We start from the raw sequence: 72,089 nt of genomic DNA, 5'->3' as shown, positions 1-72,089 counted from the left end.
ATTCCAAAGAAATCTTCTTATCATAATCGAATTAAGTCAAAAGCAGTACACTAATTAAATTTCTCTGTTTTCTTTGGCTCCCTACAAAGGAATTGGGAAACAATCCAAGAAATGCAAAGGTGCTAATTGTTTTTCTTTTTTCTTCTGTAATTGTTGTGCAGAATAAAGGAAGGAGTGAAGAAAGAGAGAATGCAAGGAGTGGTTAAAGTAAGATGGGAAAGAAAAGTCGAAGAAGCTAAGCATTTTCATCAAGTTATCAAGAAGGCAAGCTTTCTATAAGAGGTAGATGTATTGGAGTTCTCTCAATCCAGAATTCAAAAAGAAGTTTTTGTTGATTCAGTCATGAGTGAAACGAGTGTAGCAACAGCTGAGACTGCAATGCTCCCATCAGCGTCGGTGCAGCTGCCAAAGGGGCGGCAACTGGTCGGTGACCGGGTCACGTACGATGTCAATGTGGGATTGCCTGGGGAGCTGCAGCCACAGCTCGAGGCCATGGCGATCGAGCTACATGAGTTGGATCCTGGATTAGTTCTTGGACGGAAGATTGCGGTGAACCGGACTTATATTTGCTACGGACTGAAGCCGGGTGCGATTCGGGTGCTGAATATAAACACTGGACGGATATCTTTGCTTAAAGGTCATACTCAGGTTGGGTTCTTGCTTTTCTTATTTGAATTTTGTAAAATTCTGTTATACATGGATCGAATTATGTAAATGATGTCGTTTTTCGGATTAGTTTTTCATTTCTGTAAACTCTGTCAGATTTCATGGTTGGATTTTGTTGTATCAGTTATCAACTGGGGCACTTAATGAGTTTGGGGCAGATTTTAGTCCATGGTGGGGTGGGCTCCACCAGATAAATGCTCTGGATAAATGGTATCTGGGTCTACTCGTAAAAAATGCAGGCTCAAACTATGTGGAAGCATTGCACATCACATTTGAATATAATAAAAACAGCTTAAAATAAAGTTGAAATTTCATATTATGGAAGTACTGAGTATTGGTGTATTGACCTACATATAAATAATATGAAAAACCTGTGACCCAATATGTAAAACATTAAAGTCTTGCCTAAATCTGGCCTTGCTAACCTTCATGACGTATTGATATTTAGTTGCATCAGTTTTATTTTTATTTTTATTTTTGTGTTTCAAGCTGAAGTAAATTTGAATTGTGTCACATAGATGTTAAATATTCACGTTTGCACTTGTGAAACCTAGATATGGCATGCATATGTGATGCAGGACAATTAACCGCTTGCTCTAAAAGCTCGAATTGAACTGATAGAGCATGGTGAATCAATTCCTTTATCTCATAGCCCAGGCCCCACATGTACATCCCATGGGTTAGGACCTCAGCCGAACCCACGGGGGGGACTCCCCTTGTGGGCCCCACTTCACTTGGGTTCCGCTTCACACAAACCACCTGCCTCACATGGGTGGGGCCCGCCTCACACGGGCCGCCCACCCCGAGTGCGCCCCTCCATCCCACGGGCCATCCTACTCAAGCCCAGTGTGAAAATGCCCCTGCATTAATATGCCATGGACGAGTCATGGATATAGCATATGTACTGATTTTACTCATAAATTGAAGTTATCCAACAAGATATATGGTGTGTTTCCTATTTTTATGTATCACAAGCTTCATAGATTCAGACATGCTTAGGCACTCGGGCTGTTAGGCTTATAAGGCAGCAGCCTTGTTTTGTGAAGATGCTGATTTTGCTAAATGAAATTTGACCCAGTTACGAATTTCTTGTGAAAACATTTTAGGATGATCTAATAATGATGATAGAATGAAATCTCAACTTATGGTTCTGATGCCTGTGGGCAGGGATCAGGTTCAGGCCTGGAAGAAAATGGGCTGGGTTTATCAGACAGCTTCATGTTGATAGCTGTACTCAAGCTGAGCTGCTATTCTCAAAATGATTATATTTTTGGATATTTGATTTTCACTTTGTTTGAATTGATTGTTGTTTCTATCAGAGTGTCACTGACATGGCTTTCTTCAGTGAGGATGTTCACCTTTTGGCCAGGTATTTCTTTGTTTGTACTTACTCATTTACTTAATCTGGTTTTTATCGGAAATTTTCTTGCGCTTTTCAGTTCAAGCATAGATGGAAGGATCTTTGTGTGGAAGATTAATGAAGGTCCTGATGAGAATGATAAGCAACTGATAACTGGAAAAGTCGTTGTCGCCATTCATATGGTGGGAGATGGGGAATCATTTCATCCACACATATGTTGGCACCCTATCACTCAAGTAATGATGCATTTGCTATGACACTAGATAATTTTTATATGCTGAATGTTTCTTTGGGAAGCTTGGGACCTATGATACCCAGATACAGGGAGCTGAGATGCACTCCTCATTTCTGAAAACCAATGACACTGATGGGGATGTGTATCTCATCTGATACTTCATTACAATCATAAAATTGATAGTTCTGTACTTCGGAAATACCAAAACTAATACAACAGGAAATTGTTAACCTGTATCTTACAGGTATCCTTGCATATCCGGTACAAATATCGATGATCGATATGGTATGATATTGGTATGTTGTGCATATGCAAGTTTTCTGGTATCATAGCTTGAACCAATGTGATTTATTCAGGTGATAGTGATAGTTTCTTTCTATCTTTCTTTTGTTTTCTTTTCTTTTTAGTGTGCTAGTTGTAGACTATCTTAGGAAAATCTCTTAATTATATGTACCTGGAAATTTTAATTTTCAGGAAATTTTGGTTGTTACGATTGGAAATCGTATTTTGAAAATTGATATAACAAAAGTGGGGAAAGATGAAGTGTTTACGGCAGAGAAACCTATCAAGTGCCCTGTTGAGAAGCTGATTGATGGAATCCAACTTGTTGGTAAACATGAGGGGGAAGTGACTGACTTGTCGATGTGTCATTGGATGATTACTCGCCTAGTATCTGCATCAACAGATGGCATGGTTTGTATTTTTTCTGCAACTGTTTTCCTGCTCTTGGTACTTGCAATGTCAGTTCCGTGTTGAAGAGAAAGAATTCTTAGAATCAATTTAGAACATATTGAGCTATGCATCACACAGTTTGCACTGGAGGGCTTCTTTCGCTTCTGTTTGTGCTTTTGAGGACGATTATATTACCTTTCCGAGATCCCCTGAATTTCTGTTGTTAAATACATTGTCCTGGGCATGTTATTGAAATATGTGATTTGGATGTTAATGGCATCTTATATTTTGTCCCTTATGTGATTTTTTCTTCTTTATTATCAGCTTTTCTTGTTTGAACCAATAACCACTGGAAATGGTCGATTCAGGACATGAATATTTCTTCTTGATCTTATAGAAAGACTACTACTTGATTGGGCTGCTTATCTGTTTCTCATAGCTTGAAGGAGAAAGGGAAAAAGTAATCTGCTAATTATGCTTGAGGAGAAATCTGTTCTTGCCATATTTTGTGTGTAAGTATGGGCATTTGTGTGTATCCATGCTTGAGTGAGTGTGTGTGATTATCATTAGAAAAACAATTATTAAGAAAAGACCACAGGGAGAAAGATGACAAAGATATATATATATATATAGACAATGGTTAAGAGTCCCTTATACAGTGTAGAAAGAAAATTTGAGCATTTCTTATGTAAACCGAGAGGAGCTGAAAGCTTTTGTGTATTTGAGACAACCCAAAGGGGTTGAATATATAGAGATTACAGCATCTATATAAGGAAAGAAATAAAATCAGAATCATCTACCTATGGAAAACCAACTATATAAGGTATGCTAGCTATACAAGGTATATTCAGTCTATCTAACATCCCCCCTCAAACTAATGCGGGTCATCGACAAGTAATAATTTGCCAACGAGAAATGAGTGACGTGCAGAAGTTAGGGACTTGGTGAAAATGTCTGCAATCTGATCATGGGATGCAACATGTGATAGAGAAATGAGCCCAGACTGAAATTTCTCATGGATAAAGTGACAATCAACTTAAATATGCTTCGTCCGTTCATGAAAAACCGGGTTAGAGGCAATCTGAATGGCACTGAGATTATCAACATGGAGTGGAGTAGGATTCTGCACAGGAATGCCCAAGTCGGAAAGAAGTCCACGTAACCAAACAAGCTCACTACACACAGCAGACATCGCTCGATATTCGGCTTCTGTTCTTGATTTGGAAACAGTGGCCTGCTTCTTACACTTCTAAGAGATGAGAGAAGTGCCGAGAAAAACACAGTAGCCAGTGGTAGATCTTCGTGTGAGAGCGCAACCAGCCCAATCAGCATCCGAATAAGCACGAAGGTCCAGAGTCGCCGTGGAGGAGAAGAACAGTGATCGATCTAGAGTTCCACGTAGGTATCGTATGATGCGTAACACCGCAGTCATATGAAGAGTCCGAGGAGCAGAAACAAACTGACTGACGACTTGGACAGCATAGGCAATATCAGGGCGAATCATAGTTAAGTAAACCAGACTCCCAACCAAACGACGGTATAAGTCGAGCTGTGCAAGTAGATCACCATCGTCGCGGCCATAATGAATGTTAAGTTCTAAGGGAGTCTGAACTGTTTTTTTATCTGTCAATGATGCCAAAGCGAGAAGATCCTTGGCATATTTACGCTGGCTGACCAGGATCCCACGTTTAGAACGTGAAATTTCAAGCCCAAGAAAGTATGTGAGATGGCCGAGGTCTTTCATCTTAAAGGAGGATTGCAGAACTTCCTTTAAAGCCGAGATGCCAGCAGTATCGCTACTAGTCAGTAGGAGGTCGTCAACATAGACCAGAACAATGACAATTCTGTGAGCAGTGATGCGCAAAAATAAGGATGGGTCATGACCACTTTGAGTAAAGCCAGCACCCGTAACAACATCGTGAAAGCGTTGGAACCATGCCCGAGGTGCCTGTTTGAGGCCGTATAAGGCTTTCTTTAGGCGACATACCTTATTGTCAGGGATTAAGGAGCCAGGAGGAGGTTTCAAATACACGGTTTCTTGAAGATCTCCAAGAAGAAAGGCATTTTTCACATCCATCTGAGCGAGTGGCCATGAGCGAACAGAAGATATAGCCAGAAGAGTACGAACAGTTTTCATCTTGGCCACGGGAGCGAAAGTCTCATCATAATCAATTCCGTATTCCTGTTTGTATCCCTGAGCGACAAGTTGAGCCTTGTATCGATCCAATGATCCATCAGACTTGAGTTTGACCGAATAAATCCATTTGCTACCAGTTAGCTGTTGGTCAGCAGGTCGAGTGACAATGTCCCACGTATGATTATCTTCCAATGCTGCAAGTTCTTCTGCCATAGCCTTCTTCCAACAATCATGAGTGGCTGCCTGAGAGTATGAAGTAGGAATAGAAACGGTATCCAGAGTAGCATTCATGGCAGACATAGAGCATATCAAGCGATCAGGCGCTCGATGTTCACGAGCGGAACGACGTATCGAGGTAGGTTCGGGATCTGCAACAGGTACAGTAGGTTCGGGTTGAGTAATAGGTGGTGGATCTATACGTGGTCGACGTGAGTAAACCTGCAACGGACGAGAGAGAGTACTTGAGGCAAACGGAATTTCTGGAAAGGCAGTTAGACCAGGAGAGTTTGGAGTGTGTGGAGGAGGAAGAGATGAATGAAAAGCAATGTGCTCAAGAAAAACAACATGTCGTGAAACCCGAACACGACAAGAAATCGGATCATAACATCGAAAACCCTTCTGAGTTTCCCCAAATCCCAAGTACATACATTTGACTGATTTTGGAGATAGTTTGTTACATTCACGTGAAGCCAGGTGAACATAACAGATACAACCAAAAACACGAAATGTGGAATATGCAGGAGGTAAGCCAGTGAGAATAGAGTAAGGAGATTTACTGCTCAGAACTTTGGTTGGCATCCGGTTAATCAAGTAGACGGAATGTAACATTGCTTCAGCCCAGAAAGAACGAGGAACACTCATAGCTGTCATCAGGATGTTGGCAGTTTCAACAATATGACGATTTTTTCTTTCAACCACCCCGTTCTGTTGTGGAGTATCAGAACAGGTGGTTTGATGAATAATTCCATGCCCTTGAAGAAATGTACAAAAATCTGTTGAGAGATATTCCCCCCCTGAGTCAGAGCGGAGAGTTTGAACTGAAACCCGAAATTGAGTCTCTACCATAGAGTGAAATAACTTGAATTTTTCAAAAACCTGTGACTTCGATTGCAGAAAGTAAATCCAAGTGTAACATTTGAAATCATCAATGAATATAACATAGTATCGTAACCCAGAGAGAGACATAATTGGTGAAGGACCCCAGACATTCGTATGCACAAGTTCAAACATAGAAGATGATTTTGTAGTACTTAGGGAAAATGGAACACACTTACTTTTTGAAAGACAACAGGAACAACAAGAATAATCCAAATCATTTTTATTAAGAGAAATATTCCATAACATGCCAGACGAAATTAACGGAAGTAACCGATCGGAATGTGGATGACCTAGGCGAAAGTGCCATAGTTTCCACAATTTATTTGCTGAAGAAATATTTGATGAAGAAGGAGAAAAGAAACAACGAGCCGGAGTGACAGATGGATCAAAATCCAGAACGTACAGACGACCATGCCGCCTACCCCTCCCAAGTACCTTCCCCGTCGCCAGATCTTATACAAAACAACAGTTGGGAAAAAATATGACTAAGCAATTATTTGATGTGAGTTGACCAACTGAAATTAAATTGAAGGAGAGGTTTGGGACATGAAACACATTACGAAGGGTGAACTGGCGATGAGCAGAAGGAGAGAAAGTCAATGATCCAACAGACTGAATAGGTAGTCTAGTGCCATCCGCAGTAGAAATAGCCTGATTGCCGGTGTAGGGACGAATGTCACGAAGATGGGATACAGCACCGGTCATATGATTGGAAGCACGCGAATCGAAGAACCATGTAGAAGATGGGGATATACCTGACATACCGGCCGCAGAAAGGGCCTGAACGATTTGTTGGAGCATCGCAGGAGTCAACGGAGATGAAAGACCTTCAGCAGAAACAGTAGATGTAGAATCAGTAACAGTCGGCTCGAAAGAAATAGTGGCAGCAGTAGCAGAAAGAACACGACCACGGCCACGACCACGACCACCACGTCCACGGACGGAAGAAGATGCATATGCACATGTACGGCAGTCTTGAATACCATGAGCAGTTCATCGACAATAAGCGCACCATTCTTTGCATTGAGCGACAATATGACCCACCTTGTTGCAGCCGCGACAGGTTAAAAGAGAGGAGCCACGTGTTGGTGTAGTGGTGGACACAACAAGCACCATATCAGATGATCCCGGAGTCGAGGAAGGAGGTGATAGAACTTTCAGTCGTTGTTCCTCAGCCAATAGATCATTAATAACCGAATTCAATGAAGGAGTAGGGCTACGGTTCAAGAGAGCAGCTCGACAATGCTCGAATTCTGGATGCAGTTTCATAAGAAATTGGCGAACTTGCGCACTCTCGCGCATAGTTTGGAAAATCCTAAAGTCATTAGGAAATATTGGATCCATCAAGGCCATCTCAGTCTAAATTGTGACAATTTTAGAATAAAATGATTGAATACTGTCGTCACCCTGAGTAAGGTTAACGAGATCCTGTTCAAGACGATATGACTGGGCCGCATTACTTTGTTGATAAATTGTCTGAAGATGCTCCCACATTGCCTTAGCCGTGCGATGAGGTGTGAGGCCAACAGCAATGGATCGATCGACCGAATCGAGAATCCAGGTAATAATCCGTCCATTGTTGATTTCCCAATCAGCCAATTTATCGGCATCCGTGGAAGTGAGAATAGTAACAGATCCATCAATTAGTCCCCACAAACCACGACCCTTCAGGAAGTTCTGAAAATGGATGGCCCATAGTGAATAGTTGGTACCATCAAAACTACACCTTGGGGCCTCTGTACGTGATGAGTTCTTGTCCATTGATCGAAATTAATATAAAACACACAGAGTTGCAGCAGAAGAATGTTTTAGGTGTACCGTACAGCAGGAGATACCCAACGGGTAGTAGTATCTGGATCTTGGCGGAATAGGAACAGCAACAGGACCTCTGGATCTGGAAAATGTAGATCCGGCGACGCAGCAGCAACAGCAACAGATCTGGATGAGGTTGTTGGAACTCGAAGAGAACGAGCAATAGAGGTGACCGGGCGGCGCTGGACGAGCAGAGGGGCGAATGGACGAGAAGTGGTGGTCGGACGGGTGGTCGGATCTTCAACAGGAGACGGTCGGACGCGCAGGGGGTGGTCGGATCTTCAACAGGGGAGGTCTGATGCGCAGAGGGTGGTCGGACAAGCAAGGAGTAGCCGAATCTGCAACAGGGGCGGTCGGAAGAGCAGGGGGTAGTCAGATCTGCAACAGGGGCGCGAGACTAGCAGCAAATGGCGCTGGACGAGCAGAGGGATGATCGGACGACGCAACAGGGGTGACCAGACAATGCAGGGGTGGTCGGATCTGACAGGTGGTGCCGGATTTGGATCAGTGAAGCTCTAATACCATGTAAACCGAGAGGAGCTGAAAGCTTTTGTGTATTTGAGACAACCCAAAGGGGTTGAATATATAGAGATTACAGCATCTATACAAGGAAAGAAATAAAATCAGAATCATCTACCTATGGAAAACCAACTATATAAGGTATGCTAGCTATACAAGGTATATTTCAATCTGTCTAACATCTTATACACCTTATCAAGAGAGTCAGAAATACAATTTGGCTCTAGGAATATGATGAAAAGTAATATCCAGTGGGAAAGCATACATCCTTCAACTATTGAAAATAAAAGTAGGATCCCAAGGAGGGTAACCTTTCCCAGAAACACAAGCAGTGAGATTGTGAGAATCCACTTCCACTATTAGGCACCCACCCACTTGAATCCAAGTCTCTCCAAACCTATTTTGATCCCTAAAAGTCGACCCCATTTGATGATTTAACAGTGACTAGCCCAGAAAGAAAAACCTTAGTTGACTCTTGCTATTCTTTTAGCACTCCTACGATCCCCTAAACCTTGGGATTATCCATTGAACTCCTACTGATGTTAAGCTTCTAGCGACTTGGGGGATTAGCCATTGAAAGACCCCCTTTAAGGGGAAGACATTGCTTCCTGCCATTCGCATAGTTGGTTGGGTTTAGGAATCCCTCTGACTTCTTCCTCAGCAGTCCCCAACTAATCAAAGTCATCTTTAAGGGCCTTTCTCCTGCCCTTTTAGAGCCTTCAACTTGAACCAACTCACCCCTTCTAACTGGTATAGTTCTTGGTCTCGTTTGCACGTGGCCAAACCAGTGTACTTTCCATAATCTTCTAACGTAATGTGCTACTCCTAAGTTACCTTGAATGCATTAATTTCTAATTCTATCCATACTTGTCTTACCAGTCATCCATTTCAAAATCTTCATTTCAGCCATGCTCATCCTATGAACATGTTGTCCTTTTGCAGCCCAACATTTTGTTACATAAAGCATGATTGGTCTTATAACTATTGCATAAAATTTCCCTTTCAGTTTGATTGGTATGTGGCAATCACATTGAACTCTGAAGGCATATCTCCACTTCATCCAACTGGGTCTAATTCTATGAGCAACATCTTGCTCAATCTCTCTGCTAACTGCTCCCATGAATTATTGACTAGGATATCGAAATGGTCATTTTGGAGTACTTCTTGGTCAAAAATCTTAACTAATTCCTCATTCCACTCCTATTGTTGTTACTATAATTACAGTCGTATCTACTCTGTTTTAGTTTAGCTAATTTTAAAACCTTTAGATTCTAAAGCATCCCTCCATAATCCTAGCTTTGTGCTCTCTAGTCTCATCAATCAAAACTATGTCTGCAAGCAGAATACACCACATTACCTCTTCTAATAAATGCCCCATTAACTCATACATAACCGATGAAAAAAGATAGGGGTTCAATGTCAAGCTCTAGTGCAAGCCTACAATAATTTGGAAGTCATTTATCTCTCCACTAGTCCTCATATTTGTTATTGTAAACCGAGAGGAGCTGAAAGCTTTTATATATTTGAGACAACCCAAAGGGGTTGAATATATAGAGATTACAATATTTATACAAGAAAAGAAATAAAATCAGAATCCTCTACCTATGGAAACCAACTATACAAGTTATGCTAGCTATACAAGGCATATTTCAGTCTGTCTAACATCCCCCCTCAAACTAATGCGGGTCATCGACAAGTAGTAATTTGCCAACGAGAAATGAGTAACGTGCAGAAGTTAGGGACTTGGTGAGAATATCTGCAATTTGATCATGGGATGCAACATGTGGTAGAGAAATGAGCCCAGACTGAAATTTCTCACGGATAAAGTGACAGTCAACTTCAATATGCTTCGTCCGTTCATGAAAAACCGGGTTAGAGGCAATCTGAATGGCACTGAGATTATCAACATGGAGTGGAGTAGGATTCTGTACAGGAATGCCCAAGTCGAAAAGAAGTCCACGTAACCAAACAAGCTCACTACATGCAGCAGACATCGCCCGATAATCGGCTTCTGTGCTTGATTTGAAAACAGTAGCCTGCTTCTTAAACTTCCAAGAGATGAGAGAAGTGCCGAGAAAAACACAGTAGCCAGTGGTAGATCTTCGTGTGAGAGTGCAACCAGCCCAATTAGCATCCAAATAAGCACGAAGGTCCAGAGTTGCCGTGGAGGAGAAGAACAGTAATCGATCTAGAGTTCCACGTAGGTACCGTATGATGCGTAACACCGCAGTCATATGAAGAGTCGGAGGAGCAGAAACAAACTGACTGACGACTTGGACAGCGTAGGCAATATCAGGGTGAGTCATAATTAAGTAAACCAGACTCCCAACCAAACGGCGGTATAAGTCGGGCTGTGCAAGTAGATCACCATCGTCGCGGCCATAATGAATGTTAAGTTCTAAGGGAGTCTGAACTGTTTTCTGATCTGTCAATGATGCCAAAGCGAGAAGATCCTTGGCATATTTACGCTGGCTGACCAGGATCTCACGTTTAAAACGTGAAATTTCAAGCCCAAGAAAGTATGTGAGATGGCCGAGGTCTTTCATCTTGAAGGAGGATTGCAGAACTTCCTTTAAAGCCGAGATGCCAGTAGCATCACTACCAGTCAGGAGGAGGTTTCAAATATACGGTTTCTTGAAGATCTCCATGAAGAAAGGCATTTTTCACATCCATCTGAGTGAGTGGCCATGAGCGAACAGAAGATATAGGCAGAAGAGTACGAACAGTTTTCATCTTGGCCACGGGAGCGAAAGTCTCATCATAATCAATTCCGTATTCCTGTTTGTATCCCTGAGCGATAAGTCGAGCCTTGTATCGATCCAATGATCCATCAGACTTGAGCTTGACAGAATAAATCCATTTGCTACCAATTAGCTGTTAGTCAGTAGGTCGAGTGACAATGTCCCACGTATGATTATCATCCAATGTTGCAAGTTCTTCTGCCATAGCCTTCTTCCAACAATTATGAGTGGCTGCCTGAGAGTATGAAGTAGGAATAGAAACAATATCCAGAGTAGCATTCATGGCAGACATAGAGCATATCAACCGATCAGGCGCTCGATGTTCACGAGCGGAATGACGTATCGAGGTAAGTTCGGGATCTGCAACAGGTACAGTACGTTCGGGTTGAGTAATAGGTGGTGGATCTGTACGTGGTCGACGTGAGTAAACTTGCAATAGACGAGGGGAAGTACTTGAGGCAAACGGAATTTCTGGAAAGGCAGTTAGACCAGGAGAGTTTGGAGTGTGTGGAGGAGGAAGAGATGAATGAAAAGCAATGTGCTCAAGAAAAACAACATGTCGTGAAACCCGAACACGACGAGAAACCGGATCATAACATCGAAAACCCTTCTGAGTTTCCCCAAATCCCAAATACATACATTTGACTGATTTTGGAGATAGTTTGTTACATTCACGTGAAGCAAGGTGAACATAACAGATACAACCAAAAACACGAAATGTGGAATATGCAGGAGGTAAGCCAGTGAGAACAGAGTAAGGAGATTTACTGTTCAGAACTTTGGTTGGCATCCGGTTAATCAAGTAGACGGAATGTAACATTGCTTCAGCCCAGAAAGAACGAGGAACACTCAAAGCTGTCACCAGGGTGTTGGCAGTTTCAACAATATGACGATTTTTTCTTTCAGCCACCCCGTTCTGTTGTGGAGTATCAGAACAGGTGGTTTGATGAATAATTCCATGCCCTTGAAGAAATGTACGAAAATCTGTTGAGAGATATTCCCCCCCTGAGTCAGAGCGGAGAGTTTGAACTGAAACCTGAAATTGAGTCTCTACCATAGAATGAAATAACTTGAATTTTTCAAAAACCTGTGACTTCGATTGCAGAAAGTAAATCCAAGTGTAACGTGTGAAATCATCAATGAATATGACATAGTATCGTAACCCAGAGAGAGACATAATTGGTGAAGGACTCCAGACATCCGTATGCACAAGTTCAAACATTGAAGATGATTTTGTAGTACTTAGGGAAAATGGAACACACTTACTTTTTGAAAGACAACAGGAACAACAAGAATAATCCAAATCATTTTTATTAAAAGAAATATTCCCTAACATGCCAGACGAAATTAACTAAAGCAACCGATAGGAATGTGGATGACCCAGGCGAAAGTGCCATAGTTTCCACAATTTATTTGCCGAAGAAATATCTGATGAAGAAGGAGAAAAGAAACAACGAGCCGGAGTGACAGATGGATCAAAATCCAGCACGTACAGACGACCATGCCGCCTACCCCTCCCAAGTACCTTCCCCGTCGCCAGATCCTGTACAAAACAACAGTTGGGAAGAAATATGACTAAGCAGTTATTTGATGTGAGTTGACCAACTGAAATTAAATTGGAGGAGAGGTTTGGGACATGAAACACATCACGAAGGGTGAACTGGCGATGAGCAGAAGGAGAGAAAGTCAATGATCCAACAGCCTGAATAGGTAGTCTAGTGCCATCCGCAGTAGAAATAGCCTGATTGCCAGTGTAGGGATGAATGTCACGAAGATGGGATACAGCACCGGTCATATGATTGGAAGCACCCGAATCGAAGAACCATATAGAAGATGGGGATATACCTGACATACCGGCAGCAGAAAGGGCCTGAACGATTTGCTGGAGCATCGCAGGAGTCAACGGAGATAAAAGACCTTCAGCAAAAATAGTAGATGTAAAATCACTAACAGTCGGCTCGAAAGAAATAGTGGCAGCAGTAGTAGAAAGAGCACGACCACGGCCACAACCACAACCACCATGTCCACGGCCGGAATAAGATGCATATGCACGTGTACGGCAGTCTTGAATACCATGACCAGTTCGTCGACAATAGGCGCACCATTCTTTGCATTGAGCAACAACATGACCCACCTTGCTGCAGCCGCGACAAGTTAAAGGAGAGGAGCCACGTGTTGGTGTAGTGGTGGACACAACAAGCACCATATCAGATGATCCCGGAGTTGAGGAAGGAAGTGATAGAACTTTTAGTCGTTGTTCCTTAGCCAATAGATCATTAATAACCGAATTCAATGAAGGAGTAGGGCTATGGTTCAAGAGAGCAGCCCGACAATGCTCGAATTTCGGATGCAGTTTCATAAGAAATTAGCGAACTTGCGCACTCTCGCGCATAGTTTGGAAAATCCTAAAGTCATTAGGAAATATTGGATCCATCAAGGCCATCTCAGTCCAAATTGTGACAATTTTAGAGTAAAATGATTGAATACTGTCGTCACCCTGAGGTTAACGAGATCCTGTTCCAGACGATATGACCGGGCCGCATTACTTTGTTGATAAATTGTCTGAAGATGCACCCACATTGCCTTAGCCGTGCGATGAGGTGTGAGGCCAACAGCAATGGACCGATCGACCGAATCGAGAATCCAGGTAATAATCCGTCCATTGTTCATTTCCCAATTAGCCAATTTATCGGCATCCGTGGAAGTGGGAAAAGTAACAGATCCATCAATTAGTCCCCACAGACCATGACTCTTGAGGAAGTTCTGAAAATGGATGGCCCATAGTGAATAGTTAGTACCATCAAAACTACACCTTGGGGCCTCTGTACGTGATAAGTTATTGTCCATTGATCGGAATTAATATAAAGCACACAAAGAGTTGCAGTAGAAGAAATTTTATTTTTTTTTAGGTGTACTGTACAGCAGGAGATACCCAAGGGGTAGTAGTGTCTGGATTTGGCGGAATAGGAACAGCAACAGGAGCTCTGGATCTGGAAAATGTAGATCTGGATCTGGCGGAATCGCAACAGCAATAGTGGATCTGGATCTGGATAAGCGAGATCTGGCGTTGGATCGGGATAATCGAGATTTGGCGACGCAACAGCAACAACAACAGATCTGGATGGGAGCAACAGCAACAGATTTTCAACAGATCTTCAACAGATCTGGATGGGAGCAACAGATCTGGATGAGGTTGCTGGAACTCGAAGAGTACGAGCAATATAGGTGACCGGGGGACGCTGGACGAGCAGAGGGGCGATCGGACGAGAAGGGGTGGTTGGACGAGCAGGGGGTGGTCGGATCTTCAACAGGGGACGGTCGGACGAGCAGGGGGTGGTCGGATCTGCAACAGGGGGTGGTCGGACGAGCAAGGAGTGGTCGGATCTGCAACAAGGGGCGCGGGACGAGCAACAGAGGGCGCTGGATGAGCAGAGGGATGGTCGGACGACGCAGCAGGGGTGGCCGGAAGACGCAGGGGTGGTCGGATCTGACAGGTGATGCCGGATTTGGATCAGTGAAGCTTTGATACCATGTAAAACGAGAGGAGCTGAAAGCTTTTATATATTTAAGACAACCCAAAGGGGTTGAATATATAGAGATTACAGCATCTATACAAAGAAAGAAATATAATCAGAATCCTCTACCTATGGAAACCAACTATACAAGGTATGCTAGCTATACAAGGCATATTTCAGTCTGTCTAACAGTTATTGCTTCCTCATGCATATCCTTATCGATATATCCTCTTGAGCCTACTTTCTTTCCCAACACTAGCAGGTTAACTCTCCAAGGACCCTATCTTATGTTTTATTTTAGTCAATAAAGACCACGTAGGGATCTTTCTCCTTTCCTTATATTTCTCCATCAACTAAATAGGAAAATAGTCTTAATGGTCGTTCCTTGTGTAAATCCGAACTGGTTTTCTGGTACATTCATCTCATGTCTTAATCTTTGCTCAATCACTGTCTTTAAAAGTTTCATAGTGTGATCAATAAGTTCAAATTTCTCACTTACTCTTATACATTGCTGCTATGGTACTTCTCCATTTATCTTGCATTTTCTTTTATCTTACAACCTTGCTTAACAATTTTGTAAACCAAAGTAAATCAACATCTCTCATGAACTTCAAAAACCTCTATTGAAATCTGGTCCAAGGGCCTTTCTTGTCTTCATTGTTGTCAAAGCTTCTTTCACTTAAGATGTCCTATCTATTGTCTTCAGCCTCATTTGGGTTTATGATTCCTATCCTTAGGCTCTAATCCTATATAACTATTGAGACTGCAATTGTGTACAAAATCAAATGCATGCAAAATAGGAAACATTTGAGCTAGGTTTTTGTGAAGATGATTGCCTTCCATGAGTCAAAAAGGGAATTTTTGTGCAGTAAATTCATATGAATGCATGTGTTACTCTTTCTTTAGGCAATAAGCTTGTTGATGTTTCTGTTTCTTGGCTCCCCCAGCCCATGAAATATCAATTTCATTTTTTGGTTTATGAAACTTCTTTTTACACAATAGGTAAAGATCTGGGCAGATGAGAAGGCAGTGCCCCTTGTAACGCTGAGGCCACACAATGGCGAACCTGTTAACTCAGTTACTTTCCTGATAGCACCTTGTCACCCTGACCACATTGTTCTTATAACAGCGGTATGAGCTCTTTCTTGAATTGTGACATTTAAATGATATATTTTCCTTCATATTTGTGTTTCTTCATTGCTTTTGAATCCTAATTTCTAGGGTTTCTTGGAAATAGTTTGTGGTGTAAATATTCTTCAGATCCTTTAAAAATGTAACTTTTCTTAGAAAAGGAGCCCAAGAAAGAAGAGCCGAAGGATTAAAAAGATGTCCCACCCCAACAACATTACTATCAATATCCACAGTATGTGGTGTACGGGATTGTTTGCAACCCAAGTCCTGGTGTTTGTTCCTTCATACCTTGATTGTGATCGGATGGGGTTTTTCTCAAGCCTTGATGAAATCTAGTCGGGTTGGGCATGATGGGTTGAGAATGTTGGGTCTAGTGTTTTTATTTATTTAATTTTTATAATATAGTTTTTAAACCATGGCACAAGGGCTTGTATTTGTATTGGAAGTTTTTAAACTATTGTACAGGATCTTTTGATTGTATGAACCATGAAAGATGCTATTTTGTTTTTTTTTTTAAAAAAAAAATTGCATGTAATGTGGGTGTGTTGATTTATTGCATTTTACTAAGCCACATGATCCTCTCCACAAACACCTCTACACTTGTCCATTGTACCAACTTGGAACTTTGGTGGCTGACCCATGTGTCCCCAACCATATAGCTGACCCTCGAAAAAAATCCATGGGCCAAGCCTCTAAGAGTTTTTTTTTTTTTCCTTTCTTTCTTTCTTTCTTTCTTGAAATGCAGCAAAATCTAAAATTTTTTAGAAGTCCAGATTTGTTATTAAATTAGTTCTATAGATCCCTATCTTGATTTGTTGAGTTTCTATAATAAAAACAAAAGCAAGGGTTCGGATTACCTGTACACATTGCCACCCAAAACTGTATAGCATGCCAATGTTGTATGTTCAATCAAGACGGTTCTCTCCTAGACCTGTCACAGATAAGGAGGAGATCGAGAGCCTACATGCAACCCAAGAGTAGGGCTGAGGAAGCACAGAGAGCCATCCAAGGGTGGACCCCCACATGTGTGAACGTGTGGATGTGGAGGAGTTATTTTTCTCACTTCTACTCTTTCGAATTTCTCTTTTTCTCTCTTTAGTTAAGAAGCCCAAGGCGGTTTGACATATGAGGGCATCTCTCTCTCATCATCGGTCCCCCCACAAGGATGATAGCATAAGAATACCATAGGTTTGTCCTAAAACCAACCAGGCAATCATGGACTAACAAGTACTGAGATACATTGAACACAACCTTGCCCAATGACTGTTGTGCCCAAACTCAAGTTTCCAAGGACAGTAGAAGAAACCCTCTCCTTTAACCCATGTAAATGTGTTTAAGATAGACCTATATATTAACCATGGGATTAATAACAGGTCCACATAGGACCATGATCATCATGATCTATGAACAAGAGCATCAATCAATGGTTAAGGTCAATTATTTAAATATTAGTATCAATGCACGTATCGTGCCCTTGGGATATGGAAACGTATTAGGATTGCATGGGGAATATCACATGTATCGGGGAATGTATTGCTATTTGAGGGAAGCAATGGGAAATGATGGAATTTTTTTAATAGAACTTCATCACATGTTGTAAGAGACGTGATAACAAACTCAGAACTCAAAAGATCACAAAAAGCAAGTATGCACAAAACAAGTTTGCTTTTTATAGGATTGTCTGATATAAGTGATGCAATTAAATCCAAAATGAGTTCACATAATTCATAAATCATATAATCCAAGTATGAAACAGATTCTCCAAAACAAATTTGGGAGAAAATGGATTTTTGTGAGTTTTTCTGATTTTTTTTTCCAAATTTCTGGTGGGAGAATTTATTGTAATCTATCATGACATATATTGCAATGTACCACTTGTATTGACAATATCAAGGGAATTTTATGAGGAGTTTGTGGCAAAATATTGCAATGTATCAATATTCTTGATGCATCGGAGATACATTGCAATATTTTGTGCGATAGATAGGAATTTAATTATACACTGTATATCATATCGACCACATGCGATATAGATAGTATCGGCTGATATATGAACCAATACTATTGATATTTAAATCACTGGATAAGATCACCACATGGACTTTTTAGGGTGCACAACTCTAATGAGGTTGTTTGACATAGTGGTGGAAATCATTGCATACAAATGTTCCACTCACAGATTCATAAGCCAGTTTATTATATCATGTATGGCCAAGGTGGGCTATGCAGAACTCTGATTTCTATGAGGATTAAGTGTTTCTATTTGTTTTTCCTTGTTTCTGAAGACTGGCAGTATTCTACTGCTGAAGAAAAGAATTTTACTACTTGAAACGTTACTTATTCAATGCTTGGACGAATATATTTTCCTTGTAAATGAGTGCTAAGTATTTTCTGATTCCTTTCGCAGGGTCATCTGAATCAAGAAGTGAAGGTATGGGCCTCAGCAGGCAAAGAAGGGTGGTTATTGCCTAGTGATTGTAAATCATGGCAGTGCATTCAGACCTTGGACTTGAAGAGTTCCACTGAACCTCGACCTGAAGAGGCTTTTTTCAACCACGTAGTGGTGTTGCCAGATTCAGGCCTTCTTTTACATGCAAATGCCAAGAAAAATGCTATATATGCGGTGCATGTAGAATATGGGCGATATCCAACAGCAACACGCATGGATTATATTACTGAGTTTACTGTCACAATGCCTATTTTGAGTCTAACAGGAAGAAGTGACTATTCACCAGATGGGAAACATGTTGAGGTTTACTGCATTCAGACACAGGCTATTCAACAGTATACCTTGGATTTATCTAAGTGCCTACCACCACCACTGAAGAATGCTGGAATTGAGAAGGTTTCTGGTAGTGATTTTGCTGCATTAGACCCATGTTGCGGAAATGTCCCAGCTGAGATGCCTGTTGGAAGTGGTTCAGCTGCTGCTAAGTATCCTGTATTTTCGGGGAACCTGGAACTTCCCATAGTTGAATTGGCTACTTCAAGTTTTGAACCTAAACCAAGTGCTATGCCACCTCAGAGTCTGAGGCTGTCAGGAAGACTATCTTTTAGGAACCCATCAAATAACTTTGAGCCAGGTCCCACACTTTGCAATCGTTGTGTTGATCAACCAGTTCTTGATTATTCAGTTGATAGGAGAGTGGATGTTGGTTGTATGAAGTTGACTGATGTTCCTTCCTTAGATGACAGCTCTGTGAAGGATGGAATTGAAGTTGGGAAAAATGATATTTCTATGGTACCAAATCCTCCAATCACATTCAAAGTGGGTGAAATACCATTGAAGGTTGTTTCTTCTTCTGAGAGTAGTCTTGTTGGGCAGGGATCGAAAGTGGGAGAAGAAAAGGTTCAAGATATTGCTGTAAGCAATGATATTAAGAGTGGAGAAGTGGAGGTTAAAGAGGTGGGTCAGCAGCGGGAGTTAGATTCTGAGAGAGAAAAGCATATTCTACACACAGGGAAGAAAGAAAAATCCTTCTATACCCAAGCATCGGATCTTGGGATTGAGATGGCCAAAGAAAGCTGTTCATTGTCTACAGAAATTTCAGGCATGGAAGAAACTTGTCAGGTTAAAGATGTTGGTGTTGCTGAGTTATCGGACTGGCCTTCAAATGCTGGTGAACTAGGCATTCAGGACTTGAGTAAGGATGTGCCTAATACTAAATCGAGTATGGCAACTGTATTTTCTCAGTCACCTTCATTAGCTGGAAAAGTGTGGAAAAAGAAAGTAAATCCCTCTCAAGTGGCAGGTCCATCTTCCCCTTCCATTAGCCCTTTCAAATTTGCAGAATCTTCAAATGAACCAGAAGAAACTTGTCAGGTCAAAGATGTTGGTGTTGCTGAATTATTGGACTGGCCTTCAAATGCTGGTGAACTAGGCATTCAGGACTTAAGTAAGGATGTGCCTAATACTAAATCGAGTATGGCAACTGTATTTTCTCAGTCACCTTCATCAGCTGGAAAAATGTGGAAAAGGAAAGTAAATCCCTCTCAAGTGGCAGGTCCATCTTCCTGTTCCACTAGCCCTTTCAAATTTGCAGAATCTTCAAATGAACCAGAAGAAACTTGTCAGGTCAAAGATGTTGGTGTTGCTGAATTATTGGACTGGCCTTCAAATGCTGGTGAACTAGGCATTCAGGACTTAAGTAAGGATGTGCCTAATACTAAATCGAGTATGGCAACTGTATTTTCTCAGTCACCTTCATCAGCTGGAAAAATGTGGAAAAGGAAAGTAAATCCCTCTCAAGTGGCAGGTCCATCTTCCTGTTCCACTAGCCCTTTCAAATTTGCAGAATCTTCAAATGAACCAGGTAGCAGCAACGGCAGTCCTTCCATGGAGACCATTTTTACCCAAATTCTGGCACTTCAGGAGAGTGTGAAAGAGGTAATTGTTTAAAGCTTCAGTTTTTCAGTAATTTCCTTGTGCAAGATAGCATCTTCTTTTAAACTTGTCGGTGGTCAGCTAGAGCAAACTTACATGTTTTTCTTTGAGGTTCGGGAAATTTCTTGAAACTAGCATAACTACTGAGGTTTTAATACTTCATGGTGTGTACAAAAACTGTCTTTCTTTATTCCTTGGATGTCTTACATTGGACCATTTTCTGCTTCTTCTTCTTCTTGAATTATGACTGGGATTTGATATCTTAGATGGATCTTGTAGCTAGGAGAATCTGATAGCTACTTTTGAGAGTAGCCATATGAATTCTACTCTGTCCAACTAGCTTTCCAAAGACACATTTAACACACCCATGTAGCTTGCCACTGAATGTACAGTTCGGGCCTATCTGATGATAGGCTTGTATCTCTCACTTACTATTGGAATGTATGGCCATTGATGTCCTTCTCCCGTAATGGCTCCCTCTCTCTCGCGTGACGGTTGAAACACCCCATCTCTACTCATAATGAATGAAAACACCTCTCTATCCTGTACCGGTTTCTTTGGCAGTGATGGAAAGTCCCAAAACAGAAATGATCCCAATCTCTATAAAACAGACAGCCATGACAGTATCCAAGACATATAAACGTTATGAGAGAAGAGAATCAGAGTATACCTATTGTTTTGGTGGGAAATCCTCCTGCTGGCAATTCATAGCCAAACGGCACTTCAATTGCACCCCACAAATGTTGCATAACAATTTTTCTTGTGGGTTAAGTAGGATTTCGATGTCTACTCTTGGAAGTAGCTGTCACACTATGGTCAGTGTTACCTAGCCATGTGGCCAAGTGTCGAGCGTCTAGCACGGGCACACAACAACTCCAAAGATCTAGGCATAGGAACATTTCCATACACAAGTGAAGATTTTAATTAAATCAATAAAATTAAACATGAAATAAAAATTAAATAAAACAAAAGGTGAACAACATTAGGAAAGAACATTCACATGCTTCCAATAAAAGAAAATTACTAGTCACTAACAAATATATCATAACAAAAGACAGAAAATCATGCATAATCATCTCAATAAATACTAGTTTGCTTGGAAATCACTCGTTCTCTTAAAGAGCAGGACTCTAGCAAAGAAAGAAAGAACACAAAAAGAACAACAAAGGTTGTCTTTTATCACATTGAACGTGGTATCAAATCAGAAAATGTACTCAAATCTAGAGAGTGAGAGGAAGTCCTCATTAGTAGTTTCTTCAACAAGAAGGTCCCACTAACACTAACTATAGGTGGCTCTTTAGCCAGTACTATGACCATTTTCAGTTTGGTTGGTTCTATCTCAGAGTCACATTTCCCCTTTCACCATCTGAAGAATTATGGTTCTAGCTATGTTATGAGTATCCAATTCAACGGACCATTCTTAAGGATTTCACTTCTTTATTTTCACCCATTTTTCCAACCTACTTCCAATATGCTGGTCTCCCTGGATTCTTTTTTGTTTCACTACAAAGAAGGATAGCATGCTTTTATTCAGTAGGATTAAGATTGTCTAGTCTTTTTATGCTTGGTTTTTCATTTCCATGAAAAGTGCGCATTGCTCAATTCTTTCCAGATCATGTTACCATATTTGCACATTAACATGCAAATTTTTTTTACCTGCATTTAATATGGATAATGAACTAACTACTTCAGAGAATTAAGAGGAAGCATGTTACTCACACTTGCCAATTTCTTCTCCCTGAAGACTGAAATTGTGGTAACTATTATTAAATCATTTTCATATGGAAAAAAAAAAAAAACTACTATTAGCTCATAAAATCTATTTGTAGGAAAAAAAAATTTGTATGTAGACCTGCAGGGATTTGTAGATTTTGTCCATTTCTCTTGGTCTGAATGAGTGATTCATTTCTGTGATGATTAAAAGCAAGTTTTCTGTTGTGAAGCATGTGGAAATTTGTGCTAGTTTTTTTTTTTTTTTTTTTACTATGAAATCTTCTGATATACTACAAAGAAATATCTACAAAAATTCACCTTTTTCATATGTTGGGGTGCTAACATCTCATTGCAGCTTATGACCATTCAAAAGGAAATACAGAAGCAAATGACGGCTCTACTGGCTGTTCTTGTTAACAAAGAAGGTAGCAGAATAGAGGCGGCCCTCAGCGAGAGCATGGAGAAAGCTCTGAAGTCGAACTCTGATGCTCTGTGGGAATGCATCCAAGAGGAGAACAAGAAACAGAAGTTAGAACGCGATCGCATAAAGCAGATAGTGAGTTCGATCTCGGGCTCTATGAACACGAAGTGGCCAGCCATGTCCAAGAAGACATTAAAGCAAGAAATTGCTGCAATAGGACCAGCAGTATCTCGCGCAATTACCCCGATTTTGGAGAACACTGTTTCTTCAGCTATTGCTGATTCATTTCAGGTCAATTTACGTATATCAAGTGCAAGCAATCTTGCCTGTCTTATTATTATTATTATTCCACATTATCAGTGTATGATTGACACATCCTTTTGTAGAGAGGGGTTGGAAACAAGGCAGCGAATCAGTTGGAGAACTCACTCAACTCGAAACTCGAAGTGACAGTGGCCAGACAAATTCAAGTACAATTCCAAACATCTGGGAAGCAAGATTTTCAGGTATGCATGAATAAATTACTGTAGATGAACTAATATGCAAGTAATATTCATGAGATTTTGAAAAATATAGAGTTCCCAGTTTAATTTTGTTGAGCCTGACAAAATGTCAATGTGGGGTCCACTTTCAGGTAATTGAAAGTGTTCATAGGGTGGGCCCATGGTGGTTAGGAGGCACTGCAGAATTTCTTTCATCAGATTATCCATCCCACCTATTTGGCCCTTGTTAAATGTTGACTTTCACTTGTTACTGTTCATTTTTGTTGGATGGGATCATTCAAGAGGCCCATCCTTTGATGGGGCCCACCATATCAGGAGAGAGAGAGAGAGAGAGGCAAGGCCATCCCTTAATGATGCTCACCATATTAGTGGATTAGCTTGCTGTAAGATGAATACCATCCCACCTGTAACCAGGCTGGGTTGGACAAAATAAAGAAAAGACCCACCATTTTCATGATTGAGTATTGAATCATGTGGAAGTGCGTTTGTCCATGAAATTAACAGTAATCAGCACAATACCTCCAACTCAAATATAATTAAATACCTTGTGTGGAAGTGCATTTCATCCATGAAAATTTTACCACTAATCAGCACTATCTGAAAAATTCATGCAGGATGCACTAAGGGCTAGCTTGGAATCTTCGGTGATTCCTGCATTTGAGCAGGCATGCAAAGCAATGTTTGAGCAAGTTGATGCTACATTTCAGAAGGGGATGGCTGAACACACTACTGCTGCACAACAGCAGTTTGAATCCACACATTCTCCGTTAGCAATTGCTCTGAGGGTACAATGTTAAATTCCCTTTCTCAATGCATAGGCTTTTTTTTTATATATATAAAGAGAATTGCATCTTAACAACTGGAGCTCAGTGCTTTTGTCTTTGATGTGATATATATTTTCTGCATGAGGCTGGATCCACTACAGATGTTTATAGGATAAGCTTAACCTACAATTCGATGTTTGGGGCTCAGCGGGATGTTTCATATGGCATCTGCGCTCCCAGGATTTTTTCCTTCGTGTATGCTTGTATATGGCCAAATACAAGAGGCTCTTTGCTCGTTCAGTTCTGTCTATTTTTCACATGCATGCATGTATGCATACATCTTCACTCACCTTTTATCGTTCACCATGCTTTCAAATTGCAGGATGCAATGAGCTCTGCATCATCCATCACCCAAACCTTAAGTGGTGAACTAGCCAATGGCCAGCGCAATCTCTTAGCTTTCATGGCAGCTGGAGCAAATCAGAAAACGACGAATCCATTGGCTACACAACAAAACGATGGACCTTTAGGTGTGCAACATGACATGGTAAAGCCAGTTCATCACCTTGGTGTTCCTCATTTTTCATTATTTGTGATTTGTTTGAATGCTTTAATGTGTTTCGTTTGGTGAAAGTAAGTGGATAATTGAATATTATCTGTTTTGGAGGCTATGCATTGCTGATTTTGTGCAGGCCATGACTATGCAACAGGTTGAGGCACCTTTGGATCCAAAGAAAGAGCTGGAAAGATTAATATCTGAACATAAGTATGAGGAAGCATTCACTTCAGCCCTTCAAAGAAGCAACATCACCATTGTTTCCTGGTTATGTTCTCAGGTATGCAATATTGTCATTCTATTTAAGGGACCATGCACCAAATCACCACTGGATCACTGATTCATTGATGAGTTAGTTCATTTGGGTAACATCCAGCAAGGTGATTTGCAGGCTTTCTAGTCAATAGCATCTCCACATACAAAGCCAGGATCCTTATTTATGTTTAGAGTGCTGCTGGCATGGTATCATGTTTGTTGATACCTTGTTTCCAACACCACATGGATACAGAATAAATAGTTTTTTTTTTTTTTTTCAATATACTGTGGTAGGCTCCTGGCAATTTTATCATGCTACCAAGTGCCTGTTTGTGGTCCTTGTCATAGTTCGAAAACCCAAGAAATCAACCTTATTTGATTTCCAGATGAGTTGAGTCCACATGAGGACTTAGATGGGTCTTTACTTGACTCTATTCAATATTTAATAGCTAAATTAATAATATCTGATGTTTTTATAAATGCTTAAAATGGTTATGTATAGTTAAAATATATAAAAATTTGAAATAAACAGATGAGGAGCTTATGCTTTCCTCACTTGCAGCGGTCGCACATTCGAAACTCGGTTTGAGTTGTTTTGTGTTGCATTGAGTCAACCTTAGTCAGCAATTCAGCGAGTGCGCGCCATTGGGTCAAGACTGAGTTGCACTTAGAATCGAGTTTCTTAATGACTCAGCTTGAAATCCAGTCGAATGGCCTCAACTGACTTTTGAGTCGATCCACTGAGTTTCAGAACTATGGTCTTCATTAGGGGCAACCACACCTGTTCGGCCTATAAATGGTAAATCTCCTCAAACATCATAGATAGCAACCAAGTCTCCAATTGGTTATGGGAAGCCAAAGGACATCATTTCCAGAATCACCTTCTACAATAAGTTGGCCCCAGCTAGAAAATACTATTGGAGAAAATCATTTGATGTAAGACATGGCACAGTTGCATTCTTAGCATGTCTGGACCAAAAGAATGCCAAATGGAAGCGGAAGTAGTCCGTCAGATCCGGGCCTAATTCTACATAGGGCATGACATAACTAGACCACTGGTGTATCTGGTTCGAAGAAATTCATTCCAGATGGGAGAAATTGACGTTCAAAGTGTGAACTATAAATCGGCCATAACTTTTGATCCAAGTATCATATTACGGGACGCACAACCTATCGATCTTTATGTAGCAGGCCATCCGGGGACCCACATAGTGGGTCGCGCCAGTCCCAAACAATCGAAATTCACTCTACCAACCATGAGGGGCCTTCCATATTTGAGACTCTCCTTCACTTTCTTCAGAATAAATCATAAGCCTTATTAGCAAAACTCCCTTTTCAAATACATATTCTTCAAAAAAAAAAAAACTCTTATGATTGACTAAACATTTAAAGCTTCATATTTTTAAGAAGATTGGCAAATTTTTATTTTTTGGAAAAACCAAATTAGAACTCCGGATTTTTTAGATAGGCAGATGATGGAAGATTTCATTGGAGATGGATTTTTTGTGTTACTATTGTTACTGCCTCTCAAAACTCCTATCATGGAGAAAAATCAATATTCTAACTGTATCTACCTATCCTGCTCATTCTTCAGGTTGATTTGCAAGGGATACTAGCAGTTTTTCCTCTTCCTCTGAGTCAAGGAGTCCTGCTATCCCTTCTCCAGCAGCTAGCATGCAATATTGGAAATGAGACCTCCAAGAAGCTAGATTGGATGAGAGACATTCTTGCTGCTATAGATCCAGTGGACCCAATGATTACAGTGCATGGGCGGCCGATATTTGAACAGGTTTATCAGATATTGGACTACCAGAAGGCACTCCCAACCACCACAGTAACTGAAACAAACAGCATCCGCCTCCTCATGCATGTAATCAATTCAGTATTGATGAACTACAAATAACATTGCTCTTTCTCATTTGTGTTTGTGTATAGAAAACTAGGAAGTGGGTATGTGTCTTTGTAAAGAAGAGGAGGGGTTGAGGAAAGCTGGGTTTTATTCATGTTAGATATGGGCCCATGTGGCCCAGCTGTGGGGCAACCAGTAGTCGATGGATCCCACATGTTTTTCACTCCTCTCACCAATGAGATGGAGATAGTTCTTACCTCATCCAAACTCACTCTCTTGTCTTATCATAAATACCATAATGTATCCCTTATTGATTTTAATCACAAGACTATCTTAACCCATGAATCAAAATGAGAGGGGTGATAAGATTCTCTCTCCTCCCGTAGTTGATAAATATGTCAATAATGCTAGTTAGGGCTTCCAAGATATGGGGAAAAACAAATCCCTAACAACACGTTTCACCTTTTTGTTTCATTTTTATTTGTATTTTTTTTTTCAAATTTAAGAATAATAAATCCCTAACCAGATAAGAGTTGGGAATTGTTAATTCCCAAATTTTGGAAGCCCTAAGTAGCATCATTGACATATTTTAGCCCATAACAACAAAAAAAGAGATAGACCAGAGGTTGTGTTTGTCATTGGATACTAGAGGTTTCTCTCATTCTGATGGAATCCCTCACGAATGTTGTATGAAAATGAGAGAGCAAGAGAGTTTAAGACAGGGAAATAAATGAGCACATCAGATCTTGATAACATTGGTTGTATCAGAATTTTCAGGCATCGAGGATGTATCGCTAAGTATTACAAATGTATCAATGTCACTAATATTTCTTACCGTGTAAATTTCAAGTGTCACATGTATTGCCAATGTATCACTAATATTTTCAACTGTGTAAATTCCAAGTATCGCTTGTATTACTAGTGTTTTGGTGATATTTCGATAATGTCGCCAATGAATTAATATTGCAAAAAATTTGATTTATTAAAAAATTTTCATTTCAAAATTTTTTAGGGGCGCATGATTATATGCAGTGTTCAAATTGTCGCCAATAATATTAATAATATGGCGATGTTATCATTATTGTAACATGGACAATATTATTGATTTTTTTATTAAATACATCCTCCAAAATCTCTAACACTTGGGAAAGGGATGCCCATTATTCATTTATTTTTTAATGGGCCCACTCTGATGTGCATGATAGATCTCACTCCTACGTTAGACCTAAGGCCAAAAAATCAATTTGACTTGTGATTTAGATGGGCTACACAGAAGGAAACAATTAGGAGAGAGATGTCCACACTTGAATCTTACAAGGCCGACATCGATGATTATATAAAATTCACTCTAGCCATTAGACGCAACACCAAAATTTAGGCCCGAGTCCAAAAATCATACACATCTATGATTTAGGTGGACCATACCAAGGGAAACAGTTTGGGGTATGCATTGCCCTTGTGGTCCACTTGAATTATAGATGGGACTGATTTTGGGGCCTTAGGCCTAACAAGGGGCGATTCAACTGGTGGTTGGGGTAGATTTTACATAAACACCATGGTGGAGCCCACTTGATCCACCGACCCCTTGCTCGTATGGCCAACCCCCAACTTCCATTAGACTTTCCCCACTTCGGCTGAGAAATCTAACACAGGGTTTTCCAATGATAATTATTAAATTAATGTACTAGCTTATTAAAAATCTTTTTGAAACGAGTAATATCATATTAATGAAATAGTATTTTGTTAAATTTCCATTTAAAAATGGTTTTCAAAAGGGCACCTAATTAGTCTACATAATTATGGTTTGGTTACTTTCTATCACATTTCTTTCCATGTCCATAAGTGTACAAGCAAATGGGTTGGCTGCTTGGGGTGGGCCCTACTGAGATGTTTACATGAAATCCACCCTGACCACCTGGTGCATCAGCTCATGTAAGGCCAATGGCCTAAAAAATAATCTCCATCAGTAATTCAGGTGGACCACATGATTGGAAAGAGTGCATGAGCCAACAATCACCCTCCAAACTATTTTTCTTAGTATTGCCCACCTGAATAACTGAATAACCGATGAGCCTGATTTTTGAGCCCCATGACTAAATTTTGGTGTGAATCTAATGATTAGAGTGGATTTCATATAATCATAACTTAGACCCATAAAAATTAAGAGTAGAAGTCTCTCTCCCAATTATTTTCTTGTGTAGCTACATGAATCATAAGTTAGCTTCTTTATTTTTTGGCACTGGGCTAAAGTGGATTATACATCTAATGTCAGAGTGGATTTAACACAGTCGGCTCTACCAAAACTCAAGTCCCATCATCATTAGATATTTTAAAAAGGAGAATTATATGCTACCCCTTCTTTATTTTGATGGGCCCACCATGATATTTACATAAAATCCATTTTGCTTAGTTAGGGGAGACGTCGGACTTTGATTTTTACGGGGTAATTGTAATAATTATATAAAATCTACTCAACCATTTAATTCAATATAAAAATCTGAGTATATAGCAGCAAAATCATACCCATACGTGATTCATGTGGGCTACACTAATGGAAATATTTTGGACGGCGAGTGTAGTCTTGTACACTATTTTCAATCATGTGGTCCACCTAAATTAGGTATAGAGCTAATTAATTTTTAAACCCTTGACCTAACATGGATTGATGCGGTTGGTGGTCAGGGTGAATTTCACATAAGAATCACGGTGGGGCCCACCTGAGACACCGGCTCATTTGGGCTAACGGTGAAGACAGTGGAACGATAATTATAAATAGATTTTCCAAAACCTTTTGGAATGTAAATTATACATTAATAAGATTTTATTTTATTTTTTTGTAAAGTTTTCTTTTGATTTTCGTGGACAATATTGTGATCCTTGATCTTTTCATCATAATGGATGGACTAGATTGCCCGAGTTCATCGTGAAAATTGAAGATCAGAGCCATTCATTCCAGACCACTGAAGACACAGTCACGGACAGCGCTCGAGAAATCTGGAGATACTGGCGTTGCTGAAGACAGCTCGTGATGGAGAGAGAGGGATGGGGATAAGTCGTCCACATGGAGATATTCTCGTTCATCTAACTGAGGGAGCATGTGGGGCCCATGGGAGTTCGTGGAGTGGATTACTTGTTACCAAGGTAACACATTACTGGGTGTTACCCTAACCGTGTGGGGCTACCTTGATGTAATTTTTGTATATCCATTCCGTCTATCTGTTTTTAAATCTCATTTTAGGGATCCATACCTGACCTTTAGAAGATCCAAATCTCCAGTGGATCACAACACTAGAAAAAATTGATGAATAACTGTTAAAAACATTTTGTGGGCAACGAAAGTGTTGAAACAAGCTGATATTTATATTTTCCCTTTATCCAGATATTCTTGACGTTATAAAAAAGTTGGATGGAAAATAAAAATTTAAAAAACCTTACGATGGGCCCTTCGGAATTTTTAACGGTGAGGCACTCAATCACCACTGTTTCCTGTTGTGTGTTACATTTGACATTTTGATCATCTTAATTCTCTAGACCACATTCTAAAATGCTCTTTAGAAACGGATGGACGGCGTGGATATACAAAAAATCATCAGGGTGGGCCCCACGATAAGGATCACACCCACGGAGGTGTTACCAGGGTACCACCTAATCTGCTCCCGTCAGCACGATACTCCCCCCTTACATCATGTCCGTACTGTTCTGCGCAAACTTTCTCGCTTAACTTCCACTTTAAGGCCCTGTTCGGCCGCGTAAAGTACGGCAGACTACTTGGGATGGAGTCGGGATCCTCTGTTATATGGTCAACAGGGATTTCCTGTTACCGGCGTCCGTAGCTTTTTTTTATTTTTTTATTTTCTTTAGTGAGTAGTGACGTGGATCCATGAGGACTAGAGTATCAGGAAATCTCTGTTGAGCAGATAACATAAGATCCGGACTCTTCATGGATGATATTACGACCATCTTAGCATTTACGACGTGCAGTGAATTGTCTGTTGCTGATGTTGTACTACTTTATCCCATGAGCCGCTGGTCCTATTTGGGTTTAGTGGTATTGCAACTATCTCGTGGGTTTTCTGATACATGTTGTTTGGATATCCATGGGATTCAACTGCGTATCGAAAACAGACACCTAGGACCTGTTTGGCCGAGCGAATCCCATGGGATTAGGAGGGATGGGATGGATTTTAGGGCGTGTTTGGGCGGTGGGATTAGAAGGGATTAAATAGGATGAGATTCAAAAAACATAATTATTACCCATGGCAGGGATTTTCTCCTGTTGCCATGGGATAAGATTAATTACATGCTTTGTTGGTACTATGGTGGTACATTGAATGGATATACCCACCATCATTAGAAATTAATGAGAATAATGCACATGTGTTATATCTAAACCGTTCATTTGTTTTGTAACCTCATTTTATGGCATGGGCCTAAAAATGAGGTAGATCTAAAACGTATGTGGCTCCAAAGAAGTTTTCAACAATAAGTATTCAATCCCCATTGCTTTTTATGGTGGGGTCCACTTGAGCCTTAGGTTTACCTGATTTTTTGGCCCATGCTCTAAAATAATCTCGAAAAATGGGTGGACGGTGTAGATATAGCCCACACATCATGGTGTGACCTACACAACTTGCTAAAATTGAGTGAAATTGGTGAAGACCCAATGCAATTCCATATAATATAATTCTAAGCTTTTCCATTCTTCCCAAACATGGAGTGGAATTGGCACGGGACCAGATGAATCCCATCCCACCTAATCCCAGGACAAGTTCACTGGGTCTGTTTGGCATGCCCAGCATATCCTGAGATTTTACCCTCCAATCCATCCAACCAAGGGATGGGATCAATTTTAAGGTAATGAGGTTGATGTTAGTGGATTGTTTTAAGATCCATGGGATTGCTTATATCCCGGGACAAGTTCACCGGGTCTGTTTAGCTTGTCATGCATGTCCTAGGATATCGCGACCCATCCCTCCTAATACCGTGGGATCGATCTGACCAAACAGGCCCCTAATGGATGCGAATTGCATACTGATGGATGCGGATTACGTCCTACCCCCGCCCGGATGATAATCCGTACGAGCAGGGCTTTGTGGGGCCCACCACGATGTAAATGTTTTATCCACGTTGTTAATCATTTTTCTCAGATAATTTTAAGGTATTATTAAAAATAAATAAAAATGAGGCAAATATAGGTCTTAAGTGGACCACAAAGTGGGATTTAACGTTCACCATTAAAAATTTCTTGGAAGATAGAGAAGTTTCAAATCAAGCTAATATTTGTTTTTTCACTTCATCCACGTCTACATGACCTTATTAATAGGTTGGATGGTAAAGAAAACATCACTGTGGTCCTTACAAAGGTTTCAATGGTGGGTGTCATTATCACTGCAGCTTCCTTTGGTGTGATCACTTATGCAACATAGAAAATGATAATTAATTGTTGTCTGTATTAGTGCCTTAAAAACAGCAAACAGTTCAAAAATATGCTGAAGGTCCTCCGACATATGCGTGAGGTGCACCCAATGAGTGGACTGGCCTGGTTTTTGCACCAGATCATCTTCATGATCGGGCCACATATCCACTCCTAAGATGTCCTGCAAACAAAACAAGCCAAGTTGGTATTTGCACTGGGTGTTAAGGTGAATGAGGAGACGTGCAAGTGGCATTAGCAAACGTCTGGATTAGTGGCACAACTCGAGCGTCTTGGGTCAGGTTGAGGGTCAGCCCACGCCCGACCTAGCCGACCTAACCACAACCTGACCCAATCCAAATTCCAAGACAAGGTTCACAACCCAACCAAAGCACATGTGATTATTCCCAACTCGACTGGAATTTGCTCAAACCAAACCCATCCCAATTTCAACCCAACCTGACCAAAGATGCAACCCTAATCCGAATTACATTATTAACGGAAATATGCACATGTACCTTGTCTTTCCGCTTGTAAGCCCTCTTGAGTTGCAAGATAATCCTTCTTAAAAGAAGATTTCCCATTTGGGGAATCTTGGTGTTGACAATGGCAATCAATGCTGCAAATACATCGGTGAATCCCGGGGACGCCATCTGCGACTTCATGTATTACCGGCAGAAGAGGCCCCGACCCCGGATGAGATTCTCTGCAAGGAGCTCCGGGATGATGTTCTTTATATTTGTAGAATTCACCTTGTTCACCAGCCCATTTATGCTCTTACGGAGAGCATCCCACGTCAGCCGCTGGTACTCCACATTGCTCTTATCTTCAAGAGCCTTCATCATCCGCGCAAGCTTAAACGACGGGATGTATATTCCTCCGCTCTTTACAGCTTTTCCATCTGCGAACACTGTTCCATCATCCTACCTCACTTGCTGTTCTCTATCAGGACGGCGGTCAGCACCCTCAACTTCTCTGTACTCATCAGCGTGCCCAGGATAACTCCGGCTCGCGTATGTGGCCATGGGTTCCAAGCTCGGTGTCTTGGGGAAGAAAACAGAATCACATATAGGTGCTGTTTAGGGGAAGAAATTCACCTGTAGGGAATTTCTTGGGCTAGAGGTGAGAAGTCACTTCGAGTTACAGGCCAACGTTCTAATTTTTTGAAAAGATGGGAAGAAGATGAGAATCCGAAGACTTCGAGAGCATGAACCCCGCTCGGTTTTATATATTTCTTTTCCTGGCGATTTTGCCGAACGCGGATACCCGCGAAAGGCTTTCGCAGAAAATTCCCGCGCTGAAACAAGGTGGGGCCCACCGTGATGTTTGTGATAAATCCATCACGTCCATCCGTTTTTTGAGATCATTTTAGAACGTGGGGCTAAAAATGAGTCGGATGTAATACCCAAGTGGGCCGAAAACGTGAGGATTGAACGTCCGCAGTTGAAATATTCGTGGGGCCACGGAAGTTCTGAATCAGGCTAATATCTATGTTTTCAGTTAATCTCACTAGGAACGACTTACGAACGGTATGGATGGGCCCACCTTGATGTTTGTGCATCTCACAAAATGGATAGTTCATGTGAAGTTCCTGCACACGATAGGTCCCACCTACCTTCCCTACGCAGGAACGGACGCGGATTTCCTGCGAAAGCCTCTCGCGGGAAGTTCCTGCACTGGAAAACTGGGTGGGGCCTAACTTGATGTTTTTAAGAAATCCATCCCGTACATCCGTTTTCTGAGCTCATTTTAGTACCTGAGACCAAAAGTGAGAAGGATCCAAGACTCAAGTGGGGCGCACTAGAGTAAAAGGTGGATAGGAAAATTCCTACCGTTGAAAACTTTCTGGGGTAGAAAGTGATGTTTACATGACATCCATACCATTAATAACGTCATTCCTACTTGGATGAACTGAAAACATAAATATTAGCCTAATTCAAAACTTTTGTGGCCCACGAATATTTCAATTGTGTACGTTCAATACTCACATTTTAGGTCCACTTGAGTATTAGTTATGGCTCATTTTTGGCCTGTTATCCTAGAAATATCTCACAAAATGGATGGACGGAGTGGATGTCTCACAAACATGACGGTTGGCCCCACCTAGGTTACAGCGTAGTAACTTTCCTTTCGCAGGAAATCCGCTTCCGAATTCCGCAACGGACGAGGAAGTTTCCGGAAACGGATTGGCCACAACCCTGCCACTAGCCCCTCGCTGGTGGTCGGTACTCTGTGGGCCCCACCATGATGTATGTGTTTCATCCATGCTGTTCATCCATTTTAGGGCTTGAAACAAAAAATGAGAGGAATATAAATTTCATGGGGACCACAAACACAGGAAAACAATAGTGATAGAATATCCACCACTAAAATCTTCCTAAGGCCCACTGTACTGTTTTTTTGACATCCAATATGTTGATTGGATCATACAGACCTAGATGATGGGAGAAAATAATGATAATCTTGATCCAAAACTTTTATAAGCCCCAAAAAGTTTTTAATGGTCAACATTCATTAAACACAGTTTTCTTTAATGTGGTCCACTTAAGATTGGTATATAACTCATTTTTGATCCTGAATCTAAAATGATCTAAAAAATGGATGAACGGTATGGATGAAACACATACATCATGGTGGGGCCACAGAGAACCTACCGGCTGGTGGGATGGGGAGTAAGCCAATCCGTTTCCGAAGTTCTCACGCGCTGGGATTGTCGAACGAACATCTCCCGGAAAGCGGATTGCGTAATGAGTAACTAAGGGCTCTGTGGGGTCCACCGTGGATGTAAGTGTTTTATCCACGCCGTTAATCGTTTTCCTCATATTATTTTTAAGATCTGAACCTAAAAATTAGGCAGGTCTACAGCTCCATTAGACCACGCCAAGGGAAGTTGCAGTGATAATGATACCCACAGTTGAAACCTATCTAAATGGCTACCATGATGTTTTTTTTTTACCATCCAACCTATTCATAAGGTCATGTAGACGTTGATGAAGTGAAAAAAAATATATCAGCTTGATCCAAAACTTCTCCAGCTCTCAGGAAGTTTTTAACGTGGACTTTCAATCCCCACTTTGTGGTTCACTATGTGGACTTTCAATCCCCACTTTGTGGATCCCATTCTAACATGATCTCACCCAATCCATGGCTCGAGTGGATGTCACATAGAAATTTAGGTGGCCCCCATTACGGAGCTTTGCTTTCTCCTATCCCACACCAATACCTAGGGCTAATAGTTGGGCGGGTTCAACCTGGCCAACCCGTGACCAACCCAATATTGGGTTGGGCTTGGGCAAGATGTATCAGGTTCGGTCTGAGCTTGGGTCATACAATAAAACTCGGGTTGGGCTCGGGTTGAGGTCTTAGGTTGCCCGACCCAATCCGAACCCGATCAATATATAAGTTCCTTATAAGTTAATTATAATTGAGTGCAAATCGTCTGTGTTCAAGGGATAGGAAATCCTAATGCTGTCGGGTTTCATTGGTCCATGTCATTTCCAATGACTCAATCTAACAAGATTGTAACAACCCGTCCAATTAAATTACTTGATACACAATACGACTTTAAAGGAGTAGTTGTCCTATATATTTAGCTTGTTTATTTAGAAAAAAAAATATTTTTTTTAATGATAAATAATTATATATATAATTAATAAAATTACAAGTATAAAAAATAAAATTTGTGTTGAAAATATAATTGACTAATGTAATAATGAAAATATTAGCATAAATTTACCCAACTGAACCCACTTGGGTTGAGCTTGGGTTGAGAATTCTCAACCTGAGGTTGGGTTGGATTAGGGTTGAGATATAGGAACCTTGAGTTGGGCTAGGGTTGAGCACCAACCCGACCCAACTCGCCGGACTTTCAGCCCTACCAATACCCCTTTCTTTGCAGGCCAGGTAAGGTGAGTTCGGGTAACAGTTGAATGGGTGAGTCCCTAACCACCATGGGGCCCACCTTGATGTATAAGTTGTATACGTACTTTGTCCATCAATTTTTCCAGCTCATTTTAAGGCATGGTCTAAAAAATAAGCACATCCAAATCTTATGTGTACCATACAACACAAACCTAGTGATTGACGATTAAAAACTTTTTGTGAGCCACATAAGTTTTAAATCAAGTTGATATTTATGTTTTTCCTTCGTCTATGTCTGTGTGACCTTGTCAACAGATTAGATGGCAAATGAACATTACAGTGGGCCTTAGACATTTTTAAATGGTGAGCATTCAATGACCACTATTTCCTATGGTGTCGTCCACTTGAGATTTAGATTTACTTCATCTCTTAGACCATTTAAAATAAGCTAAAAAAAACCGATGAACGGAGTAGATATACAACACATACATTTAGATAGGCCCCACAGTTAAATAACTATCTATTAAGATGGACTTTTATCTGTGTAGCCCTCGCCATTTTCCTTTCGTATGCTGCTACTTGCTTCTATTCCACGCGATTGCATCTGTCCAGCCTTGATTTGAAATATTCCTAGCTCTACAAAGCAAGTGGTCCCCAGATAAATGATTAAGAAAGAAAATAGGAACAGTTGATGTTTAAAAGAAAAAACTCTAAAGCAAAAGCAAAACGGAAGCGGATTGCGTCCTCCCCCCGTCCGATCAGAGCTCTGTGGGGGCCATCCTCATGTAAACGTCTTATCCACGCCGTCCATCGTTATTTACAGATCATTATAAGATATAAGACCAATAGTTAGGCAGAATCAAAGCCTACGTGAGCCACAAGTGGGGATTGAAGCCCTACCATTAAAAACTTATTGAGAGCTGCAGAAGTTTCGGATCAAGCTGATATTAGTGTTTTCACTTCATCCATTTCTACATGACCTTGTTAATAGGTTGGATGGTAAACAAACATCACAGTGGCCCTTAGAAGTTTCAATGGTCGGTGTTATTATTACCACTGCTTCCTTTGGTGTGGCCCACTGGAGATCTGGATCTGCTTCATTTTCTGGATCATGCCTTAAAATGATCTGTTAATAGGTATGGACGGCGTGGATAAGACGTTTACATCAGGGTGGCCCCCACAGAGCTCCACCCGGACGGATTAGTAGGACGCAATCCGCTTCCAAGCAAAACATGAAAAGAAGGAAAAGGAAAAGCAACCAAAGATTTTCTTTCCATGGATACCACTACTGCTATGGAAAAGAAACAGTTTAATACAAGTAAACAGATTGCATAAAAATAAGATATTATATCACTCAGAAATTCCATTCTCTTCACAAGAAAGTTTGTATGCTACCATTCAATTCCAATGAAATCCACTGCAGAAATCTTCTTATCGTCAACGAATTAAGTCATATGCAGAGAACTAACTGAATTTCTCTAATTTTTAACAAAGCCCAGATTAGCGAAAGCTCGAAAGGCTGCATCTCTGTTTCCTTTGGCTTCCCACAAAGGATTTGGGAAACAATCCAAGAAATGCAAAGGTGGTAATCGTTTTTTTTTTTTTTTTTTTTTTTTTTTTTGAATTTATAATTTCCCTCCAGTAATTGTAGCATAGAATAATGTAAGGAATGAAGAAAGAGAGAATTCAAGGAGAGGTTAAAGTAAGATGAGAAAGAAAAGTTGAAGAATCTAAACATTGTCTTGAGGAATCAAGAAGGCAAGCGTTCTATAAGAGGTGGATGAATTGGAGTTCTCTCAGTCCAGAATTCTAAAAGAGGGAAAAGTTTTCGTTGATTCGGTAGGAAGTTAAACAAGAGTGTAGCAATGGCTGACGCTGCAATGCTCCCGTCGGTGTCGGTGCGGATGCCGAGCAGAAAGTTGCCTAAGGGGCGGCACCTGGTTGGTAACCGTGTCACGTATGATGTTGATGTGCGGTTGCCCGGGGAGCTGCAGCCGCAGCTTGAGGCCATGCCATTCATGATGTATGAATCAGATCCTGGATTAGTTCTTGGACGGAAGATAGCGGTGAACCGGACTTATATTTGCTACGGACTGAAGACGGGTGTGATTATGGTGCTGAATATAACCAATGCACTGAGATCTTTCCTTAAAGGTCATACCCAGGTTGGGATCTTGCTCTTCTTTTTTGAATTTTGTAAGATTCTGTAATACATGGATTGGATTATGTCAGTGATGTCATTTGCAGGATTAGTTTTTCATTTCTGTAACTCTTGTCGGATTTCATGGTTGGATTTTGTTATATCAGTTGCCAATTTGGGCACTTGAATGAGTTTGGGGCAGATTTTGGTCCATGGTGGGGTCCACCAGATAAATGCTCTGGATAACTGGTAGCTGGGCCCACTTGAAAAAAATGCTCAAACTAAAAGGATGGTGTTTCGAGTCAAGCATTGTAATCTAAGTGGGAATGATTTCAATTACTTTTGCCTTTACTAATTGAGTTTTATTTTGATGAACTGAGAATTTTTTTTGTAGCATTTATGTTATTATATTTATTTGATGCTTGGATTATTATATTGGTTTGTGCTGTTGTATGATTATGTTCTGGGATTGAATGAATTGCTCTAATGATGTGAAAATCAAATGACTTTTTCCCTGATGCATTGGGTATCGAAATTGGATTATTCCTGTGTTACGTTTCTTTGCTTGTAAAATGGTATTTTAGATGTTGGTTTTGAGGTTTTTACCATAATGATTTGATGTAGTCATAGGTTTTGTTTCAATTTTCTCCATGTCATTGTGCTATTATTTTAATTTTACAATTAAGCAGCCTCAGTTATGGCATACGATCCAGCTATTGCAAATACATGTTTTATATATATATATATATATATATATATATATATATATATATATATATATATATATATATGAGACGAACATTTAATAACCTTCAATAGTGGATCATATACAAGCCAGATAAACTTCTTTCTGCCTAGGAAGACAACGATGAATATATAAAGATTGCAAGTTTATACCAGATGAGTCTGACTAGTACATATAGGTTAATGGTTATGGATATTTACATGAAGAGTTGAAAGAGAAGGAGTGAAATTACTAGGTGTCCAAGAATGTGGTGGTGGAATTTAAATGGACAGAAAGCAATGATAGTTAGTAATAAATTGATGGAAGAAAGATGTTTTTGAAGAATATAGAAACAGCAAAAGAAAACTAAGAAAAGTAGTAAGTGAGGCTCAATGTAAGGCATATGATGATTTGTATGGTGGATTTGGTACAAGAGAAGGTGAGAAAGATGATTTCAAACTTGTAAACATGAGAGATAAAAGGGCAGGAACCTCAATCATGTTAGATGCATTAAGAGCGATGAAGATGAGGTGTTGGTTTAAGGATGATAAGATCAAGTTGGAGAAACTATTTCTAGAACTTTTTAAATGCAGTTAACTCTGAGAGCTTAGGAATAGAAGAATCATAAGCTCATATGAGGCTAAAGACTGGATACTTTCTCAAAGCTTCTTTCACCTTAGATATCTTAATCCTGTGAAAGTATTATCTTTCAAAACTACTTTCATAGTATTAAGATATATGAAGTGAAAGAAGCTTTGAGAAAGATGAAGATATGAAAGGCTGTAGGACCATATGGTATAGGAGGTTTGGAAGTGCATGGGAGGTATTGGTTATTTTGGTTGACAAAGTTATTCAACTAGATCATAAGATTGAAAAAGTTGGTAGATAAATGGAGGAAGCGTTCCATGGTGCCTATTTACAAGAATAAAAGAGATGCACGGAGTTGCACTACTGTTGTGGGATTAAACCTGTGAGACATACTATGAAACTTTGAGAGAGAGTGATTAAGCAAAGATCAAGGCATGTATCAGAATTAGTTTGGATTTATGATGGGAAGGTCAACCATTGAAGCTAATTTCCTACTTAATTGATGGAGAAATATAGGAGGAGGAGTAGTGATCTCCACATAGTCTTTATTGACTCGGAGAAAGCATTTGATAGGGTCCATAGAGAGATGATTTGGTGGGTGTTGGGAAAGAAAGGAGTCTCAAGAAGATAATTTGACATGATTAAGGTTATGGATGAGGAAGTGATAACAAATATAAGGCCATTAGTGAAAAGACATGTGAGTTTTCTATTATTGTAAGCTTACACCAAGGTTCAACATTAGCCCATATACTTTTGCATTGGTTATAGACAAATTAATGCATTTTCAGGAGGAGGTTCTGTGGTGTTTATCGTTTGTAGATGACATAGTTTTGATTGACGAGATGGAGGATGGTGTAAATGCAAAGCTAGAACTATGGAGGCATGCTTTAGAATCTGGAGATTTTAAAATTAGTCAGACTAAAACATAGCATATGGATTGCAATTTTAGTAACAATTGGAGTGGAAACATGGAATTAGTTAAGATTGCTAACCAAAATGTACCCCAAGATTATCATTTTCAATATCTTGGGTCGATAATTCATGATTGCAGAGAGATTGAGAAGGTTTCTGTTCATCGAATTAGAGCTAGGAGGATGAATTGGAAATGTGCCTTCAGAGTTATATGTGATCCCCTGTATACCGATCAAATTGAAGTGGCTATAAGACCAACCATGCTTTATGGCATAGAATGCTGGATAGTCAAGGAACAACATGTTCATAGGTTTAGAATATTTGAAATAAGCACATTGAGATGGATGAGTGGCAAGACAAGGAAGGATATAATTTAAAATGATTGCATTTGAGGGAACTTGGGAGTGGCATCAATAGGTAATAAGATGGGGGAAAGTTGATTTGGATGGCTGGGCCTTTTGCAACAGAGCAATGGTTCCTCAAATTAGGAGTGAGTTGGCTCAAGTTGAAGGTTCCAAAAGAGCAAGGGGAAAGCCCAAAAGGACGCAGGTGGAGGTCATAAGAAAAACATGATGACCTATAGTTTAATTGGGGAGAGCCCTTGATAGAGTGGAACGGTGGGACATGATTTCACGTAGCTGACCCCATTTAGTTGGGATAAGCTTTGATAATGATGACAAAGATGAATCAAGCAGCATATGGAGTCTCAATTTCTCACATAACAAAATGACTGCAGAAATGGATGATGAGGTGAATCTATATTTATTAAAAAGAAAGGGAAAGAACCAAGTCTATGGTGGGTATCTTCTTTCTTGATCTTTTCTTTGATGGATTTCACTCCAGTGGGTTAGGGAAAGAATGATTCCTGAACCTGCAACAGCTACTCTTGCAACTTCATGGTGTGTGTAAATGAATGCCAAAATATTGATGTTTAAAGAAAAGTCCAACAGTACACATTCAATGCACAAGTTTGGCCCACCTGGCTTGATGAATGGACTGAATTTTGCATGTGTGTGATGTTGGCACACATGCCAGTGAGTATGTCCCTAGTCCAACTTGTATGAGTTGCTTCATGTTTCTCGTGTTCTTTTGGCATGGATGGTCCACATAATTGTAGTTGAAAATTGAATTGGCAACTTAAATGTATTTTTCTTTTTCTATATGTATCTTTTGGCATCAAAGAGCTTCTACAGCAGAAAACTGCAGTTAATAAAACTTCAATTCTAGTGGTTGTTTGTCTACTATTGAAGTACTCATGTTGGATATGCATAAGCATTGCACATCACATTTGAATATAATAAAAACAACTTACAATATAGTTGAAGTTTCGTATTATGGAAATACTGAGTATTGGTGCATTGACCCACTAACAAATAATATGAAAAACCTGTGACCCAATATGACTTTTCTACAGCATTTCTTGGGAATGTGGGAAACCTTAGAGATGACATCAATTTCAGTGAAAAATCCACCTCCTAAAAAAGCTGAGGACATTCATTTCTCCCAAAAATGATGTTACATTTATTTCCAAGGTTGAGAAGACCCATGAAATGAGAGAACCGATGTGAAATTCATGTACAATTGGAATTCAAAACAAACAACAGATGGAAAATTGGAATCCATTTCCATTTCTTGAGGATTTCGAGTTACATTTTGCTATGCAAATTTTTATTTCCTTCCATCCAAACCCCCTCTAAGTTAAATTTCTCATGGAATATTTCTTAACCTCAAGCTGTTATTCTGTTAGTGTTCATTTAGAAGAGAATGTTGAGTTTGGTTCTGTTGGACAGTTGTCTCATCGATTGCATCAACAAGACGTTGGTAATTTGGTAGATTACGACAATGTGTGCAAGAGCAGCATGTTGGAAGTCAATGTCAATTCTATCCACTTGCTTCTCTGACAATGCTTGTGGTTCTGTTATACATTTGTTTCTTTTACTAGTACATCATTTTCATGATTAAAGCATTAAAGTCTTGCTGAAATCTGGCCTTGCTAGCCTTCACAACAAATTGATACTTAGTTGCCTCAAAATATATATAGAGAAATGCTCACACACAACTAGCTGTACATTGACTAGTTGGCATGTGGGACCCACCATAGTGTTTGTATGACATCTCGCCAACCAGCAAGGTTGTCCCTTTATGAAAATTGGATCCCCCAAAAACCAGGTTAATCCAACTATCAGGTTGGGCACACCATAGAAAACCAAGAATCACCCAAAAAACTCCACATCAATGTGGGGATCCCATTCTCATGGTTGGATCAACTTGATCTTTGGGGCATCCCACTTTCATGGTGGGACAACCTTGTTGGAGCAGCGAGATACCACACAAACAACATTGTGGCCTCCACATACAAACTAGTTGGATGTACAATCAGTTGTGTGTGTGTGTGTTCTTGTGTGTTTCAAGTTGAATTACATTTGAACTGTGTCAAATTGATGTGAAATATTCATCTTCACACCTGTGAAACCCAGATATGGCACGTATATGCAATGGACGACTCATGGAGATAGCATGAGTACTGATTTTACTCATAAAGTGAAGTTATCCAATTAGATATACATTCTGACAATGAGGATAGAATGAAATCTTAACTTATGGTTCTGATGCCTGTGGGCAGAGACCAGGTTCAGGCCTTGAAGAAAATGGGCCAGGTTTATCAGACAGCTTCCTGTTGATAGCTGTACTCAAGCTGAGCTGCTATTCTTAAACTGATTATATTTTTGGATTGATGATTTTCACCTGTTTTGACTTGATTGTTATTTCTGTCAGAGGGTCATTGACATGGCTTTCTTCGGTGAGGATGTTCACCTTTTGGCCAGGTATTTCTTTGTTTGTACTTATTCATTTACTTAATCTGGTTTTTATTGGAAATTTGCTTGCGTTTTTCAGTTCGAGCATAGATGGAAGGATCATTGTGTGGAAGATTAATGAAGGCCCTGATGAGAATGATAAGCCACAGATAACTGGAAAAGTCGTTGTCGCCATTCATATGGTGGGAGATTGTGAATCATTTCATCCACCCGTATGTTGGCACTCTCACTATCAAGTAATGACGCATTTTCTATGGCACTGGATAATTTTTATATGTTGAATGTTTCTTTGGGAAGCTTGGGATCTATGATACCCAGATAAGGGAGCTAAGATGCACTCCTCATTTCTGAAAACCTAGGACACTGATGGGTATCTCATCTGATACTTCAATACAATCATAAAATGTATAGTTCTGTACTTTGGAAATACCAGACTTAATACAACAAGAAATTGTTAACCTGTATCTTACAGGTATCCTTGCATATATGGTACAAATATCAATTATTGATATGGTATGATATTGGTCTGTTGAGCATATGCAAGTTTTCTGGTATCATAGCTTGAACCAGTGTGATTTATTAGGTGTTTCTGATAGTTTTTGTTTTTGTGTGTGCGCGCGTGCGCGCATTTCATTTTTCAGTGTGCTAGTTGCATACTATCTTAGGCAGATCCCTTACTTATATATACCTGGCAATTTTGTTTTTCAGGAAATTTTGGGTGTTGCGATTGGAAATTGTGTTATGAAGATTGATACAACAAAAGTGGAGAATGGTGAAGCGTTCTCGGCAGAGCAACCTATCACATGTCCTGTTGAGAAGCTAATCAATGGAGTCCAACTTGTTGGTAAACATAAGGGGGATGTGACTGACTTATCGATATGTCATTGTAATACTTCTCGCCTAGTATCTGCATCAACAGATGGCGTGGTTTGTATTTGTTCTGCAACTGTTTTTCCTGCTTTTGTTACTTGCAAGCTCGGTTACATGTTCAAGTGATAGGTTCTTAGAATATCATGAACTATGCAATGCACAGTTTGCACTGGAGGGCTTTTCCACTTCCGTTTGTGCTTTTGAGATGATTATATCACCTTTCTGAGATCCCCCTCAATTCCTGCTGTGAAATGCATGTCCTGGGCATGGTATTGAAATAATTGGATGTTAATAGCATCTCATGTTTCTCCCATTGTGTTTTTGTCTTTATTATCAGCTTTTCTTGTTCGAGCCAATAACCATTGGAGATGGTCGATTCAGGACTGGAAGCTTCTTGTAACTTGGGGGATTAGCCATTGAAAGACCCCATTTAAGGGGAAGATACTGGAAATCATCAATTGCTCCCTGCCATTCGTAAATTCAGTTGGGTTTAGAAATCTTTCTGACTTCCTCCTTAGCAGTCTCCAATTAATCAAACTCACCTTTATTTTAGAAGCCTCTTAGAGAGATGGTTGAGGGGATATTTTAAGATATTCTGTTTTTTCCTTAAAATTACCCACATGTTAGGGTTAATAGGCCCACCACTCCTACCATCAATAAGTTCCACTGCTGGACCAGTGAGAGCTAAATCAATGTCAAAGAGGCTGAAGAAGGTGGACCAGCTGTACTTGGCTTCCTTACATTTCAGGAAGAGATGACCAATCAGTTCTGATTGTGTTTTCTTCCCATTGTGTTCCTTCTCTGTCTTGTATGCTTCAGTACTAGAGTTAAAGCACATTTCTGTTCGAGAGGCTGATGAAATTGCCTACCCACTGCCTTGAGATGGATTGATGAGTGGGTCACTTGCTGCTGGCAATTTGTTACCTCTTTTTTTCCTTGTATCGATTTCTTTTTTAATAATTGTTGTCCCACAAAGCATGTTTGATCTTATATTATTGTATAAAAAATTCCCTTCAGTTTTATTGGTATGCAGTAACCACGTTGAACTCTAGAGGCATATCTCCACTTCAACCAATCAGCTCTGATTCTAAGAGCAACATCCTACTCAATCTCTTTGCTCACTGCTCTCATGGATTATTGACCAACATAGTGAAATGGTCATTTTGGAGTATTTCTTGCCCAAAAATCTTAACTAATTCCTTGTTCCACTCCTATTGTTACTAAAATTACATTCCTATATACTTTGTTTTGGTTTAATTAATTTTAAAACCTTTAGATTCTAAAGCATCCCTCCATAATCCTAGCTTTGTGTTCCCTCATCTTGTCAATCAAAACAATGTCATTTGCAAGCAAAATACACCACTTTACCTCTTCCTATAAATGCTTCATTAACCCATCCACAACCAATGAAAAAAGATAGGGGCTCAATGCCAAGCTCTAGTGTAAGTCTATAATAATTTGGAACTCATTAATTCCTCCACTTGTAGTCCTTAAATTTATAACCACTCCCTCATGCATGTCCTTACTTACGTTAATATATCCTCTTGAGACTACTATATTTCCCAACACCTAGCAGATTAAACTCTCCAGGGAACCTATCTTATGTTTCTATTTAAGTCAATAAAGATCATGTGGGGATCTTTATCCCATCCCTATATTTCTCCATCAACTGTCTAAGTAGGAAAATAGTCTCTATGGTTGACCTTCCTGGTGTAAATCCAAATTGGTTTTCTGATACATTTGTCTCATGACTTATCTTTGCTCAATCACTCTCCCAAAGTTTCATAGTATAACTGATAAGTGTAATCCCAAAACAGTTAGTGCAACTCTATATGTCTCCTTTACTTATATAAATAGCTACTATGGTACTTCTCCATTCATCTTGCATTTTCTTTGATCTTACAATCTTGTTGAAAAATTTTGTAAACCAAAATAAATCAACATCTCCCATGCGCTTCCAAAACCTCTATTGGTATACCAACTGGTTCTAGTGTCTTTCTTGTCTTTATTGTTGTCAAAGCTTCTTTCACTTAAGATGCCCTAATCCTATGAAGGTATTTATTGTCTTCGGCCTCATTTGGGTTTAAGATTCCTATCCTTGGTCTCCAATCCTATAAAACTATTGAGACTGCTATATTGTGTACAGAATCAAATGAGTGAAAATAAGGAAATATTTGGGCTAGGTTATTGTGAAGATGACTGCCTTCCATGAGTCAGATAGGGAAATTTTTGCACAGTGAATGCATATGAATGCATGTGTTACTGTTTCTTTATGCGATAAGCTTGTTGATGTTGCTATTGTTTCTTTGCTTTTTCCTCCTGTTTTGGGACTATGAAATATCAATTTCATTGTTTGGTTTATGAAACTTCCTTTTACATAACAGGTAAATATCTGGGAGGACTGGATGGCAGCGTCCCTTGTGACGCTGAGGCCATATTTTGGCCAACCTGTTAGCTCAGTTAATTTCCTGACAGCACCTCATTGCCCTCGCCACATTGTTCTTATAACCGCGGTACAAGTTCCTTGAATTCTCAACTTTAAATGATAAATTTTCCCAACATGTTTTTGTTTCTTCCTTGCTTTTGAATTGTAATTTCTAGGGTTTCTTGGAAATAGTTTTTGATGTAAATATTCTTCATATCTTTAAAAAAACTTTTCTTAAAGTTAATTGCCTGTGATGTGTGTTTACATTTTACTAAGCCACATGAACCTCTCCACATACACCTCTACACTTGTCCATTGTGCCAACTTGGCACATGATTGGCTGAGCTGTGTCTCCCCAATCATGTAGTTGACCCCTGAAAAAGTCCGTGGGCTAAGCATGAATTTTAGGCCAAACCTGTTTGAGTTTCTCAAAATACAGAGAAATTTAACATTGTCGAGAAGTCAAGATCTGTTATTAACCTAGTTCTACCGATCCTGTCTTGATATTTTTAAGTTTCTACCATAAAAATAAAAGCAAGGGTTAGGATTAAGTGTAGATCACTGTCGCTCAAGACTGTATAGAATGTTGATGTCGTACTTTGAAGCAAGACGGTTCTCTCCCAGATCTGTCCTAGATGAGGAGGAGATTGGGAGCCTATACACAACCCAAGAGTAGGGCGGGAGAAGCGCAGAGAGGTGTCTAAGGGTGGACCCCCACATGTGTGAAGTGTGGATGTGAAGGAGGTGAGAGATTTTTCTCACTTCTCTTTCTACTGTCTCTTTCTCTCTTCAATGGTGAAGCCAAAAGGTCTCTCTCTCTCTCTCTCTCTCTCTCTCTCTCTCTCTCTCTCTCTCTCTCTCTCTCTCTCTCTCTCTCTCTCTCTCTCTTTTTGAGGAATTAGAGTTCCAGGGCGATACACTAGTTATGGTACTCTGTCACCCTACATACTTTGGTATATGCCCTATTCCATCGAAAGTCTGCAATCTTAACTATCCATGTACCCAATTTGATCAAATCCCTCCACTAATCATGACCACCCACCTTTCATCTAATACTCATGCAAATAATTGGTGGACCACAAGATCTTAATCATCGAATTACTCTCAAGTCCAAGTAAAACCTTTTAACGGTTAAAACAAAAGATCTAAGCTATAAGAATATTCCTAGGCAACCAGTGGATCCCTTGTTAGATCATATTGACCTAAATTGTGTCCTAGTGCATGCACCCAACAACACCCACATATGAGCCACTGTAATAGACTTCATGAGGCTAACTAAAGCACATTACATCAAAAACTTAAACTCCCTATATGTCCTTGGGTCTAAGGATTAGTCAAAGCTAGTACATACATAAGTCGATTTGGACCAAGCATGATGTGCCTCTTGATCTAGAGATGAATTAATTCTCCAATGCAAGTATTCAACAGGTCTAATAAAAAGATCTGATATTCATGGACACTAGTACTCCTATGTGGAGTAGGGCAAAGGCATCAACTCATCGTTGAGCTTGATGGTGGAGACCTTCCATCCCGATTTGTCATTGGTTCCCTCAAAAGGATGACCACATAAGAATACTACAAGTTTGTCCTAAAACCAGCTAGGTGGTCATTGATTAACAAGGTATCAAAATAAATGGAATACAACTCTGCCTTGACCGGTGGCCATTGTAGCTAAATTCAAGTTCCCAAGGACAATAGAGGAAACCTTCTCCTTTAACCTATTATATAGGTTTAAGATAGACTTATATATTAATTATAGTATTAATAACATGTCCGCATATGACCTCATGATCATCATGATCCACGGACATGATCATCAATTCAATGGTCAAGATCAATCATTTAAATATCGGTACAATGCAGTATCACGCCCTTGGGATACGGAAACATATTGGTATCGCATGGGAAATATCACATTCACATATATTGGGAATATATCGCTATTTGAGGAAAGCAATGTGAAATGATGGAATTTTTTAATAAAACTTCATGACATGTTGAAAGAGACATGATTAGAAACTTTGAACTCAAAAATATCATTAAAGAAAAGCATGCACAACAAGTTTCCTTTGTACAAGATCCTAAACTAAGGTTGTCTAATAGTTTAGAAGTGATGCAATTATATACAAAATGAGTTTATATAATCATAAATTGTACCATATAAGTATGAAACAGGTACTCCCAAACAATTTTGGAGAAAATAGATTTTGGGGAGTTTTTTCCCTCTCTTTTTTTTTTTTCAAAATTCTGGTGGGAGAATGTATCGCAATGTGTTGTTGACATATATCGCAATGTGTTGCAATGTATCACTTGTATCGATGATACGAGGGAATTTTATGAATAGTTTTTGGTAAAATATCGCAATGCATCGATATATCCCAATGTATGGGAGATGCATTGCAATATTTTGTGTAATACATGAGAATTTAATGACTCCCCTGTATATCGAATCAACCACATGCGAATATCAATATCAATAGTATTGGCTGATACTATTGATATTTAAATCACTGGTTAAGCTCATCACATTGGCTTTTAAGGGTGCACAACTCTAATAAGGTTGTTGACATAGTTGTGGAAATCATTTCATACACATGTTCCACACGCTGATACATATGACAGGTTATCATGTCATGTATTGCCACGGCGGGCTATGCAGAACTCTGATTCTACATGGATTCAAGTGTTTTTGTTTGTTTTTTAAACCTGGAAGTGTTCTGCTGCTGAAGGAAAGGATTTTACTTCTTGAAACATTAATTATTCAATGCTTGGATTAATATATTTTCCTTGTAAAAGAGTGCTTATTATTATTTTTATTTCTTTTGCAGGGTCATCTGAATCGAGAAGTGAAGATGTGGGCCTCAGCAGGCAAAAAAGGGTGGCTTATTCCTAGCAAAAAAGGGTGGCTTATTCCTAGAGATCTTAGATCATGGAACTGCATTCAGATCTTGGACTTGAAGAGTTCCGCGGAATCTGCCGAAGAGGCTTTTTTCAACCAAGTAGTGGTGTTGCCAGACACGGGCCTTGTTTTACTTTCAAATGCCAAGAAAAATGCTATATATGTGGTGCATATAGAATATGGGCCATATCCGACAGCAACACGCATGGATTATATTGCCGAGTTTACTGTCACAATGCCTATATTGAGTCTAACAGGAAGAAGTGACTATTCATCAGATGGGGAACATGTTGTTGAGGTTTACTGCATTCAGACACAGGCTATCCAACAATATACCTTGGATTTATCTCAGTGCCTGCCACCACCACTGAAGAATGCTGAAATTGAGAAGGTTTCTGGTAGTGGTTTTTCTGCATTAGACCCATCTTGCAGAAATGTCTCAACTGAGATGCCTGTTGGAAGTGCTACATCAAAGACACCTCAGAATTCAGCTGCAGCTAAATATTCTGTATTTTCAGAGACTCAAGAGCTTCCTAGACTTGAATTGGCTACTTCAAGTGTTGAACCTAGCCCAATTGGTGATCGTTGTGTTGATACACTAGTTATTGATTATTCAGTTGATAGGAGAGTGGAAGTAGGTCATATGAAGTTGACTGATGATTCTTCCTTAGATGAAACTAAAGTTGGGAAAAATGATATTTATATGGTGCCAAATCCTCCAACCTCTTTCAAAGTGGGAGAAATCTTATTGAAGGCCATTCCTTCTTCTGAGAGTACTCTTGTTGGCCAGGGCTCGAAAGTGGGAGAAAAGAAGGTTCAAGATGTTGCTGTAAACAATGAGGTTAGAGAGGTGAGTGAGTATGGATTGAATCAGCTGCAGGAGTTAGATTCTCAGAGAGAAGAGCGTAGTCTTCACACGGAGGAAAAAGAAAAATCCTTCTATACCCAAGTATTGAATCTTGTCAGTGAGATGTCCAGCGATGGCGGTTCATTGTCTAAAGAAATTTCAGGCATGGAGGAAACTCATCAGATCGAAGATGTTGGAGATGGTGAGTTATTCGAGTGGCCTTGGAATGCTTGTGAGCAAGGCGTTCAGGACTTGAGTAAGGATGTACCTAATACCGAATCTAGTACGGCAACTGTAGCTACTGAGTTGCCTTCATCATTTACGCGGAAAAAGAAAGTGACACAACCCTCTCAAGTGATGGGTCCATCTTCCCCTTCCGTTAGCCCTTTCAAGTCTGCAGATTCTTCAAATGAACCAGGTAGCAGCAGTGGCAGCCCTTCCATAGAGGCCATTTTTACACATATTCTGGCACTTCAGGAGAGTATGAAAGAGGTAATTGTTTAAAGCTTCAGATTTAGTGTTTTCCTCATGCAAGATAGCATCTTCTTTTAAATTCCTTGGTGGTCAGCTAGAGGAAACTTACATGTTTTTCTTTGAGGTTCTGGAAATTTCTTGAAACTAGCAAAGTTAATGAGGTTGTAATACTTCGCGGTGTGTACAAAAACTGTCTTTCTTTATTCCTTGTATGATTTTATGTTGGATCGTTTCTTCTTCTTCTTCTTCTTCTTTTTTGAAATATGACTAGGATTTGATATCTTAGACTGGATCTTGTAGCTAGGAGAATCTGATGGCTACTTTTGAGAGTAGCCATATGAATTCTACTTTTTCCAACTAGCTTGCCAAAAATGCATTTAACACATCCATGTAGGTTGCCTCATGTTGGACCTGCTGCTTGCCACTGAATGTACAGGTGGGGCCTACCTGATGATAGGCTCGTATCTTACATTTACTTGCCAAATTAGCTTGTTGGTTAAGTACGATTTCGATGTCTACTCTTGGAAGTAGCTGTCACACTATAGTCAGTGTTACCTACACGTGTGACCAAGTGTCGAGTGTCTAGCACAGCAAACTCCATAGATCTAGGCACAGGAACATTTCCATACCATGTGAAGATTTTAATTAAATAAATAAAATTAAACATGAAATAAAAATTAAATAAAACAATGAAAGGATTAAAGGCGAACAATATTAGGAAAGAACATTTGCATGCTTCCAATAAAAGTAAATCACTAGTCACTCACAAATATATCATAACAAAACAAAGAAAAATATGCATAATCATCTCAATAAATATTAGTTTGTGTGGAAATCACTCATTCTCTTAAAGATTAGAACTCTGACAAAGGAAAAAAGAACACAAAAAGAACAACAAAGCTTGTCTCTTTTATCACATTGGGTGTGGTATCAATAACAGAAAATGTACTCAAATCTAGAGAGTGAGAGGAAGTCGTCATGAGTAGTTTCTTCAATGTCCAGTTCCGATTAACACTGACCATAGGTGGCTCTGTAGCCAGTACCATGAGCATTGTCGAGGTTGGTTGGGTCTATCTCAGAGTCACATTTCTCATTTCGCTATCTGAAGAATGTGGTCTAACCTTTGTTATGAACATCCAATTCAACAGTCCGTTCTTAAGGAAGCAGGCTAGCATGCTTTTATCCAGTAGGAATAAGATTTTCTAGTCTGTTTATGCTTGCTTTTTCATTCCTTGATAAATGGGCATAACTCAATTCTTTCCAGATCATGTTACCCTATTTGCACATTTCCATGCAATTTTGTTGTCTGCATTTAATATGGTTAATGAGCTAACTAGTTCTGAGAATTAAGGGCAAGCATGTTACTCACACCTGCCAATTTCTTCTCCTTGAAGACTGAAATTGTAGTTACTATTATTAGATCATATTCATACGAAGAAAAAAAAAAAACAACATTATCTCATAAAATCTATTTATAGAACAGAAAAAATTTGTATGTAGACATGCAGGGATTTGTAGATTTTATCCATTTCTCTTAGTCTGAATGAGTGATTAGTTTCTGAAATGGTTAACAGCAAGTTTTATGTTATGAAGCAGGAGGAAATTTACACTAGAATCTTTTTTGTAGTATGCAATCTTCACATATACTACAAAGAAATATGTACAAAATTCACTCTCTTTTTTTTTTTCTTACTTTGGATTGTTATCCTCTCATTGCAGCTTATGACCATTCTAAAGGAAGTGCAGAAGCAAATGACAGATCTGGTGACCGTTCCTGTTAGCAAAGAAGGTAGCAGAGTTGAGGCAGCCCTCAGCCTGAGCATGGAGAAATCTCTCAAGTCAAACTGTGATGCTCTGTGGAACCGCATCCAAGAGGAGAACAAGAAACAGAAGTTAGAACAGGATCGCATAAAGCAGACAACAAGTTCAATCTCGGGCTCTATGTACACGAAGTGTTCAGCCATGTTCAAGAATACATTGAAGCAAGAAATTGCTGCAACAGGACCAGCAGGATCTCGTGCAATTACCCCAAATTTGGAGAAGACCGTTTCTTCAGCTATTGCTGATTCATTTCAGGTCAATTTACACATATCAAGTGCAAGAAATCTTGCCTGTCTTATTATTATTATTATTCCATATTATCATGTATGATTGACACATCCTTTTGTAGAGAGGGGTTGGAAACAACGCAGTGAATCAGTTGGAGAAATCCGTCAACTCGAACCTTGAAGCGACAGTGACCAGACAAATTCAAGCACAATTCCAAACATCTGGGAAGCAAGTTTTTCAGGTATGCATGAATAAATTACTGTAGATGAACAAATATGGAAGTAATATTCGTTAGATTTTGAAAAATATAGGAGATATACTGTTCCCAGTTCATCTTTGTTAAGCCTGACAAAGTATCAATGTGGGGTCATCATCCAAAGTGTTCATAGGGTGGGCCCCTGGTGGGTGAGAGGCACTGCAGAATTTGTTTCCTCAGTGATGTAGAGCAGGTCATGGACACTTTCATGTCCGAGATGGACTAGAGAAGGCCCGATCGGAGGTGGAAGTCATCAAGACCGTCAGAATCTTAAAACAGGCATATCTCGCAAACCGGAATGAGTTACTCGATGTACCATATTATGATTTTGGGGTAGGACGAACTACTTTAGCCAACCAACCCGGCAAGATTCCATCATATCAACGGTCGAATTTTCTGTTTATTTCCGTTTTTACTATTTTTAGTAAGTTTTGGTTTGATTGTAACTTTTCATCAGTTGGGCTATAGGAGTTGTGTCCAACATGAAAAGTGTTTAGAAAAATTAGGAGAATAACGTGGTTAAGCCACATAGGACACTTACTATAAATAGTAAATTTACTATTTATAGTGAGTTACGAATTTTAGGGAGTTTTAGTTATAGTTTAATTCCTAAACTTCTTCAAGTCTTGGTATCCATATTTAAAGGGTTGTAGACTCATTTATTTGATCTATCAATTATCAACAAATTTATTTTTAGAATTATTTCTAGTTTTTATCTTTCCTCGTGGATTCGAGAAGTCTCTGTGAGGAGTCCAATGAAGCTCCATGGATTCGGAGTAGTTATCCTTGAGGAAGATGGTGATCGACCTCATCACAATGATCCCTTCTGCCCCATTTAGCTCTTTTTAAATGTTTCCTGTCAGTTGATGTTCATTTTTGCCGGATGGGATCATTCGAGGGGAGATAGTAAGACAAGGCGCATCCCCTGATGGGGCTCACCATATCAATGGATTAGCTTGCTGTAAGATGTCCCATCCCACCTGTAACCAAGCTGGGTTGGACAAAATAAGGAAAAGACCCATGATTGAGTATCTTATCATGTGGAAGTGTGTTTATCCATGAAATTAACAGTAATCAGCACCATACCTCCAATTCAAATATAATTAAATGCCTCATGTGGAAGTGCATTTCATCCATGAAAATTTTACCACTAATCAGCAGTATCTGTAAAATTCATGCAGGATGCAATCAGGGCTAGCTTGGCATCTTCTGTTATTCCTGCATTTGAGCAGGCATGCAAAGCAATGTTTGAGCAAGTTGATGCTGCATTTCAGAAGATGATGGTTGAACAGACTAATGCTGCACAACAGCAGTTTGAATCCACAAATTCTCCATTAGGACTTGATTTGAGGGTACAATGTTAAATTCCCTTTCTCAATGCTTAGCATGGGCTTTTTTATTTTTAGAATTGCATCTTAACAACTGGAGCTCAGTGCTTTTGTCTTTTATGTGATATATATTTTTTTCATGAGGCTGGATCAACTACGATTGTTTGTAGGATAAGCTTAACCTACAAATCAATGTTTGGGGCTCTACAGGATGTTTCATATGACATCCGCACTCCTTAATTTTCTCCTAGGTGTATGCTTGTATATGGGAAAATACAAGAGGCCCTTTGCTCGTTCGGTTCTGTCTACTTTCACATGCATGTGTCTACACATACATCTTTGCTCACCTTTTATCGTTCAATATGCTTTCCAATTGTTAGACAGGCCACATGCCTTGTATAGCTAATTTTCATTGATAAATGATGTATATCTAATTTCCGTAGATAGATGATTCTGTTTTTATCATTTACTTTGTATAGATGACTGTAGATCTATATATTCAACCCTTTAGGGTTGTCTCTAATACAATGAAATCAAAGGAGGATTGTTTTCTCTTTGTTTACATGGTATCAGAGCGATACCGATCTCCAGCAATCCAACCCTGCTCCTGCACAAGAAGTCCCTCACTTCTGCACGTCACTCAATTCTAGTTGGCAAACTATTACTTGTCAATGACCAGCATTAGTTTAAGGGGGGATGTTAGACAGGCCACATGCCTTGTATAGCTAATTTCCATAGATAGATGATGTATATCTAATTTTCATACATAGATGATTCTGTTTTTATCATTTACCTTGTATAGATGACTGTAGATCTATATACTCAACCCTTAAGGGTTGTCTCTAATACAATGAAATCAAAGGAGAATTGTCTTCTCTTTGTTTACACCAATTGCGGGATGCAATGAGCTCTGCATCATCCATCACCCAAACCTTAAGTTGTGAACTTGCTGTTAGCCAGCGTAAGCTCTTAGCTTTCATGGCAGCTGGAGCAAATCAGAAAGCGATGAATCCCCTGGCTACACAACAAAGCAATGGACCTTTGGGTGGGCTACACAACATTGTAAAGCCAGTTCATCACCTTGGCGTTCCTCTTTTTCATTATTCGTGATTTGTTGTAATGCTTTAATGTGTTTCAGTTAGTGAAAGTAAGCTCGTATTGAATATTATCCATTTTGGGGGTATTTATTGCTGATTCTGTTCAGTCCATAACCATGCAACAGGTTGAGACACCTTTGGATCCAAAGGAGGAGCTGGAAAGATTAATATCTGAACACAAGTATGGGGAAGCCTTCACTTCAGCTCTTCAAAGAAGTGATGTCACCATTGTGTCCTGGTTATGTTCTCAGGTACGCAATATTGTCACCCTCATATTTAAGGGGCCATGCACCAAATCACCACTGGGTCACTGATTCATTGGTGAGTTGGCTCATTGGGTAACATCCAGCAGAGTTATTTGGAGGCTTTCGAGTCAATAGCCTCTCCACGTACCAGTCGAGGATCCCTATATATGTTTAGAGTGCTGCTGGCATGGTATCATGTTTGTTGATTCCTTATTGCCGACACCACATCGATAAATGTAAGATACAGGATAAATAGCATTTTATTGTGGCAGGCTCCTGGCAATTTTATCATGCCATTAAGTGCCTGTTTGGGGGTCTCCTCATCATAGTTTGAAAGCCCAAAAAAATCAACCTGATTTTATTTCCAATTGACTTGGGTCCATGTGAGGATTTATATGGGTCTTTACTTGACTCTACTCGATATTTAATAGTTAAATTAATAATATTTTATGTTTCTATAAACACTTAAAATGGTTATGTATAGTTAAAATATAACATGTTTCTGAAATAAACAGATGTGGAGCTTATGCTTTCCACTCTGACAGCAGTTGCATATTCGAAACTCGGTTTGAGTCGTTGCGAGCTGCGTTGAGTCGACCTAGTCAGCAATTCAGTGAATGCCGTTGGGTCAAGACTGAGTCACACTTAGAATCCAGTTTCTTAATGACTCAGCATGAAATCCAGTCAAGTCGAGTGGCCCCGCAACTGACTTTTGAGTCAATGCATGGAGTTTTTAGAACTATGGTCTTCATTAGGGGCAACCATTAAGCCCTTGTTTACATCCGTTCTTCATTAGGGGTAGACATTAAGCACTTGTTTGCACCTGTTATAGATTATTCACCAGTAGTATTCAGGATGGAATCCCTTCTTGGTGTTGTTCGTGGATGGTGTAATGCTGGTCAATGAGACCAGCTTCATCTTCACTGAGTTCCTGGAGGTTTGGAGGTAGGCTTTAGTATCTGGAGGTTCAAGATTTAGCAAAACCAAGACTGTTATAGAACAATAAGAATTATAAGATAGAAATTTGAAGGAAGGATTTAGCATCTGGAGGTTTAAGATCGAGCAAAACTAAGACATTGTGATGATATCTTATGATGGAAAATGGATTCACTTGAAAGGGGTTGGAAGCGTACCAGTTAAAAGAGCTCAATCCACCTTTGATTGCTTTAAATTGCTAAGAACTTTATTTAAATGGATAATCTTTTGTATTTTCCAAAGTTCCATGTAAGTAACTATATATATATAGCCTTGTTTACGATCCTCCTTAAATTACATTGGAACCAAGGCATAATTCCTATTGGCCAATATATGGTCCTTACTAATTCAACTCAAATAACTGTATTAAGGTTTTCATATCAGAAAAAAGAGAATGGAAACCAAATAAGATTCAATCACACTCAATTACTAAAATTCAGGATCTTCTACACATCTGAATGCCAAAAATGCGAAACTGTGTATTGTGTACCATCCTATAATTTGCTGGCTGGACTTGTATGTGTTGTAGATTCAGAAAATGAAGAGCCATCCATGTTTCTTGTCTGTGCTGTAGATTCAACTTCAAAGACTCTTATGCCAACTCACATTACCACTAGCACCATTGATCTTGTCCTCTTTTGGTGGGTAAGATTCTGTACCTGTCATTTCATTTACCCCTTCTTCCGGAAAACTTAATCCTCTGGTTATCAATCTTGTGAGATCCAGGGCTCAGTGTCCCCTCTGTATTGGGAATTACCTTCCTCTCCTTTAGCTTAATGAATTATCATGATATTTATACATGTGGATTGGGCGTATCGTGTCTGTCAATCTCGGCATGATTTACTCAATAAGCAGGATACTGAAATCGTGGAGATATGGCCCGTAATCCGGAGATCGTGTGACACATCGAGCGTATCTGCGGGCGAGACAGTCGGTTATATTCTCTTTAAGCAGTTTCCTAGTTTAGTTTGATGCATGCTGCACCCACATTCCACCGTAGCCTCGATTCGGGACATCCGTCTTCGGATAGAGATGAGGATGAGGACAAGAAGAGTCTCGGCTCGGATGTCCTTCTTCTGATAAGGATGAAGATGAGGACGAGAAGAGTCTTGGCTCTGATATCCCTCTTCTGATGAGGATGAGGACGAGGACGAGCCTCGGCTCAGGTGTCCCTCTTCTGACGAGGATGAGGACGAGGATGAGGACGAGCCTCGGCTCGGGTGTGAGGACGAGGATGAGCCTCGGCTCGGAGCCTTGATTTAGGTTGTCGCTTCATCGGTTAAAGCTTATCATGTCCGACCCAGGGTTCAACTCGAACACTGTTCACTTTCATTATCTAGGGTATTCGCGTCTGATCAGACTAAGAAGATGCTGGTCCTCGAAAATATAAGAGGCTCGGATCTTCACATAACAGAAGCCCCCTACTCTTCGAGGTCGGCCACGGACTCGGAGAGTAACCATACGGAAGATCAACTGCCTCATCTGTTGAACCCTCCACACACGCCGATATTATCATGATTTTAGAGTTTTGAAGCGTCGCACCCTCGGGGTTTCCCACCCACGGGCTAACATTCAGCGGACGCGTGGCGACAGTTGGGATTTCGAATCATCTTTTGGCCTATGGCTAACCACCACGTGTGCCCTGGGAGACATTTGAGTGATGCTTCCTCTGCTCGTGCGTCGCTTCTGCTACCTGCAGTCCGTTGTTCAATGTCAGACGCACGCGGCTGGGCAGAGGTTAAACCAGTGACCTACAGCCACGTGGGCTCGCGAAGTCAGCTTGCAATGGTTTGGCGGCGGCCATTATGCCTGCCATTAATGCAGAGATTCTCCTCGAGCTATATAATCCCTAGCATTTTCAAAAACGTTCCTTACTTTAGCATTTTAAGTTTGTGTTCCCTGAGGAGGCGATTTTTTATGAAGGTGATTCTGATCGATTTGAAGTTTCCGGTGAAGCGATTTCGACCGATCAGGAGCTTTTACGGTGAAAGCGATTTTCAGTGATCGTCCGGTGAGTCTCCTTCCTTGGGCCTCTTTGCATCCCTTTCTTTCAAGATGTCGTCCAACCTGCAAACTGCCCGTGACTACGATGACTCCTCCTAGCCGGGGAGTTCCAATGGTAGAATAGGGGCCTCTGAAGGCCCCTTTGAAGCCGTGCCCTTATATCCCCAACCCCGTAGACAGAAGGGGGCTGGAGCTGGAACTCATAGGGTCAGCAAGAGGAAACCTACCCAAACCCTCCGGGCCACAACTGTCGAGGCTGTTGAGATGCCTGCGAGTGGGCGGGCCTTAGAGGTCGTCCCCGGAGGCTCCGTGCTAACGGAGTCTCAAATGGAATGGATCTTCGGAGTTTGATATCCCAAACTCCGTTCAGATAAGGGCCCCTAAACCCCTTGATACTGCCGGCGTGTCTACTGAGGGAGAAGTCGCTATTTTTCTTTGTTCTCTCAAATGTAAGCTCCGACTCCCTCTGCACCCTTTCGTCTGGGCCTTAACTACCCATCTGGGACTGACTCCCAGACAATTCACCCTCAATGCTTGGAGGGTGTTAATCTCTGCTTTCATCATCTGGCGTCAAGTTGGGAACTCAGAGTTGACCCTAGAGGAGCTGATGAGCCTGTACCTGGTCAAGCATGACAGCCAAGAACAAAGGTACTATTTTGCGACCCAAGGTAGCAAAGGGTCGGGGCAGGTGATGAACCTTCCGTCTTCCAACAAGGACTAGAAGAATAAGTGGTTCTGGGCTGCGGGCAAATGAGAGGGGCCGGCGACGGAGCTTGGGACTCTGACGACTTGGGTCCCCACCCACTTCTCCAAACCAGGTTGGACTTTAGACATTCCTCCCCTTTCTTTTTACACTTCTCTCTTTTACTTCAATTGGTCTAAGATTTTCTTTATCCTTGTAAATTTCCCGAGGGGCAAGCCACTCCTTAATTCGGATCAGAAGAATCGCATTGCCAAGGCTAAGGCGCGATCAGGGGAGCTTCGCTCCTGGTCAGACCTGATCACTGCTGCTAACCTTCACTAGTTCGGGCTGTGTAAGTCCAAGTCGCTCCCTACTTTATTCAGTAAGTCTTTCTTCTGTTATTCAGGAGGGATTGAATTTTCTCAACTTGGTTGCTGACCCGTCATTTTTTGTGCAGGCATGGCCAAGGCATCTGGTTGGCAGAGGAGGAAATCCGCTCCGACAGCATAGGAGATGTTGATGGCTGAGCCTCGGACGAAGACCACCATTCGGAGGAGGCAGACAGCTCCTCGAGGGGAGGGCCCCTCAGGTCTGGTTTCTGTAGTTGTAGCTCCAGCTGTAGCTCCAATTTCTGTTGTCGCGACTCTTGTTGTGGTGCCTACCGAGCTCGAGTTTCGGCAATCATAACGCTTTCCCCAGCAACCATAACTCCTTCCCTTTCACCTACCGCTGCTCCCCCTACCGTGGAGGCCCCTCCTCCAGCCCCCGAGCCTTACATCATTGTACCCTCTTCTTTCGAATGGGATGAGGTCATCCAAATGGTTGATGACATGCTTTCTCCTCCTGACGACGGGAATGATTTCAGAGCCGAGACTCAAGGCTCGACAAGCAGCCGGACCGGGACTAGGGAAGCAGTGGGCTCGGCTCAGGTGAGGACGAGCGGCAGGAGGTTTGAGCTGGGCTATCATGTCTTGCTTAGTTCCTTGGGCCACCAAGCATGCTCCGGAGGAGGAGATAGCCGGCCTCCTTATTAAATTGAACGATTCTTTTCTGAATGACATAGCTTCTGTATTTTACAGGGTATCTTCTTCTTCTACTATCTCTCCTTCCATTCCCATTTTCTCATTCGTATGTTCAAACTTTTCATGTTTTCTTCTTATTCAGTCCGTCCCGAAGATTCTTTTGACTTAGGGGAGGCTGCGAGAGCTGAAAAAGAGAGATTCAGAGGTTGAGGTCCTCAACAGTGAAGTAGGGATCTTGCGGGACGAAGCCACTTTTCTCCAATTAGAGTAGATCGAGCTGCGTCGGTTGCTTGGAAGGGCAGGCTAAAGAGTAGGATGGGCAGCCAAGAGAGCTCTAGCTGCAAGGGGTCGTAAGTGATCTCGAGGCCTGTTGTGGTGCAGCGGCGGCTTAACTGACAAGAGCTAGGGCTCATGCGAATTCATTGGCTAAGGAGATTACCCGACTAGGTGAAGTCCTATATCGGACTAGAGCCGAGGCAGCAGAAGAACGGAGCCAAGCTGTCTCCCAAGCAATGGAAGCCCGGCGGGCCGAAGATGAGGTCTCCCTGGCTGGAGCAGTGGCCGCTGCGGTAAACGCCTTCAAGACTTCAAAGGAAAGGGACACCAAAGCCACCAAGTTTTACAACTGTGGCTTCAATGCTTGTATTGAGGCGGTCCAGGATTTGTATCCGGACCTCAACTAGAACCTTTGCTGTCCGAAGACACCAGAGAGATGCACGCTAAAGATGTCTGCCCGGATCAAGCCCCCGACTCCCAAGCTCCTCCGATAGCATAGTCTTTAATATTTCTCCCGTAGTTGACTTGAAGCCCCTTTTTTTGTGTATGGATTTTATTTTTTGACTCTCTGGATGATAATGATTTTTGACCCTTTGGAAAGGGCGTTCGGATGATGACTGCTTTTATACATGTTATTCTGTAGTTAATTTTTAGATGTTGACTGTTGTTTGTTGATTGCCGAACTGATTCGCTGACAGGTCGGTTTACTTTAGGGCATGGTCGAGCTGACCCCTTGGACGGGTCAGCCCTTTCCAATGCCGTCTCGTAGAATTCTGAAGCTTTATGGCCTGATTCTTGTTATCCGAACCCACTAGGGTCGGCTTGTCCCACAATTGGCGAGAAACCTCCACTTCATCCGTTAGTCGAGCGATGTGCTGACTCTTATGTCTGGGAGTCGGGTCATCTTTTGGCTTTTCTCCTGACTGAGAGGGGATGCCCTGTCGAGTTTTCATGGGATAACGCTCAAACCCCTTCTTCAAGGGATCAGTTCATTTAGTCCACCTCTACATATGAGAGGCACCTTTTCTTTTAGTAGATAATTCGTTCATGTAAATAAAAAGAGGCGAATTTTATTAAGAGCCTTAAAGGCTTGTCGCTAGGAGGCATACACTTGTTAAGAGCCTTAAAGGCTTGTCGCTAGGAAGCATACATTTATTGAGAGCCTTAAAGGTTATTTCGTCACCGATAGTAAACTTTCAGGTGCTCGGCATTCCATGGGTGGGGGAGTTGACGGCCCTCGAGGTCTTCTAAGTGGTAGGAGCTGGGTTTGGTTGATTGGACCCACGGTAAGGCCCTTCCCAGTTAGGTCCGAGCGCCCCCGCCCCCGACTCTGCAGTGTTCTGGAAGACTCGGCGAAGGACTAAGTCCCCTGGTCAGAACCGCCTGGTTTTGACTTTAGAATTGTAGAACTTTGCCACCTATTGGTGTCGAGCTGCGACTCGGAGCCTCGAGATATCTCTGACTTCTTCAAGCAAATCTAGGTTAGCTGCAATCTACTCGGAGTTCTGATTTTCTTGGTAATTCCTAACCTGAGTAGTAGGAAGGCCAATTTCAACTGGCACCATCGCTTCCGAGCCGTAGGAAAGTGAGAAAGGGGTCTCCCCTATAGATGACTGAGCTGTGGTCCTGTAAGCTCAGAGGACGTACGAGACCTCCTCGGCCCAGTTGCCCTTTGCTTTCTCCAACTTCGTTTTGAGATGATGCTTGATCACCTTGTTGACAGCTTCTACTTGTCCGTTGGACTATGAGTGCCGAGGGGACGAGTACACGTTTGTAACGCCGAGCTCCTGACACATGCCTCGGAACATATCGTTGTTGAACTGTCTGCCGTTATCGGACATAATGGTGTGCGGGATCCCGAACCGACAAATGATGTTTTTCCAGACGAAACCAATCACCTTCTGTTCTGTGATTTTTGCAACGGGCTTGGCCTCAGCCCACTTGGTGAAATAGTCGACTACGACAATGGCGAACTTGACTTGCTCCTTTCCTGTTGGTAGAGGGCCGTTGATGTCAATTCCCCACTCAGCAAATGGCCATGGACCGCTCATGGGAGTCATTTCCTCCGCAGGTTGCCTCAGCACAGCTGTATAGCATTGGCATTTATTGCAATTTTGAACGTAGTTCTTTGAATCTTCCTTAATAGTCGGCCAGAAATATCCTTGTCGGAGTATCTTCAGGGCTAAGGATCGGCTGCGAGAGTGGTTTCCGCAGATTCCTTCATGAATTTTCCAAATCACGTAATCGGTCTCGTCGGGTCGGAGGCACCTGAGGTAGTGGTAAGGATGCCCTTTCTTATATAGAGTGTCGTTTAGGATGGTGTACCAAGTCACTCTGACCCTCAGATGCCTAGCCTCCAACCGATCCGAGGGGACTTCGCCAGACATGAGGTAGCTGCAGATCGGATCCATCCAGTTTGGAGTAACATCTACAGGATTGACCACTTTCTTCTCCGCCTGATCGATTCTCAGATGCTCTATGAATTCAACAGGAATGATCCGTGAGATCCTCCTTTCTGAGGCTGAGGCCAGTTTCACTAAGGCGTCGGCCCACCAATTTTCTACTATGGGGATTTGTGGATCGTATAGTTCTAGAATCTTTCAATTAACTTTCTCGCCTCATCTAGATAAGCGATCATCCTCGTCTCCTTAGCTTTATACTCTGTGGAGATGTGATTTACTACCAGCTGAGAGTCGCATCGGACCTGGAGAGTCTGGACCCCTAGACTCACTGCCAATCTGAGTCCAGCCAGTAAAGCTTTGTACTCCGCTTCATTGTTTAAAGCTTTGAAGCCGAGTCTGATCACATATTGGATGAAGGTAGAATCAGGTGTGATCAGGATGATCCCGGCTCCAGCTTGCTTAGCATTGGATGATCCTTCTACATAAAGGATCAATCCGGATTCCGATACATTCCCTGGATTGGACAGAGGTTGGGGTGGAATGGTCTCGCCTTCGGTGCTGACTTCTCCTGCATTCGGAGTGGTGAATTTGGCAATGAAGTCAGCTACAGCTTGGCCCTTAATTGCCGTCTTCGGACGATACTAAACATCGAACTCTCCAAGCTCGATGGCCCACTTGGTTAACCGGCCTAAAACTTTGGGCCTCTGGAGAACTTGTTTGAGAGGGGAGTCGGTCAAGATAATGACCGAATGGGCTTGGAAGTATGGATGTAACCTCCGAGCTGAAATGACGAGACAAAGCGCTAACTTTTCCAAAGTTGGATACCTCGTCTCGACAGATACCATGGCTTTACTCACGTAGTATACGGGATGTTGCTTGCCTCCTGCTACTCTAATTAGGGCCGAGCTGACAACTGAGGCCGAGATCGCAAGATACAAGAACAGGAGCTCGCCTTCTTCGAGCTTAGACAGTAGGGCGGCGAACCTAAATATTGTTCCAGCTGCTGAAAAGCCTACTCACATTCTGATGTCCATTCTGCCTTCTTATGACCCTTCAACTGCTGAAAGAAGGGGATGCATTTGTCTGTTGCTCTAGATATGAATCGTCCGAGTGCTACTACTCACCCAGTGAGGCATTGTGTCTCCTTGATAATCCGAGGCGAGCTCATGTCGATGAGTGTCTTGATCTTATTGGGGTTCACTTCAATGCCCCTCTGGTTGACTTGAAACCCAAGGAATTTACCGAAGCCAACTCTGAAGGCGCACTTTGCGGGATTCAACTTCATTTGATACTCTCAGAGGATAGCGAAGGTTTCTCCAAGATCTGCTAAGTGATCGGACGACTTGATGCTCTTAACGAGCATGTCATCGATGTAAACTTCCATAGTATGCTCGATCTGCTTGGCGAACATTTGATTCACCAACCTCTAATATGTGGCCCCAACATTCTTCAAGCCAAACGGCTTGACCCGGTAACAGTAGAGTCCCTTGTCAGTGACGAAAGTAGTCTTCTGCCTGTCAGGGGGATGCATTGCGATCTGGTTGTACCTAGAGTATGCGTCTAAGAAAGAGAGTAATTCATGTCCGGCCGTGCTGTCCACCAGCTGATCGATCCGAGGCAACGGGAAACTATCTTTCAGACACGCCTTGTTTAAATCCGAGTAATCTACACAGACCCGCCATTTCTCATTGGCCTTCTTAGCGAGGACCATATTCGTAATCCAGTCGGGGTAGTATACCTCCTCTATGAAACCATCATCGAGCATGATGGAGACCTCGTCGGTAATGGCCTCGTACCACTCGGAATCGAATGGTCTTCTCTTTTGCTTTAACGGTTTGTGGTATGGGTCCACGTTCAGCCTATGGACCAAGATGTCAAGAGAGATCCCCGGCATGTCTGCGTGTGACCATACAAAGATATTCCTATGCTGCCGTAGGAAGGTTAGTATTTCAAACCGCTGCTCAGGGTTTTATGAAGTTCTGAGCTGGACAGTCCTGCTCGGATCTGCCTCGTCGAGCGCTACTTTCTCCAGATCTTCCACAGATGATTCTTCCGCGGGTCCTTTAGGGTCCAGCATGTTGATGACAAGTGTTTGCTTGACCAACCCCTTCTTGACTGCTATAGCATAACATCTCCGAGCCTTGCGTTAATTGCCTCGAAGATATCATATTCCACCCTCGCAGAGAATTTCATCATTAAATGATAGGTGGAGACTACTGCTCTCATTACATTAAGGGAAGGTCGGCCCAAAATGACATTATGCACCAATGGTACGTTGACAACTTAGAAGTCCACCATAAGGGTGACTTGGTGTTGCCCTTCTCCCGCAGTCACAAGGAGGAAAATGGCTCCTTCAGAGATTACTCTTTCTCCGGTAAAGCCGTGCAGGGGAGTCTTCATAGGTCTAAGGTGGGACCTTAGTATTCTCATTCTTTCAAAGGTTTCAGAATAGATTACGTCGGCCGAGCTATCGGTGTCGACCAGGATGCGGCATACCTTACGATTCACTATGGTCATAATAACTACCAGGGTATCGTCATGCATATGTTGGATTTCACGTGCATCTTCTTCTGTGAAGGTCAGAGTGCATGGGCTGACCCGGAGTTCCTTTCTAGGCCGCTCGGTTAAGTGGACGTAATGCTCCGGGTCAGATTTTCGAGAGTAGGCTTTCCGCGCCCTGTTCGAGTCCCTTCCACTGGACAAGCTCCCGAAGATGGTACGGATTTCGGTGGGCTCTTCGGTAGTATTATTTGGCTGCTCCTGCTCTCGCTCTTCATTTCGAGCGATTTTTCCTTCCTTGGTGTATCGGCGTAGATGTCTCTTCCAAATAATGGCCTCGATCTCATCTTTGAGATCCACAATCGGCCGTGTTATGGCCGTGATCTCGGTGAAAGCGGCAGTACTTACGCTTGTCTCAATGATCCAAGTCGGCCCTCATACAAATGGGCCAATTCAGCAGCTTTTCTCCTCGGATGTCCAATAGAATCTGCTCGTGGATGTGTTAAGAGGAGTGTAGGAGCGAAACTTTCCCTCCGGCCTTCTGCTCAGGCGACGATCGCGAGAGGCGTGGTCATCAGGCCCTTTGTTGGACGGCTGAGATTCCTCGTTCTTAGGCCTATTCCCTTTACTATTCGGCTCTGTCCTTGGACATTTTTGCGGGCATTGGAGAATTCCTCGGCATTAGTGTATTTCTGAGCTCTAGCAATGAGTTCTGCTAACGTCTTTAGTGGGTTCTTTCCAATGGAGAAGGTGAATTTTCCTTTCTTTAGGCCACTGAACACGGCTGCAAGTGTCATCTTATCGTCGTAATTTTCTATTAACAGTGCTTCCTCATTTAAGTGAGCAATGTAATCTTTCAACGACTCCTTCGGCTCTTGTTTGATAGCAAATAGGTGGGTGTTAGGCTTCCGACTTCTCTTACCACTTATGAATTGGGTAAGGAATAGTCGACTTAGCTCTGCGAAGGAACTAATGGAATTTGGCTTGAGCTGCCAGTACTAACTCCGAGCGGAGCTCGTGAGCGTGATCGAGAACCCTGGGCTCATCATGGCATCCGTCGTCGTCTGGATCTGCATCTATGAGCGATAGGCTTCCACGTGCTCGGATGGGTCTCCGGACCTAGAGTACTGAATGACGGGAGGTATCCGGAACCTCTGAGGCATCACCTCATTTATGATTTCCGATGTGAAGGGAGGCTTCTCTTCCATCATCGCTTGAACGGTGGTGGGAACTGACGTTGGATGTTGTTTCTTTTCCAGAGCTAAGAATTTGTCGTTGAGCTCCGCGAACCGTTTCTCCCAAGGGTCTTTGTTCTCCGTTATAATTTCTTAGGCATTTTCTATTTCTGGGGTCCTCTTTTCCCTCCTCTGTTCTAGCAGATGACCGAGATCCGTCGGTGGCAGGGCTGAAGTGACTGAAGCAGTGGTCGGAACTCGAGTGGCTGTGTTCCGAGCCGAGATTCGGATTTGGATTGGAGGAGGATTCTGATTCAAAACCGGCATCTGGGGATGTTGAGGTTCCTCGGACCTCATACTTCTCGGCGCGGAGTGAGCTTCCATGACAAGACCGATTGGCTCGAGAACAGGATTTTCCTAAGTCGGGTGTGGTTATGGCTCTTGTTGCTTCTTCATCCGGTTTACTTTGTCGCACAGGACCTGTATCTCATTCTGCATGGCTCGATACTTACTCGCCCGATTGCGAGAATGCTAAGAAGGCCCCGGGGCTGATTCAACATGAAGTAGTGAGGAAGAGCGAGTCTGCTCATTTGGCTCTGATTTCGCAGCTACTATTTCTTCTTTCCTCTTGCCATTATGCCTAAGAATAGGAACCTGACCTTTTGTATCAGTTTACCATAGACGGTGCCAAAAATGTTGAGGTCAAAATCTGGATCACCCTCCGCTCCGTGTGGCGAACCTTCGACGAACCCTGAACCTGCACAAAGGGTGAGCAAAGGAGACCCTGACTAAGTCGGGGGACCCTCCGATGCCTAAGTTAGGTCAAGGGAATCTGGGTCTAAGTTGAGAGGTAGAGGGAGGGTGCAAGATATTGCATACCTGTAGCAATGGGGTCCCCCGATATTTATACCTAACTATTGGATAGTCTAGGTCCGTCAATCTTGACATGATTTACTCAATCAGTGAGATATTAAAATCATGGAGATATGGCCCGTAATCCGGAGATCATGTGACACATCGAGCGTATCTGCGGGCGAGACAGTCGGTTATATTCTCTTAAGGCAGTTTCCTAGTTTAGTTTGGCGCATGCCGCACCCACATTCCACCCTAGTCTCGATTTCGGACATCCTTCTTCGGATGGAGATGAGGATGAGGATGAGAAGAGCCTCGACTCAGATGTCCTTCTTCTGATGAGGATGAGGACGAGGACGAGCCTCAGCTCGGATATCCCTCTTCTGATGAGGATGAGGACGAGGACGAGCCTCGGCTCGGATATCCATGTTCTGATGAGGATGAGGATGAGGACGAGCCTCGGCTCGGGTGTCCCTTTTCTGACAAGGACGAACACGGAGCCCTGGTTTAGGTCGTCGCTTCATCGGTTAAAGCTTATCATGTCCGACCCAGGGTTCAACTCGAACACTGTTCACTTTCATTATCTAGGGTTTCTTGTCTGTGCTGTAGATTCAACTTCAAAGACTCCTATGCCAACTCACATTACCACTAGCACCATTGATCTTGTCCTCTTTTGGTGGGTAAGATTTTGTACCTGTCATTTCATTTACCCCTTCTTCCGGAAAACTTAATCCTCTGGTTATCAATCTTGTGAGATCCAGGGCTCAGTGTCCCCTCTGTATTGGGAATTACCTTCCTCTCCTTTAGCTTAATGAATTATCATCATCCTTCCAAAAAAAAAAAAAAAAAAAAGAATAAAAAAAGATTTTGTACCTGTCATTAATCTCTAACGAAAGAACTTTTTCTTTTTCTTTCTGAGAATTAGTGAAGGGTTTTTCATAGTAAGACAACTAGTACAAAATAGGGAAAGAGTTGCCATTACAGAGCAGATCATGAACATGTTCTGTGGCTGAGGTATTGGCCATGACATTACCTTTTCCTTTTCATTTGGGTAAACTAAATGTTCAGGCTATAAATGGTAAATCTTCTCAAACATAACAGATGGCGGCCAAGGCTCCAATTGGTTGTGGGAAGACGTTTCATTTCTAGAATCACTCCTTTTAAATGGGCATTTACCCCCACCTCCAAGAAATCCCCCATTCTCATTGGCCCGGATAACATCAAAAAATTGAGCATTTATCATCATTCACCTCCAAGGACTCCATGTGCAAACAATCAAAATTCACTCCAACCATGATGAGCTTCCATATTTAAGATTCTCCTTCATTTTCTTCGGAATAAATCATGATCCTTGTTAGCAATACTCAAGTTTAAAATCCTTATTTTAATTTTTTTTTTTTTTTTTTTAAAAGCGTAAATTGACTAAATGTTTAAAACTCTGTATTTTTAGCAAGATAGGCATTAATAAATAAATATTTGGACAAACCACATTAAAACTCCATATTTTAAAGAAGATGGGCAGATAGTGAAGATTGAAGAAACAGATCAATTTGTATGGGGAATACTTGCAAAGGAAGGATTTAAGAGAGGCAAAAGATAATATTAACCCACTATTTGATTACCTTTATAATAGTTGCTTATACATTTTGAAATTTTAACCATTTTAATTGAAATATTTACCCTTAACCTTATACATTTTATTTTATTTTTTTTTTCCATTTTATTGAATTGGAACCATGTTAAACCCAAACTTTTCATTCTCCGTATTTCTGGGTTTTTGCTTTCTTTCTTCTACCAAACTTTGACTAAAATTTTAATGATAGAGACCTATTTAAACCTGAACATTTCCCCCTACTATTCTTTTGATGTCTTGTGTTTGCTAAATATGGTCTTGAGTAACTAAGCATAGCCCATGTTAGATGGAGCCACCTCATAGAATTCGTGTATAATGAGGTCTTGTTTTATCATATAAATATTGTTAGTGCCTCTCAAAACTCCTGTCGTGGATAAAATCAATGTTCTAATGTTATCTGCCTATCCAACTCATTCTTCAGATTGATTTGCAAGCGATTCTATCAGTTCTTCCTCTTCCTCTAAGTCAAGGAATCCTGCTATCCCTTCTCCAACAGCTAGCATGCGAAATTGGAAACAATACCTCCCAGAAGCTAGATTGGATGGTAGACGTTGTTGTTGCTATAGATCCAGTGGACCCAACAATTGCGGCGCACGGGCGGCCAATATTTGAACAGGTTCATCAGATATTGGACCACCAGCGGGTGCTCCCGACCACCACCACAGCTGAAAGAAGTAGCATCCGCCTCATAATGTGTGCAATCAATTCAGTATTGAAGACCTGCAAATGACATTTCTCTTTCTCGTTTGTACACAAACTGTTCAGGCCTTTTGGCTGTTGCAGGAAGGACGTACGGAACAAGGAAGAGGGTGTGTGTGTGTGTGTGTGTAAAGAATAGGAGAGTTTGAGAAAAGTTGGGGCTCGTTTGGCACCTTTTTAATTGGAATGCATTGGGATCCAATTCACAATTACAATGGAATCCATGTGAATTGGAATCCTTAATTGAATTTGGCAGCTTGTAATTGGAATGCGCTTTAATCCCAAAAAAAAAAAATTGTATTTAGATGTCCGTCATGAATGTGTTGGAACTCTTTAGTATATTCATAGGAACCTTAATTTGATTAGCTAAATCTACTTTAATATCGCAAATTAGTGTATATATATATGATGTTTGACAGAATGATCGTAGTAAGCCTATTGAAATATATATTTTCACCTAAGATGAGGAAATTCCGAGCCTCTAGTAGGCCGAAAACCTAGGGATCACAAACGAGTGACTTGTCAATGTTTTTTAACTGTGCATTTAAATTACCTATGTCTGGACAGTTTCGATCATTCAATTGGTGTGATTTAAGTGATGCAATTGCTGAATGAATTGTTTCGGGGTATCATTAGCATGCCAAGTGTATGGTATATTAGTAGCCTAATAACACCTTTGTTACTCATGCAACTCTCTTACTTTTAAAAGAGGGGCAAGATAGCCATTTCACACCAATTAGCTTGAATTCATGACAAAATAAAATGATCTCAAAACACTCCAAAATATGTGTTTTCATTTACCTTTGAATCCAAGGCAGTAAAAACACCATTTTGGTGCATTTACCTCCAATTGCCTCTAATAACACCCAATTCTAGGGTGCTTAACAGGCTATGAGTATTATTCCTCTCTTTTTACTCTGAAAAACTCTCTAGATTGGAATGCCTTTAATGAAAGAATACCTCCTTTTATGAAAAGAGAGGGATGGGGAGGGATGGAGAGGATATGTGAGGAGTTTGAATGAAGTAGGGTTTATCCTTATTACATTCGATCTATCCTATTTCAAACCTCTTCTCTTTGAATTTAAAATTCAAAATTTTAAGTTTGACAGAAAATTGAAAGGCGGATATCGGAGAGTAAAATACGTGGGACCGACCCACTAGCGGTTACACAAGTGGGCTCAATAGGCCTATATCCAACATCTCATATTCAATCACATTGTGGAATTTGCACAATATGGATTATTTATTTAGCTTACTTATAATAATCAAACCAAAAACCACAAAAAAAATTAAAAAATTAAAAAATTTTAGAACATAAAAAAAAAAAAATTTAAAAGAAAAAAAAAGGGCATGGGACCAACCGAAACACCGTTGTCTACTTGCATATGTTTGAGTACTAAGTGGCCACCTAACTACCACTCAATAATTCAATTTTTGCTATGCCTTCCTAGACTGCATGACCACATCAAATAGAGTTGACTCCTAATTAGAAGTACTAGGCCAGCATACACATTAATCTAACTTATTGAGTTTATTTACAAAAAATATATTTTTTAGAAACAACAGCTTAAATCTCTTTTAAAGTAAAAATATAATGCCTATACTTTTTGAAAGAATATTGTTTGTAGAAAATTTATCAAAAATCCAATATTGCTGGTTTATAAATCTTCGAGTGTGTATAGGTAATTTTAGAAACTTGGTGCAACTTTACAGATTCTTCCTCATGCAGACATGTAATTTCGAATCAACTAAGCCGCTTTCTAGCTTAACCAAGTTCAACCAATCTAACAACATTCATCATCGTACACTAAAGTAGTGACATTCAATCTTATTCTCTTGTACATAAATGAATGGTAGCTAAATGCACAAAAAGCCACCTACGTGATTGGCTACATGTAGATGTGTAATTTCGAATTGACTAAGTCAATTCTCAGTATAACCAAGTTCTATTAATCTAAGGACCTTCACCATCATACACTAAAGTAGCGACACTCAATTTCATCTTCCTATAAACAAAAGAATGATAGCTAAGGGCACGTAGTCACCAATATTACTAGTTACTCACACGGTGCAATGATAAGATAGAATCAAAGCATTCTATAGGCAATAGGTCCGCGCATGTAGCCACAATTCACATTATAAAGTTAGTTATATTAAAGCATATGTCAGGTCTATAATATGTAGGTCGTCACAGACGAGGTACGAATCATCTCATATCTTCACGACTTGGCTTTTAATCAGCCTATAACTTTAATAACGTAGATGAACAATGGAGTAATCATTTTATTTTCACTTTGATTAATCTCATATTAACTTTTTTAGGACCAAAGATAGATACAACGTCTCATCACTCATATCTTGGTTCTCTATTCTTCACAATAGAGGGCAATACACGAACATCACCCAAATTATACATATCTTATCTTAAAGTTGATTTATCCTATGAGTACCCAACTCGGGTACTAAATTTCAGGGTGTGACAACATCAATCAGCACCCACCTAGGTCTTCGAGGGTATTTTTTCAAGAAGAGTGGTCCTTAAATGGAGATAGTTTATTTTGTCATTTTCCACACATCAATTGCTATGCATATAAA

At 40.9% G+C, this 72,089-nt stretch overlaps 2 protein-coding genes across 4 annotated transcripts in view; both read left to right on the top strand.

Annotated features, from left to right (window-relative positions):
* The window catches only part of LOC131257857 (enhancer of mRNA-decapping protein 4-like), a 26,813-nt gene extending 191 nt beyond the window's left edge, over positions 1-26,622 (top strand). The window contains exons 1-12 of one of the 3 annotated variants that reach the window (XM_058258774.1): positions 1-648; positions 1,986-2,035; positions 2,106-2,262; positions 2,736-2,954; positions 15,758-15,886; positions 18,294-20,273; positions 22,339-22,695; positions 22,791-22,910; positions 23,522-23,692; positions 24,054-24,218; positions 24,364-24,507; positions 26,077-26,622. The exon at positions 1-648 is cut by the window's left edge and continues 191 nt beyond it. In XM_058258774.1, the coding sequence (XP_058114757.1) occupies positions 343-648; positions 1,986-2,035; positions 2,106-2,262; positions 2,736-2,954; positions 15,758-15,886; positions 18,294-20,273; positions 22,339-22,695; positions 22,791-22,910; positions 23,522-23,692; positions 24,054-24,218; positions 24,364-24,507; positions 26,077-26,385 (4,107 nt within the window). In that variant the 5' untranslated portion in view covers positions 1-342 and the 3' untranslated portion in view covers positions 26,386-26,622. The remainder of the gene's footprint in view (positions 649-1,985; positions 2,036-2,105; positions 2,263-2,735; positions 2,955-15,757; positions 15,887-18,293; positions 20,274-22,338; positions 22,696-22,790; positions 22,911-23,521; positions 23,693-24,053; positions 24,219-24,363; positions 24,508-26,076) is intronic. The other 2 variants (XM_058258775.1, XM_058258776.1) reach the window with 2 other exon arrangements.
* A 10,603-nt stretch (positions 26,623-37,225) lies between these two features.
* LOC131257860 (varicose-related protein-like) lies at positions 37,226-69,804 on the top strand. The gene is made up of 11 exons (XM_058258779.1): positions 37,226-37,770; positions 42,745-42,794; positions 42,865-43,021; positions 43,494-43,712; positions 46,040-46,168; positions 48,909-50,318; positions 52,020-52,376; positions 52,471-52,590; positions 53,787-53,957; positions 55,156-55,281; positions 69,217-69,804. Exons 1-11 carry the CDS (start codon positions 37,471-37,473, stop codon positions 69,523-69,525), a joined length of 3,348 nt encoding a protein of 1,115 aa, XP_058114762.1. The 5' UTR covers positions 37,226-37,470; the 3' UTR covers positions 69,526-69,804.
* The last annotated feature ends 2,285 nt before the right edge of the window (positions 69,805-72,089 follow it).

Source organism: Magnolia sinica, chromosome 10 (genome assembly GCF_029962835.1).
Source record: "Magnolia sinica isolate HGM2019 chromosome 10, MsV1, whole genome shotgun sequence".
In the NCBI taxonomy this organism is placed as follows: Eukaryota; Viridiplantae; Streptophyta; class Magnoliopsida; order Magnoliales; family Magnoliaceae; genus Magnolia; species Magnolia sinica.
This window is presented reverse-complemented; position numbering and strand designations above follow the sequence as displayed.

Bases quoted from the DNA above. Each gene is read 5' to 3' on its own strand.
- LOC131257860 (XM_058258779.1), top strand. From the start codon at position 37,471: ATGGCTGACGCTGCAATGCTCCCGTCGGTGTCGGTGCGGATGCCGAGC. The intron at 46,169-48,908 runs GTACAAGTTCCT...TTTCTTTTGCAG, and splicing joins ACATTGTTCTTATAACCGCG to GGTCATCTGAATCGAGAAGT. The intron at 52,591-53,786 runs GTATGCATGAAT...AAATTCATGCAG, and splicing joins CTGGGAAGCAAGTTTTTCAG to GATGCAATCAGGGCTAGCTT.